The 72,089-nt window shown below is 35.1% G+C and overlaps 1 non-coding gene across 1 annotated transcript; it reads right to left on the reverse strand.

Moving 5' to 3' along the window:
• Window positions 1-14,873: 14,873 nt before the first annotated feature.
• LOC150007237 (small nucleolar RNA Z17) lies at window positions 14,874-14,943 on the reverse strand. The gene has a single exon (XR_016512125.1). It is a non-coding gene; the product is annotated as a small nucleolar RNA Z17 (small nucleolar RNA).
• Between the last annotated feature and the right edge of the window lie 57,146 nt (window positions 14,944-72,089).

The raw sequence follows: 72,089 nt of genomic DNA on the forward strand, positions 1-72,089 counted from the left end.
ACACCCCCACTCTTATTAGGGATTTCTTGACCCAAGGGTAGGTAGGACGACGACCATGTTCAGCTTGAAGCAGCTAAAGGAGCTCGAGACCTTCGTCCATTGTCCTTTATAAGATTGTAAAGGGTCTCAAGTCTGAGAGGGAGGGATTGTTTTTTTTATTGTTAAAATATTTAACTAATTAATTAATTTTTTTTTTAAAAAGAAGAAGAATATATGAAAGGGTGAGCCATGGGCATGGACTTGGGGAGGGGATTGTCGGGGAAGGGGGGTGCTGGGCGGAGGGGAGCAAAGGGGAAAAAATTGGAACTATTGTAACAATATAATCAATAAAATATACTTAAAAAAAATCAAGCGGATTCTGCTAAGAGACTGACAGTTTCTGCCTCCACTCCAACCCCAACTGGTCTGCACAGGCAGAAGCAATGAGGTTCTATTTTCCCCAGCGCTGGGACTATGGGCTGTGAAGTCTGGTGAGGAGCTGGGAGCGCTCCCCAGGTGTCCCTCCCAACTTTTTAAAATGTGTGACTGCACTTTCTGCTGGCCTGCTGCTGCCACTGCTGCTACTACAACCACACTGCATCCTCTGCCCAGGCTCTGCCCCTCCTACCTGTCTGGATGAGTATTTCTTCTTTATATCTTTGTTTGCTGGTCTTCCATGCAATTTGATTTTCTGGAACTTCTGGTTGTTTCTAGTTTTGAGGTAGTTGTATTCCATCTAAGTGGTGGAGGGAGACATAGCATGTCTGTCTACGCCTCCATCTTGGCCAGTAGTCTCCACACTGTGTCCAAAATCTTTTTTAATGCATATGAAATTTCTAAATGAAAAGAAAGCATGCTCTATAGTTCACCAATAGGGTGTTTCCTCTTTAAAAATTGTGCTTTTTACAATATACATTTCCTTAAATTTTAAAGTATATAGTATTCTATTTGTTCTCAATAGAAACAACATTTTATTATTTGTCTATTTATTAGTTTTAATTACTCCTCCTATCCCAGTACCTTGAATTATATAGTTTTAGCTACTTCTAAGTCAACTAAAGAACAAATTTATTAGAATATATTTTAGTTAACTATTTTTAGGTGAGTCTGTTGTCACTCTTCTAAAATATTTTAAAAATATAGTTCAAGAGCCTAATCCATTCTAATTATACTTACTTTTTACTCTTGTGGGCTTTTTGTTTTGTTTTGCCTTGTTTTTGCAAACAAACAGTATTTAATCAGCTCCTCATCACATTTTATCTCCATTTTTCTCTTCCCATCAATTGGTTTCCCATTTTAAATAATTATTCTCAGTGGAAGTAATTTAAGATTAATATACCCTGAAATGCAATTTGAAAACAGAGAAGTAACAAAGATAAAATATGCATATGTTAGAACTTCTTATGATGAAAAATTAAAATTCAGGAAGTATCACTATGGTTAGTGTAGTGTCTTAGTTGGCTCAGGCTGACATATAAAATTTCACAGACCAGGTGGCTAAAACAACAGAAATTTATTTTCTTACAGTTCTGGCAACTGGAAAGTCCAATATCAGAGTGCCAGACACTTTGGTTCCTGGTAACCATGCTCTTCTTAAGTTGCAAATGGTTAACTTCTTGCTGTGTCTTGCATGGTCTTTCCTCAGTTCCTGCCCTCAGAAAGATAGGGAGAAAAAGAGAGATCTCTATTCCTCTTGGTTTTTTATCTCAGAAAATTTTTTTAATAGTTATAAAACATCTTTCTTTTTTTACAAAATCAGTATAATATAGCAGTTGACTTTTCCATAATCATTAGAATTATTTATACTTGAGGTGTTGGCCAAGTGGGGCTGAAATCAATAAAAGCTCTTAGATCGCTGGCTCAGAAATCATTATAGAAGGCCCACATTGTTGATATCTGTCATGCTTAGCACTTATGAGATGATCCAGTCCTTTTTCGTTAAAGTACCTTTTTATTCACTCTTTGGAGGCTTAAAATAAACTTATCAGTGTTTATTAAACATTTTCCAGCTCCTGTCATTTATCACTTCTTCAACATTCAGTTCTGATTGCATCTGTTTCAACTTTGTTCTCTTCTTAGTTGCTTTAATAACGCTAATAAAGTCACTAATTGCATCATGGTTGGCCCACCCTTATGACTTAATCTAATCTTAATAACTTCCCCAAAGCACTATCTTTAAATACTATCACAATGGCTGAGACACAACATTCAGTTCATAACAGAAAGAATATTATATTTGTAGAAATAACTGAGAAAATCAAGAATCAAGGCTTTTAAGCTTTTTACAGAGCGGAGTAAAATAATAAAAGTAGTATTTTAGGAGGAACATTTTAAAACTATAGTACCTAATAAAATAGACAACAAATGAAATAAGAAATCCAATTAGAAAAATATTTTCATGAGAGGCATAAGGTAATAAAGAACCTCAACCACCACAAAAAAATCAGGTATAATTTTTTTGAAGATTCACTACATGCCAGCTGCTTTTAAAAGTGCTATGGACCATAAGACTTCCAGCCAAGATGGAGGCATAGACAGACATGCTGTGTCTCCCTCCACAACTAAGAAGGAATACATCTACCTCAAAACTAGAGACAACCAGAAGTTCTAGAAAATCGAGCTGCATGGAAGTCCAATAAACAAAGATATAAAGAAGAAATACTCATCCAGACAGGTAGGAGGGGCAGAGCGAGGTGGTAAGGACACATTATGGTGACAGCAGCAGTGGCAGGCTGGTAGAAGATGCAGTCACACTTTTTAAAAAGTAGAGAGTGACACCTGGGGAGTGCTCCCAGCACCAGACCAGACTGCACAGCTCATGGTTCCAGTGTCGGGGTAAATCAAGCCTCATTGCTTCTGCCTATACAAACCAGTGGGGATTGGAATGGAAGAAGAAACTGCTGGTCCCTCAGTAGAGTCTGTTTGTTTAAAGGGCCCCCATGGTCCTAGAACGTCTGCAGACCCACCCACTCTGGGAACAACAGCTAGGGCAACAGCTAGAGAGGTGCCAGTCAGTCCCATACAGGAAGCAGGAGAAGTGCCTGGAAATAGGGCAAGTGCTGAGCAAGCAGCATTGTTCCCCCTCAGATGCCCCACACACACACACACACACAGTGCCACAACGTGATGAAACAGGTCACCCTGTACTGACTAATCCCTAAGGCTCTGCCCCTTACAATGTAACAGGTGCAACAGCTCTCCCCAAGACACAGAGGTAAACAAACACAGAAGCCTTCCAAGATGAGGAGACAGAGAAGTATGGCCCAAAAGAAGGAACAGATCAAGGTTGCAGTGGGAGAATCAAGCGGTGAAGAGATAGCCAACCTAACAGATGTAGAGTTCAAAACACTGGTTATAAAAATGCTAACAGGCTTGACAGATATACTTAAGTATAGCAAATGCATAAGGAAAGAAGTGAAGGTTATACTAAATGAAATGAAGGAAAATCCACACAAAACCAATGGTGAAGGGAAGGAAACTGGGGTTCAAATCAATGATTTGGAACATAAGAAAAAAAAATAATCAACCAGTACAGAATAAGGAAACAAGAATTGAAAACAATGAGGAGAGGCTTAGGAACTTCTGGGACAACTTTAAACATGCCAACATCTGAATCATAGGGGTGCCAGAAAAAGAAGAGGAAGTACAAGAAATTGAAAGCTTATGTGAAAAAATAATAAAGGAAAACTTCCAAAATTTGGTAAAGGAAATAGACATACAAGTCCAGGGAGCACAGAGAGTCCCAAACAAGCTAGACACAAGGAGCACCACATCAAAACACATCATAATTAAAATGCCAAAGGTTCAAGATAAAGAGAGGATCTTAAAAGCAGCTAAAGAAAAGCAGAGAGTTGCCTACAAAGGGGTGCCTATAAGATTGTCAGCTGATTTCTCAAAAGAAACTTTGCAGGCAAGAAGGGACTGGCAAGAAGTACAGTAGTCCCACTCTCTATTGCGGTTCACTTATCGCAACCTCATTGTATCGTGGGATTTTTAAAAATATTATATTTAATTATTTATCATGGATTTTTCACTATATCATGGGATTTTGCACTACTGTATACATATGTTGTTAAAGTTACGTAGGTTTAAGAGTGTAGAATAAATGTAAGGTTCCACTTCGTGGGGGGGGGGGCTGTCTAGAACATAATACATGCAATAAGTGAGTGAATACTGTATTTAATGTGTTAAAAAGCAAGGACCTACAACCAAGATTACTCTATCCAGCAAAGCTATCATTTGGATTGGAAGGGCAGATAAAGTGCTTCCCAGACAAGGTAAAGCTAAAAGAGTTCATCATTACCAAGCCATGATTATAGGAAATGTCAAAGGGACTTACTTAAGAAAAAGAAGATCAAAACTATGACCATTAAATGGCAACAAACTCACAGATATCAACAACTGATTCTAAAAAAAAAAAAAAATCCAACTAAGCAAACCAGAATAGGAACAGAATCATAGATATGGGGATCATTTGGAGGCCTATCAGCTAGTAGGGGAAAAGGGGAGAAATTAGGAAATGGACAAGGGACTAAGAAGCAAAATTTATGGTACAAAATTGACGGGGGAAGTTTAGAATAGTGTAGGAAAGGGTGAAGCCAAAAAACTTATATGCACGACCCATGGACATGAACTAAGTGGATTGCTGTAGTGAATGGGGGGTACTGGGCATATGGGAGCAAAGGGAAGAAATTGGGGACTACTATAAGAATATAATCAATAAAATATACTAAAAAAAGTGCTATGAATGCATAATTTTATATGAATTTCAACAATCCTATGATATAAGTACTTTATTTTTTCCATTTTGCAAGTAAAGAAATGAGTTGAAAAACAATAACCTATAAGCCAAATCCAGTACACTGCCAGTTTTTATAAATAAAGTTTTACTGGAACCCACCCATTTTCCCAAAAATGAAAGGCAATCTGTAGTCATTAAAAATGCATGCTAGGAATTAACACAAATTATCAGGAGATTCCAACTTTTGAAATACTTGCTTAGAAATTAAAATTGAATTTTGGAGTTTATTTAAGATAATCAAAACAGAAAAAAAGAGTTTTGGGTTCAGAGAATAGAACAGAAGGAAAATATGGTAAAGAAGGTAAGAAGATAAAAATTAGATTGAGAAGTATTTTAAAGTAGGTGATAAATTGTTATATATTGAAAATTAAGAAATAGAGTTTTAAAACAGTACATATAATTATCTATATTATGAAAATATCAAGAAAGATAAAGACAATGAAAATAGTAACTTAGAAACGAGTTATTCATAACATAAATATTCTTTTAATCTTTTTAATATTGGGTATATATTAGTTCAATTAAAGTTGCCTTCAAAATAACTAGATTGTTTTTATAAAGTTGTTCTATGTCAAACCAAAAATATAAAAGAAGAAACAGTAGAAGCCAAAGGGGAAAAGGAGAACGAGTGAATAAGGCAAAATAACAGAGAGAATGAAAGTATATACAAAATCATGGGAGGAAGAAAAATAAAAGAAAGCAAGGAAAAAAGAAAGAAGGAAGTAGAGAAAGAGGAAGGAAGAAAGATCGTATAAGAAGCTAGAAGGGAGGAAGAAAGGGAGCAAAATAAATATTCATTTTTCTGGTTCATTTACATTTCTATTGATTAAAGTTCAACACATATTTTTTGGGTAGAAACAGTATCAAGAGATTAATATCAGCATGAGGTAATACTTTAACCAATTGATAGTGTAGCAAAATTGTGATTTTATTTAACATAGAATCTGGATTATAGCAACAATTTAGTATTTTTTATTAACCACATCCTTATCTAATAGAAAAGGAGAGCTTAAAAATGTAATAGGTTTGTCTTTCTTGCCCAAATGAGTGAAGAAGAATTTAATTTACATTTTCTTAAACTAAAGTAAAATAGATATGAAGATAAGAGTGCTAGTATATTTTACTCTGGATGAAGCATATATCTTGTTAATTCCTCTCAAATAAATGCAGTTTAATAACCATTTAACTACAAAAGCTAATTTTTGCAAATAAAATAACCCACAATATCCAATTAAAGGTAGACTAGTGAAAATAAGACCCTGGCTGGTTTGGCTCAGTGGATTGAGCGTTGGCCTGCGAGCTAAGTGTCGCTGGTTCGATCTTCCAGTCAGGGCACATCAGAGAAGGAAAACTCTGATTCCAAAAAACCTCCACTGCCTTGCGGCATACCTCTTCAGGGGAAAGGCTAAGGGAGTAAACCCCGACAGAAAATCCGGAGCCGGAGTCCCTAAGGCGGTTTGACGTTGTAGTCAACACCGGCAACTCCTGCGGCGCACCTGAAGCCAAGCTGTATTGACTCCGTCTTTCCCTTGGACCCTTCAGCTGCGAAGAGAAGGGGGGTATGCTGCATGGGCAACAGCAGACCCTCCATATCACCCTGCCCAGGCTCTGTAGCTTCAGCTTCACTGGAGAGGACACTCCAGCGTCATTGCAAGATGTCGATTCAACACGGGAGGAGACAGATACCGTGTCACTCCCGAGTCGGACTGCACAACCATTCTCGGCGGTTCAGATAGACTCTTAAGAAGCTACACCATCGTCTCTCGAGACGGACGGCTGCCGACGACGAGTGAAAATAAGTAAAAATCAGTCCAAAGGGTATTTGAGTACTCGGGCAAGTAAAATTTCTAAAGAAATTTTCAGCATGTCTATATAAATACAAATTCAGAAACAAATTATGGAAACTAAAAATTAGATGTTTTAAACTTTTTAGTTTATTATTACTTATTTAAATTGTGGTAACATAACATAAGATTTTCTACCTTACCTATCTTTAACCACACAGTGCAGTGCCATTAACTATATTCACATTGTTGCATCACCATCACCACAAGGCATCCACACAACTCTTTTCTTCCTGCAAATCTAATTCATTAATATAACTCCCCTTTTCCCCTACTCTCCATTCTTGCAGTCATCGTTCTTCATAATTTCTACTTTTCTATGACTCTTCTCATTACTTTTTTTTTACTCATAAATGTCATTTTATTTTTATTTTCTTAAAAAGATAAATAACCACAGCCCTGGCCAGTATGGCTCTGTTGGTTGGAATGTCATCCTGTATCTGAAAGATTGCAGGTCCTTTTTCAGGTAAGGGCACATATCTAGGTTGCAGGTTTGATCCCAGTCTGGGCACTCGGCATGTACAATCTCCAGTCTGGGTATATGCAGGAGGCAACTAGTTCATGCTTCCCTTTTGCATTGTTTTTTTCTCTCCTTCTCTCCCTCCTCTCTCTGTAAAAGCAACGAAAAAAATGTTCTCAGGTGGAGATTAAAAAAAATAAATTAAATAACCACGAAGTCCAGTAATCCCACTTCTGAGTACTTGTTCCAAAGAAATGAAATCAATTCCTCAAAGAGATATCTGCACACTGATGTTCATTGCAGCATTATGCACAATCACCAAGATATGCAAACAAGCTAACTACTTAACTGTCCACTGATGGATGAATGAATGAATATAGTAAGGTATATACAATGGAATATTATCCAGCCTTATAAAAAGAAGTAAATCTTGTCATTTAGAACAAAATAAATGAACCTAGGTCATTATGTTAAGTGAAATAAGCCAGACACAGAAAGATAAATACTGCATGATCTCACTTATGTGGAAAAGAATATGAGAGTAAAATAGTGGTTGCCAGAGTTGTGGGAAGGGGAAAGGGGAGAACGTTGGTCAAAGGAAACATACTTTCAGTGATAAGGTCTGGAGATCTATTGTACTGTGTGGTGACTACAGTGAGTAATCATTAATTGTATACTAAATATTTACTTTCTTAAGATGTCATTTTTGAAGTACTTCTCATATAATAAAGCATACTTAGTGACTGGTGAGTTACAATAAATAGAAAGATAAAATAATTTGTGCAACAAATACGTAAATAGCTCTTCCATTTGGGTAAAGCACTACTGAGAGTAATTAGGCTTTGAATAGCAGGTGTGACTAAAAAAATTATTTTGTAAAGAAAGAGCCCTTCTTACTATGTAAATTTATAAAAATTGTAGCAGCAGAAGAATCCTTATTATTGTCCCTTGAGTTTTTGTTTCAATACTTATGCCAATCCATACCTCCCTGCACAAACTGTCAGGGTTTCTCAATGTAGCTGGTTTTGTTTAATGTGTTGCAGATTATTTTAAAATTATTTTCCTTGTTGTTGTTATCTTGCTATAGATTGCCACAGAACAACAACAACAAAAAGCTATGTGGATACTTCTATAAACTGGGAGTCCAAGATAACTTCTGGGTTCTCAAAATTTTCTGTATATCATCCTCAGCGACGTTCAACTCCGTTGCTTTTATAGTTAAGGCATCTGGCAAGTCACCTCCCTAGAGCCCTTCTTCAAGCCAGTGATGAGTCTGATGAGATGCTTGTATATTGTGGAAATGGTTCTATCTTTACCTTAGAAAGAGAAAGCAGTTGGAACTAGATTTATCATGGCTAACATGGAGAGCATGATGTCGGTATTAAATTTCCCAGATAATGAATGCATTCAATGGGACATTTTAACTTTCTGTCACACTGCCATTAGGTGTAGCAAATATTTCTCAAGAAGATGATTGATTTAAACAAATTTTCAATATTGTATCAAAGAAAGAACTATGCTAAGAATCCTCCAAACTGGGATCAATAGCCCAGAGCACCAACCCCAAGAAAATTTTCCCACATGACATCTGGCTGTGAAAAACAGTAGGGTTTCTGTCCACTAGGGAGAAACAGGAGTTCACTAGAGACAGAGGCACCCTTGTAAACAGCCAACTCACAAAATATTGTTCACAGTCACTTACCCTGGGCTCTGGTGGTAGGAGAGAAAAGTGAACTAGAGTCACATGAGTGGAGTCTGGAGTTTGTGGCTTTGGGAGAGAGCTGAGGAGACAGCGCCAGAATCCCTGTGCTGAGTTACTCTCCCATACCGCAGAAACCAACTTTCTTGGGTGGATCACTGTCCTCCATGTGTAGTCAGCCCAGGGGAAAGCAATAACCCCACACTCTGGACTCCCTCTGACCCCATCCTGTGGAGCTTCCACTCTGCTGAGGAGTCAGCTGCCTTGGTCAGGGTGTAGAGGTCAGGGCACACTCAGGGAGTGTCACTGACTAAGTTGTGTGGATTTGGGGTGGCGGCCATTCTGACAACTTTTCTGTGAACCTGACTGGTGCTTTCCTCTCATGGAAAATATGCTAGAACTAACTTCTGGGCCTCTAACAGAGGATCAAATAAGCAACTTGAAAGACAAGGTAGAAAAAAAACACCTAATCAGAGAAGTAAAAAGAAAAATAATTAAGAATAAAGATAGCTTAAGGGACCTTTGTGACAACATGAAGCATAACAACTTTCACATCATAGGAATAGCAGAAGGAGAAGAGAGAGAGTAGGGACCAAGAACCTTTTTGAGGAAATAATGATTGAAAACTTCCCTAAACTGGTGAAGGAAAAAGTCATACAAGTCCAAGAAGTGCAGGGAGTCCCAAACAAGATGAACCAAAAGAGACCCACACAAAGACACATCATATTTGCTCCCCTATATTCATAGCAGCACTATTCACAATAGCTAAGTGCTGGAAATAGCCTAAGTGCCCATCTGTAGATGAGTGGATAAAAAAACTGTGGTACATTTACACAAGGGGGTATTATGTAGCAGAAAGAAAGAAGAAACTCCTGCCATTTGCAACAACATGGATGGAACTGGAGAGAATTATGCTTAGTGAAATAAGCCAGGCAATGAAAGACAAATGCCATATAATATCACCTAACATAGGAAACTAATGAACAACAAAAACAAATGAACAAAATAGAACCAGAGGCAAGTAAACAAGGAGCAGACTGAAAGTGTCCAGGGGGGAGGCAAGAGGGGGGAAGTGGGGAAAGAAGGGGAAGGGTTTAGTCAAGGAACATATATAAATGACCCATGGACATGGACTATGGGATTGACTGTGGGAGAAAGGTTGGGCAGGTTTGAGGGAGAGCAATGGGGGAAAATGTGGAACAACTGTAATAGAAAAACAAAACAATAAAAAAAAAAGACATATCATAATTAAATTGGTGAAGGATAAAGACAAAAAGAGAATCTTAAAAGAAGCAAAAGAAAAGCAGTTAATTATCTATAAAGGAGTTCCCGTAAGACTGTCAGCTCATTTCTTAACAGAAAATTTTCAGGCCAGAAGGGATTGGCATGAAATATTCAGGGTGATGAAAAGCAAGGACCTACAACTGAGACTACTTACGCAGCAAGGCTATCGTTTATAATTGAAAGAGAAATAAAGAAGCTTCCAAGACAAGAAAAAGCTAAAGAATTTGTTACCACCAAACCAGTATTAAAAGAAATGTTAAAGGGCCTGCTAGAACAAGAAGGAGAAGGATAAGAAAAAGAAAAAGAAGAAGGAGGAGAAAGAAAAGAAACAACAGAGAAATATAGTTAAAAAGAATAAAGTGGCCTATTAATAATCACTTTAAATGTAAATCCCTTAAATGCTCCAATAAAAGATATAGGATAGATGAATGGGTAAGAAAACAAGACCCATATATACACTGTCTACAAGAGATCCATCTCAGAACAAAAGATATACATAGACTAAAAGTAAAGGGATGGAAAATATTTCATGCAAATAGAAAGGGAAAAAAGCTGAGGTAACAATACTTCTATCTGACAAAATAGATTTAAAGCAAAGGCTATAGTGAGAGACAAATAAGGCCACTACATAATGATAAAGGGAACATTCCAACAAGAAGATATAACCCTTGTAAACATTTATGCACCCAACATAGGAGCACCAAAGTATGTAAAGTAAATCTTGATGAACATAAAGGGAGAGACTGAAAGTAATACAGTCATGTAAGGGTTTTTAACACCCAACTGATAACAATGGATAGATCTGCAAAGCAGAAAAAACAATAAGAAAATGATGGACTTAAATGACACACTAGAAGATGTATTTAATTGATATCTTCAGAGCGCTTCATGCCAAAGCAGCAGAATATACATTCTTTTCAAGTGCACATGAAACATTTTCTAGGATAGGCCGCATGTTATCATACAAAATAAGTCTCAATAAATTTAAGAAGACTGACATTGTATCAAGCATCTTCTCTGATCAAAATGGTATAAAAGTAGAAATAATCACAAGAAAAATACTAAAAAGCACACAAAGACATGGAGGCTAAATAACATGTTACTAAACAATGAATAGGTTAACAATGAGACCTAGAGAAAAGTGAAAAATACCTTGAAACAAATGAAAATGAGAACACAACAACCCAAAATCTATGGGACACAACAAAAGCAGTCCTAAGAGGGACAGTTACAGAATTATAGGCCTATCTCAAGAAAGAAGTAATATCTCAAATAATCAATCTAACTTTCCATTTAAAGGAACATGAAAGAGAACAACAAACAAAACCCAACATGAGTAGAAAGAATAAAATAATAAAGATCAAAGCAAAAATAAACAAAATAGAGTCTAAAAATCAGTACAAAAGATCATTGTAAACAAGAGCTGGCTCTTTGTAAAGATAAACAAGATTGACAAACTCTTAACCAGACTCATCAAGAAAAAGAGAGGACCCACATAAATAAAATCAGGAATGAAAGAAGAGGTAACAATTGACTCCACAGAAATACAAAGGATTGTAAGAAAATATTTTGAACAACTATATGCTAAGATATTGGACAATCTGGAAAAATGGGTAAATTGCTAGAAACATAATCATCCAAAACCAAATCAGGAAGAATCAGAGAATCTGAATAAACAGATTATAACTCATGAAATTGGAGTAGTAAAAAAAAAAAAAAAAAAAACTTCCAACAAACAAAAGTCACAGAACAGACGGCTTCACTGGTGAATTTGCCAAATATTCTGAGAAGAACTAACACCTCTCTTTTTCAAACTATTCCAAAATATTCAAAAGGAGGGAAAACTTCCAAGCTCATTTAATGAAGCCAGTATTATTCTAATTCCAAAACCAGATAAAGAAACTACAAAGAAATAAAATTATAAGTCAATATCCCTGATGAACATAGATGCTAAGATCCTCAACAAAATATTAGCAAACTAGATCCAGCAATACATTAAGAACATCATATACCATGATCAGGTGGGATTTGGAGGGTAAATGCAAAGTTGGTACAATATCTGCAAATCAATTAGTGTGATACATCACATAAACAAAATGAAGGATAAAAAACACATTATCATATTAATAGATCAGAAGAGGCATTTGATAACACACAGCACCTGCTAATGATAAAACCTGCCAGCAAAGTAGTAATAGAGGGAACATACCTTGATATGATAAAGGCCATATATGACAGACCCACAGTTAACATTATACTCAATGGGCAAAAACTACAAGCATTCCATTAGGATCAGTAACAAGACAGGGATGTCTGCTTTTACTACTGTTATTCAACATAGTACTGGGTGTCCTATCCACAATAGTCAGAAAATAAAAATAAAAGGTATCTAAAATTGAAAGGGGGCTGGGTAGGGGTGTGAAGGGATTTGGAATAAAAAGTAAAAAAAAGAGAAAAAATCATGGAAAATAGTGTGGTGATTGTAGGGCTGAGGGAGGTGTGGGAAGGTGAAAATGGGTATGGGGGGACAATCAGTAATGGAAGGAGACTTCACTTGGGGTGGTGAACACACAATACTGTGTATAGATGAGTGTTGTGGAATTGTGCACCTAAAACCTAAATAATGTTGTTAACCAATGTCACCCCAATAAATTCAATAAAAAGGAAATAATAAGTAAATAAATAAATAAATAAATAAATAATAACAATGTAATTCCATGTGTTTCTACTCCAGAAACCTTAAACTAAACTGAAAAGTGAAAATTATGTTTGTTTTAGTAGAATTCAAGTGGAAAAATGTTTGATATGCATAAGAGAATCTTTCCAAATTTTCACTTCTTAAATTTTAACCTTCCTTGAGATTCTTTATTCATCTTCTTTTCCCTCTATACCCTCTTTGCTTGGGGTAGATCATCTGCTCCTATAAATTCAGGTGCCTTCTACCAACAAACTTCTAAGATCTAAACTCTTATATCCATCCATCTATATATCCTATTCAAAGTAATTTTCAAAATAAAATAAAATTGTGACTTGTACAGCTATAAAAAGTAAATCTGTTTTAGAGATTTTATTTTTCTCATGAGAGAACCAGAACTGGCAGACTGCATGTGTGTGTACGTATCAGTTCACAAAAGGCAAAAATATAGGGCATAATGATATATTGAAATAAATATGAAAACAGAAGCAAAATGGTACAGATTGGAGGAAATACAGGGATGGCAATAAGAGGGCTGCTGGAATTGGAAGTCATTTGCACCTCTTCCAGGCAGGACAGAATCTACATGTCAGCTACCTACAATTCAGAGTCCCAAAATAGCTCAAGTACAGGGCAAAATCACATAACCTAAAAGTTATGCTGTATATAAACAATGAACAGCATTCCATAGATGTGCATATTTCTTTTTTAGAATACCCACTTTTTAGGAAGTGAACTCATTATTGACCCTCTCCCCCCATGAATCTTTTGCTACCACACCACTTAAAGACAGGTATTGTGTCTTATTTTCCATTCTATGTCCAGTGCATAGTATACAATTTGTTACACAGTGGACCTTCAAAAATATGGAACATTTAAATAAATAGAAAATACACTCTAAAATCACTAAACTACACTTACAGTAACTTATTGCCATATTCCATCTTTTTTCTCTTAGCTTCTTCTTGTTCATAAAATACATTTATTACACCCCCTCAAAATCAATTACAACTGCTTGTTTGAATTAACAAGTGGCTTTTTCTTACACCTATTAAAAGAAAAGCCAATAGTTTTATATGGAACAAGAACAGAAGAACAGGGTTTGACTGGCAGTTTAAGGTTCAAATTATATATAGTAGAATTTTGGGGGTATCAATAGGTCTTTGTTCCATTGATTAAATTTTAAAACTTACAAGGCCATGTTGATCCCATACCTACAATTACAGTCTCATTTCAAAGATTAAGAAAACAAAATGGTTATCAACCTGTTGGTTTACAGAGGACTCTATAACCCATTTGTCCTTTAAAAGAGATAGAAGCTTTTAAGTGTTTAAGAGATCAACACTGTGAGGGATAATTTCTCTTGATCTCTGCATTAGATTTCTGTTTTTCTGCTTATTATCTTAAGATAAATCTTTCAAGCAATGTAATTATTAGCACTTTGGACTCTGAATATTTGAGCTAGTTGTGTTACTTTTGTAGTAAACTGTAATAATCTTGTATTAAAATTACAGAAATAACAACCTCTATTAATACTAATAAATAAACTAATGTTCAGTTAGGTTGTTCCAAAAAGACATAATTGAACACTTTTTTTCTTACAGATATAAAAATAGAAAACCAAGTGCAAGCTGAAAACCAACTTTTAAACACAGGGAACATTTTTAATTCTAGCAGTTATAGACACTAACATTATATGTCTCTATGGTGAAAAAGTACTTAATTTTTGTAATTATACAAATGATTTGCCATAAAAAGTATCAGGATTTTAACATACTATTCAAGCTAGAGGAATCTAGGGCCTCATGAATAGACCAGGAAAAAAAAAAAAAAACATAGCTTATTTTTCTTATATAATCTACTTCAATACAACTCCTTAATTATTTTTGTCCATTTGAATTAGTACTTAAATTTTTCCTGTAACAATTACTTTAATTTTTTACATATAAATTTTTATATTTATAATTAGCCAGCTGGACTCATTTTAGATTATTTCAATCTGAAAAACAAAAAGAAGCTTTATCACTAGAAGTTGAAATGTAAAGATTAAGCTGCAATGTCATGGTTGAAAAGCAAAATGTGGGCACAGGATAGGGCCTATTAGGGAGAGGGGTGCAGTCAGTCAGTCAGGGGTGCAGAAAAACGCAGGCTTTGGTCTCTAATAGACACATCATTTGCATCCAGGGTGCAGGTGTTAAGGAGTTTCATGGCAAAGGAAGCTTATTTTGTCAGCAGCATCCAACATAGTCAGGAGCCAGTTGAACATATGCCCTCTTCTCTCCATCAGGCCTGATCAGTGTGTTGATCTTGGCCATGTCAATGTCATAGAGCTTCTTCACAGCCTGTTTAATCTGGTGCTTGTTGGCCTTGACATCCACAACGAACACAAGTGTTTGTTGTCTTCTGTCTTCTTTGTGACTGACTCAGTAGTCAGGGAGAACTGGATGATGGCCTAGTGGTCAAGCTTGTTTCTCCTGGGGGCGCTCTTCACAAAATATTTAGGCTACCTTGGAGCTGCAGTGTCTCTAGCCAAGGAAAGGAGGGTGACCTGTGCATCTTTTTTCTTCTTCCTTCCTTCTTCTTTCCTCCTTCCTTCTTCCTTCCTTCCTCCTCTTCTTCCTCTCCTTCTTTCTTCTTCTTCTTCCTTCCTTCCTTTGTATGTGTGTGTCTGTGTGTGTGTGTATGTGACTGTGGATGCCTTTCAGCACTGCCTTCTTTTCCTTCAAAGCATCGTTTGCTTTGGCTTGGGCTTTGGGAGGGACAAAAGCTTCTTTCTTTGCCCTGGGCGCCATCTTTGTGAAAAAGGCAATTACTTTAATAACTTCAATTAAGCAAACTTTTTTTTTTAATGTTTAGAGAATAATTAATTATTCTTGTTAGTATAATAGTATGGAATGTAGTTGTTGAATAAAAATTTCATTTTTACTCAAAAGTTTAACTTTTAGACTTGCGAATAAATTATAGGAGACAAATATTTGTCAGACACATCTACAACTTAGAAAAGGCTTTTTTACATTAAATGGGTGTAGCGCCCCCTTGTGGAAACAGGCCAAAATAAAAACTTTACTAATTAATGTCATATCTTTTTTTCTTTTTTAGTCTAACATCACAGACTCAAAAGTTTGAATTAGTATTTTCAGAAAAATAGAATCTATTTCAATTATTAAAATTAATAAATCAGTAATTTTATGGACTTTAAAAAGTAATGTCTTATAATGTTTGGGCAAAAGCAACCAGGTCTCAATAATCCATCAATGTAAATTCATTTACATTGTTTTATACACTTTAAGTGTGTAAAGTAACCATCCAGTTGTATAACTACCACCTATCTATCATATTTCAATTCTTTTAACATTCTGTATATTTCAGCATTATGAAGGCAGAGATTTCCAATGCTAAGCCCACTGTTTTACACTCACTGTCCAGGATTTAGTTTGGCATAAGGCAACAGGTCAGTAAAAATTTATTATGCTTCCCCTCACACTTTATCCAAGATACTTGAAAATAGGACAACTAACTCAAAACTGGAAACAACCAGAAGTTCCAGAAAATCAAACTACATGGAAGTCCAGCAAACAAAGATATAAAGAAGAAATACTCATCCAGACAGGTAGGAGAGGCAGAGCTGGGCAGAGAGAATGTGGTGTGGTGGCGGCAGCAGCAGCAGCAGCAGCAGTGGCAGGCCAGCAGAAAGTGCAGTCACATATTTTTAAAAGTCAGGAGGGACACCTGGGGAGCATTCTGAGCTCCTCACTCAACCTCGCAGCTCATGATCGCAGCACCGGGGAAAATCAAGCCTCATTGCTTCTGACTGTACAGAACAGTGGGGGTGGGGTAGGGGAAGAAACTGCCAGTCTCAGCAGAGTCTGCTTGTTTGAAGGGCCCCCACAGCCCTAGAAAGTCTGCAGACCCAACCACCACTCTGGGAACGACAGCCAGGGCAGCAGCTAGAGGGGCATCAGTCCAGTGCAGAAGTGGGAGGTGACTGGAAAAGGGGTGAGTGTTGGGCAGGTGGCATTGTTCCCTCTCGGACCCCTGCCCCACATACAGCACCACAACGTGGTGAAACAGGTCACCCTGTATTGACTAATCCCTAAGGCTCTTCCCTTTACAACATAACAGGAGCGGCAGCTCTATCTGGGATGTGGAGGCAAACAAACACAGGAGTCTGTCAGAATGAGGAGACAGAGAAGTATGGCCCAAAAGGGGGAACGGATCAAGGTTCCAGTGGGAGAACTAAGTGACCAGGAGACAGCCAACCTAACAGATGAGGAGATAGACAACCTAACAGATGCAGAATTCAAAACAATGGTGATAAAGATGCTCACAGGATTGACAGATATGCTTGAGTTCGGCAAATGCATAAGAGAAGTAAGGCTATGCTAAGTGAAATGAAGGAAAGTCCACACAAAACCAATGGTAAAGGAAAGGAAACCGGGGTTCAAATCAATGATTTGGAACATAAGGAAGAAAAAAACAGTCAACCAGTGCAGAATGAGGAAGCAAGAATTGAAAACAATGAGGAAAACTTCCCAAATTTTGCGAAGGAGATGGAAGGTCCCAAGTGAGCTGACCCAGAGGGGACCGCAGCAGGATGCATCATGATTGAGATGCAAAAGATGAAAGATAAAGAGAGAGTCCTGGGGGCAGTAAGAGAGAGGTGGAGAGTTGCCTCCAAGGGGGTGTCTATAGGACTATCATCTGATTTCTCAAAGGACACTTTGCAGGCAGGAAGGGACTGGAAAGCAGTATTCAATGTGATGAAAAGCAACCTACAACCAAGATTACTCTATCCAGCAAAGCTATCATTTGGGATGGAAGGGCAGATAAAGTGCTTTCCAGACAAGGTGAAACTAAAGGAATTCATCATCATCAAGCCTTTATTATATGAAATGTCAAAGGGACTTACTTAAGAAAAAGAAAATCAAAACTATGAACACTAAAATGACAACAAAATCACGACTATCAACAACTGAATCTAAAAAATAAAAACAAAATCCAACTAAGCAAACCAGAATAGCAACAGAATCAGGTATGGGGATCATTTGGAGGGTTATCACCTGGGAGGGGGGTGGTGGAGAAATGGGGAAAAGGTGCAGGAACTAAAAAGCATAATTGGTTAGTACAAAACAGACAGGGGTATGTTAAGAATAATATAGGAATGGGTGAAGCCAAAGAACTTATATGCATGACCCATGGACATGAACTAAGGAGGGTAGGATTGCTGGAGCGAAGGAAGGTATTGGGCAGAGGGCAGGAAAGGGGAAAAAATTGGAACCACTGTAACAACATAATCAATAAAATATACTTAAAAAAAGATACTTGAAAGTAGTACTTATGGTACTTTGTGTGCAAAATCTGCCTTGCAAACTAAAATCTGTATATTAAATATGGCATAAATATTTCTGCAGATTAACTAATTTACTAATATTGCGATATTTTCTATTATGTCTTGTTGGACATAAACCAATACTCGTGAATATTCTGTGGTCTTCAGAGACATCCAAAAATATTCAATATTCACATTAAGTATATAGAATCCTGCACTATAAGACCTTGTCAAAATCTGAATAAATGGCATGAAACTCAATTTAAAGGATTAAAGGTAAAGTATTTGACCTTCTGGTTCAAGGGAGTTCAGTTATTCTGAAGCTATATCACTAAGTTATCCCTATAGCAAAATACCACCTTACTTCAAAGGATTATTTATACTTGTCAATGACTATGGAAGGCATGCATGACCAGACGCCAGAAATTAAAAATATGTACTAAAAATTTGAAGTGTGACCACACTGAATGAATAATTTGTGATTTCTCATGTTAAACTGTAATTACTTTTTTTACTTTTAAATCGTGGAATAACTGAAAACCTTCAGAAGTTAAGTTTTTTACTTATCAACCATCATTCCCTGTACAGAGGACTTGATGAAAACTTGCTGTTATGGCATATTAGAAGTTTTCATTGTTTTGCATTTTCTCACCTGCTATTTCCCATGGTATATTTGAAATAAAATTTAAAAACTTTATTGGAACAGTTAGAACCTTAAATTTTTTTCACATATAACAAAAAGGAATGTTCTAAGTTCTTGAAATTTTACTATAAAATATTTAAGATAGAAACAAATTTTCTATCTTAAAGAAGACATGAAGTATCTATTGCGAGAATTTATTATGTGAGAGTATCAACCACAGATTTTATTCAAGAAGGAACTACTTCATACATATATATTTGCTTCTTCATTAGCAAAGTTTTAAATATGTATATGAGGAAATACTTATACAGTGTGACTTTAACACCTTTATTTTAGTCTTCTATTCTGATTAAACTTATAAACATTTGAAAGTCAATGATAAATTCAACTGCTATATTTTCAAGTGTTTATTTCATATTCTATTTAAACAACCATAAAAATAATACAGTGATGTGAGGCCTAAATTCCTTGGAGTGAATCAAGAAGCAGGGAAATATGAATATCATTATATCAAAGTGAATATTTTAAAGCAAAGTAAAAATTTGCTCCCAGACCTTCAAATGCTTAAGGCATATTTTAGAATGCACCACTTTTCACACTTAGAAATAACATTTTGTAATATTATAAAATAAGTATTTATATGATGATAAAAATAATAGTAAAGAATGATGTGATATACATGAGGAAAATATCCATATCTCCTTTCCTCTCTCTCTCTCACACTCACATACATACACACACACTTTCATTGAATTCTTTCCAATAAGGGCAAAATAATTCAATGAAAGATTCTGCTAATGTAAAAAGAAATTTGTATAACCAAACTTCACTCCTAAAATAGTTCCCTTTGAAAGGAATTAAATCTATTGTAATATCATGATCATAACGTATATTTGTTTCCATGAAGTCAAATAAATTTAGAATATATTAAAGATTGTTAAAGAAAATGAAGATCATGAGTACTTTTACTTTTAAAATGATCTAGAAAGTGTTTTGACTGTGTGGATATTTTTTATAAAAATGACCCATTTTTAATGTATAGGACTTTAGCAAACTCAATTTGCTGTTACAAAAGAGCCAAATCTTGAAGTATTCTAAATGTTTACATTTCTGCACAGTCAAGCAAAGAAAAGTCATGCACAATTGGAGTTCTTGGTAAAACCATGTTTCCTAAATATATTGTTGTTAGTTGTGGCTTAAAGCAAACAAATTCAATTGTAACAATGTCTTTTTAAAATAGCATTTACTCCGGGCTCAATGATAATATTTTCTCATTTTGAAACAGGTCATTTGACAGCTATAACATTTTTATTCAGCATGTAAGTCAATCAAAATATTAACTTTGCCAATGTTGGAAACTCCTGATTTTCATCTATTCTGATAATTTTTAGTTCATTAAGGAATAATTCTATTTGACAGTATCCTTTTATCATCTGCAATGTTGATTAAAAAGTTGAAATTTGACAAGCAAATTTAGGTCAGAAAGAACATATCACAGGTAGTGGGGCAATGCTTGAAAACATATCTACATATCTGATTTTGTTGGCCTGGTTTAGTAAAAAGTGCTACCTAATATTTTGCCTCCCTGTGCTGGTATCAGAAGTTCTTCTAAAAACCTCCATGTAGCCTTGTTCATCACCCCAAAAGTCTTTAATAATGTCAGATCCAGCAATTAGGCATACTGTCTTTTACATGGTTTTTAATAAGTGGCATATAAAATATGTTTTCAATGGCAAATTCTTGTTTTCATTCCAGAAAATAAAACTGGAAGCCTTTAATGCTGCTTTGGAAAGTAAAGCAAATTGAGCTCCAAAAATGGTATGATAAAAAGAAGTTACCTGTAACATGCACAAATTTGTGAGGTTTTTTTTTTTTCCCATAAACTGAGGGCTATTTTTTCATTTAAGTTTAAGAAGTCATTATTATAGTTGATGCTAAAATATTTAGTCAAGCTGCTACTGAAACAAAATTGAAGATTATCAACTATGAAGTCGTTCTAAATATAAAGATTGTGCATCTGCAGAATGAACAGGAAAATGAAAAAGTAAATAAGGAAAACTTATTTTATTTCCAAACACATCTTCAGAGGTATCTAGAAATCTTGAAGTCTTCTTTTTTAAAAAATTGGCTTAAGTAATTCAAGCAACTATGAAGGTAGAGAAAAATATGTAAAAACACCACAAATTTACCACCAAGCATAAGAAATAAGTCATTACAAGGACAGGCAAAAGCCTCTGGGTATTTCAACATGATCATTTCTGGTTGCTTTGGGAGATCAACCACCTTAAAGCTGAGTTTTTTGAATTACCATATATCTTTATAGTTTATTAATAGATGTACAGCATTACTAAACAATATAAAATATCATCTTTCAAGTTATTAATCTTTATGTGTGATGTCTTCTATGTATTCTATTGTAATTACTTACAATTATTTTGGAGAGATTTGTTCATGTTTGGATGTATGATTCTAGTTCATTAAGTTTTCATAGCTTTGTAGTATTTCATTGTATTAGTGTTCTGCAATTTGTTTATCAATTCTCCCATTGATGACATTTAAACTGTATATCAGTTAAGAGAGGCAAAGTTTATGTTGCTATAGGAAAGAGTCCCAAAATATTAGAAAAATCTTTATTTCTTGCTCAGGCAGTTGCTGTAGTTTAACAAGATGTTAGGCTGCACAGAGTATTAAGGGATCTAGGTGATAAAGGCTTCCCACCTATAAAAGGATGGGCATCATGGGGTGGGGAAAGAAATAGAATCATTCACCAAAAGCTCATTTCTATTCCAAGTTTGTGGCCAGAACAAGTCATGTGGTTCATCTCAGAAGAGCAGTTTCCATAAACCCCCAAAGGAAAAGAGAACCATATTTGGTGAGCAGTAGTAATGTTGACCACCATTTTACTATTGCAAACCCTACTAATGTCTTCTTGCATTCATGTGAGAGACAAGTTGGGAGTGATATGGCTGGGCCTGAGGAATACCATCAGCTTTCTTAAGTAATAGTTAATTTACATTTCAAAGAGCTCTACTGCACTCTGACCACAAGGGAACAAGAAGAGTTCCTATTTCTCACGGTGCTTGCCAAAGCTAGATACTCTTGTCTTTTTTTTTCCCCCTCGTATCTGATTGGTAAGCATTATTTTATTGTGATCTTAATTCACATCTGCTTGACTGCTGGTAAAGCTGAATATCTTTTGAGGTGCTTTTTGGCCACTCAGTTATCTTCTATGAATTACCTATTCATATCCTTTGCCCGCTTTTCTATTGAGTTATCTTTTCTTATTAATTTGTAGAAGCTGTTTATATATAATAATTTTATGCATGATAAATACAGTCTCTAAATCTGTGGATTATTTTTTAAATTTTTGTCATGACTTTAGCTGCAAAACAATTTTCTTTAATTCTGATGCAATCAAATTATCAATCTTCTCCTTTATAATGAGTACTTTTTAAAAACAATCTTTATCTCAGCATCATGAAGACAGTTCCTAAAACTTGTAACATTTTGCTTTGTATATTTAGTTTTTCTCATGTAATTCTTAGGTTATTCCTGAATGAATAAATCCATTTTTAAAATATAATCAATCATTCCATGATCAGATACTGAATAATATATTCTTTTCTTCTGATCTAAATATCACTTTTGCCATATATAAGATTCAGCACATATGAAGGTAGTTTTCTTGATTCTATGTTTAATTAACTGATTAATATGTCTATCCATGTGGTTAATATAAAAATGTCTATAGTTTTATAGTAAATCTTGATATCTAGAAGGACAGGTATCCTCACTTTGTTCTTTTAATTTTAAAGATTTTGGTCCTTTACTCTTCTATATAAATGTCAAAATCAACCTTACCAGTGTCTATGAAAACTCTGTTAGCATTTTCATTAAAGTTGCATTAAATATTTTATGTTATTTTTGGGAAAACTGATTATTTTATGATACTGAGTCAAAATGGGCATAGTCCATATCTTCATTTATTTACAATTTTGTAAATATCTAGTAACTCATAATTACCTCCATTACAGTAATACACATATATTGTTAAGTTCATTCATAGCTTTTATTTCTTTGTTTTTGTTGTTATAATAATAATATATTTTGATTACATTTTAATAATTTTTGTATAAGAATGCAATTAATTATTATATATTGATATAAAATAAATTCCAAAGGCTTTCTTGAATTTTCTTTTATGATTCCTATACAATTATATCACCTTTGCATAATAATAGTTTTACTTCATTTTTCTTGGGTTATTATACTCACTAGGGCATTTTGGAATAATATTAAATGTAATAAAAAATAACAAACATTAATATTTCTTTTCATGTTTTAAACAGAATGTTTCTAATATTTTATCATTAATTATAACATTTCATAAATGCTTAGTGGCTGGTCCTCAACTGAATTAATACCTTTCAATATGTTGAGAGTATATTCTTTGTTTTTTTTAACTAGCAAGTTTTTATAATAAATAATTACTGGCTATCAAATGCTATTTTTCTTATCTATTTATGTCACTAGATAGCTTTTCTTCTTACTCTTCTTTTGTCTCATTTAATCCTTTTATTTCTGGAATTATGCCTACTTTATTTAGACTACAAGTTATTCTGGGTCAAAACTTTTGCATCTCTATAAGTGAAATTAGTCTACAGCTTTTTATTTTGATTCTGTTCTTGTCTGATTTAGGTTCAATCATTATTCCAGCTCGTAGAAGTACTTGGAGAATTTTATCCCATTTTCTATTCTCTGAGTTTCCGTGAGATTGGAATTATAAGTATGTTAAATATTTAGAAAACATGCCTCTAAAATTTGGCCCAGTATTATCTATTAACTTATGTAACCTTTACTATTTTGTCTACAAAAGTAGGTATTATTATTACAGATTACACCAATATAGCCCATTCAAACCTAATACAGCTCTAAAAACAGTCTTACTGGCTAATTTTTGAATCCTAATATATCCTGACATTATAATAACATTTTGTAAATAAGGTGAAATGTTAGATTCTTAATACTGAAACTTTTTCTAAATAAATAAGAAAAAGATGAAGACATTAAAATGAACAAGCAATTCCAAAATAAATACACATTTTCTAAAAACCTGACACAAACCTTTCTGCGTTGAGATTTTCTTCTTAGAAAAGGTTAAATAATGATAATAGTGCTCATCAACATACAGTTAAATGGCCATTTTTATATACAACTGGTAGCAATATAAATTGATACCATCCTATTTATTATAGTTATTGATAACTTTTTAAATATATAAAGGAACTCAGGGGAAAGATGATTATTACTATCATGAATGCATAATATTATTATCAATATATTATCTATGTTATTTCCATAATACCTATTCTAGTTTTTCAGAATGAATTAGGATGTCAGATTTGTAAATCCCTAATAACTGAATAATTGTATCTGAACTCTAATATATACTAGCATTTCACATAATGAAAAATTATATTTGTATATTTATGCTTTTAATTAAGTCATAAATGTTCCACATCTTAAGTAATTTTATTTAGAATAGAATATAAATCAAAAAGTGACTTATGATATTCACCATGAGTGCTGTTATAACTGAATTTGTGTAGATTTTATAGACAATTAGTCATTTGTCCAAAGGTCTATGATAACTTTTACCTTCTTTCTTTTATCTATATAGTTAATGTCTGAATGACCTGCAGTCCATCAGAAACTTTTTTAGAGGATTAACATCATCAATGTTTCCCCAGCTTGCTTAAAAATAATAATTTGACCATGCTTAAGGAAACATGGTGACTACTCTAAGTATCTTGTTATTGAGGATAGAACTTTATAGTAGATTAGTTTAACTCAATGCAAAATATAGATTTATTTGGAGAAGCTTATATAAGAAAATTTGAAAAAGAGCTTACTATCAAAAATTTTTGTTGCTTGATTTGATGAAACAAATGAAGCCTGTGATGGTGATTTAATGGTGCAATCAAGCAGTGTGTCAACCTGAATAATGTGTCCCTTCAGAGTCTGGCAGGCAACTTGATCACCAAAGTTTCAGACAGATTTTTCCCAAAGACCCTCTGACTAAGAAGACCAACAGATATGCTTTCAGTCAATTGTCTTTTGTTTTGTCCTTGAAGCTAAATGATTTTTTTTTTTGTTCCACCCCTCTGCTTTAAATTGAATAGCACACAATGACCTCAAGATGTTATTTATGATAGAAAGCTACACTTACCTTTCAAAATGTCAAATGTGTAGTCAGGTGGCAAAAAGTGATTTCTCTGTGGAAACTGAAGTAAGAAAGTAAATATAATTTTTCCAAAATACCAATTTTAATAGCTATCAATGTGTAGTGAACACAACAAAATTTACAATTAGTACTTAGCACTCCATTACCTTCTCTCCTTAACTCTCACCTCCACAGGTGTAGACTTGCTGCTGAGAAGGCAGCCTGAACATCAGCTGACTCGACATTGTAATTCAGAGGTGAATCAAATGCACAGTCTCAAAAATAATGTTGTTTTTGCTTATTGTCTGTACAGTTTGAAAAGTTTTACTAAAAGTTTTATAAAGTTCAAGGATATTTGTACAATTTAACATGCACTTCTGTCTCTGCCTCAAAAAGACTCTCTGCTGCATAGTACTGGGTTGCATAGAAGAATCACAGGTTTTTAATCCGTTCATCTACTGATGGACACTTAGGCTATTTCCAACATTTGGCTACTGTAAATAGCTCTGCTAAGTGAAATAAGCCAATCAATGAAAAATAAATGCCATACAGTAACAATTATAAGATGAATCTAGTGAATGAGATAAACTAATGAACAAAACAGAACCAGTGGAAAAAGGTATGGGGAGAAGGGTGGAAAGAAGGGGAAGGGAGTAGTCAAAGAACATGTATGAATGACCCAAGGAAATGAACAACGGGGTGGGAATAGATTGTGGGGGTGGAGGATTGGGTGGGAAAGAGGATGGCAAAGGGGAAAAATTGGGACAACTGTAATAGAATAAACAAGAATAAAATAAAATTTAAAAAAATTTGGTCAGAGATAAAAAAGGGACTTTCAAACATGGAAGACTGGCAGAGAGGAAATGTAGAATGTGGTGTCTGAAAAGTTACAGAAAATGATGTGCATTTATCTACTGATTCAGAATCTTCTTAAATAAGATTCCTTAGTGAATTAGAGAAACAATAACATAAAATATTACTTTACTGTATTTGAATACAGGAGTTTGGTTTCTGCTAAACTAGCCACTTGACTAATATCAACCCCTTAACTTTTCTGAATCTCGCATTCCATATCACTTCAATAATTAGTACATCATCTGTGCTGATACCTGACTGGAGTCCTATAAAGATCAAATTATGACACATAGCAAGGCATTTGACAACTTTTGATAAAGTTATTAATCATTGTTATCATTACTGATTTTTCTAACAAGTGATCTCTCTTTTCATCAGAAATATCAGCATTATATGTTAGATATATTGTTTTCTGTAATAATAAAGATCTTTTTTCTATTTCTCACCCATATCTCCTTCATATTTGTTCCTAACTCCTTGTGTTTGGTAGAGTCCTGTGACCAGCCTGGCCAATGGTCCTGAGCTCTATTGTCACTTTTAGGTAAGAATATTTATTTTCTAGCATAAGACTTTGCAGCTTTCTCTTCTCTATTCAGCCTGGGCCTTCTGCATGGTGCAGCTTCCATCAATCTGAGTCCCTGAGTGTGGAAGATGTAGGTGGGATCCCCTTTTAGCATGTGGTAAATATATATCATGAATGAGAGATAAACATTTCTTGCTTTAAAGCCCTAGACTTTAGAGTGTGTGGTTAATGCACCAAAGCCAAGCCCATATTGAATGATAGACACATCTACTTTGCAGTGTTAACCTTTAGAACTACAGGTTGCTTTTAGATACTTCAAGGGAACTATAAGCCCTCTAGGTAGACCCTCACAAAATACACACCCTAAAGAAACAAATAGAGAAAAGATATTGGGAAGACTCTGCCTGATTTATTGTAATAGCCACTTAGTCTCTCTGATTTAGCCTTGCCTTTTCAGTCTTCCCAAACTAATCTCCCTTAAAGACTGCCATTTCTCTGACTACATAGTTTAACTCAGTATTGCAAACACATCTCATGTGTTCTTTCATGCTTCAAGAAAGACATAGATAATTGATAACAGCAAGCTTTTCTGAAGAGGAAAGACATGCCCTCACAATCATTTGTAACTCAAAAATCTTGAAAGCCTCTAATAATCCATAAGAGTAGACTAGAAAGATGAAATAAATTTGCTCTCATTGATTTCATTTTTTCCACTTAATGTCCTAAATAAACACTCCCCAAGATCTGGTCTCACTCTTTTAATTCTAGTTTGCATTTCCAGCAACTTCTCAAAAATAACCTTCAAACCAGAACATTTTTCTCACTCTTTCCAACTAGTAAAATAAAATAATGTGAGATATGATTGATAACTTTCTTTTCCCTAGAGTTTACTCAGTTGATTACAATGGAGATAGCAATCTATTGAAAACTAATTTGCAAAACTACTCCGTTCTTATCATGAGACACTTATATTCCAAGGTATGAAACACCTAGCTGATTGATCCATCCTTACCAATGAGAAATATAAGAAAAGGTAGAAACAGACAAACCAGCTAAATTTCTCATAGGTCACTGAACTCATCAGAGAATCTAAAATACAAACTCAGCATGACTCTGAGGATGTGCACTTATGATTCTGCCCTTGCAACATTAAAAGACTGAAGAAAACAGAAATAATATTAACAATAATGATAATAATAACAACTATTATATACTGAGTACTTGCTATGTGACAAATACTGTAAGAAAAGCTTTTCTTGAATTTAATTTTCTCATATCCTTTTAAGACAGGTTTTATTATTATTGCTTTTTCATAGCTGGAGAAACTGAAGCTCAAACAGTTTAATAAACTTGCACAAGATCACATAGCTAATAAACTTTGAAAATTGGACTTTCTAGCTTCAGAGCTTACACACCTGAACCCTTTCTCTAGACTTCCCTGAGGCAGTGAGACAGTAGTGGTCATCCTCTTTGGAGTAAACGGGTAAAAATCAATTAACTGAGGAGGAGCGGTACCTCAGCTTCAGTTCAAACTCCAGTTTCAAATATCCATTTGACTTTGAATAGGACCATTAATTTGCTTTTACAGCCAAGGCTCAGTGACTGTTGCTAAATAGCAACTTATGAACTAAATTTATGTACCTGCGATCACGTTATATGTTTAAAAATGTGTCATTGACTGAATTTCTGCATACATATATTTTCTAAATTTTTTTTTTGTGGAACCAATAACTTGCTATTCATCTGGTTTGTTATTTGAGATTTTTGTATATTGATGTTTCTCAATAGCCAAACTTGAAAAGAACTGAATTTCTCATTGTTCTCAACTAGTTATATATTTTCAAATCTTGTAAAAAAAAAAAAAAAAAAAAAAAACTATTTCCAAGTAATTTAATCAATTTTTCAATGTTAAGTTCCAATTAATTAAGTTTTCCAAGATTCAATTTTCAAAAGGTAGATAAGACATTGAGAACCCTGAAGATGCTGAAGAAGTTTTGAAAGTGAAACAAAAATTAGAACCAATGATTCTGGGCAGTAGTTCACTGAAGACATTTACTGAAGACATTATATTTTATGCTCGTGAGGAGAAGCAATCTGTTTATTATTATATTTGTTCCTGATATGCTTGTGTGTGTATACAGTATGACAGGATAAATGCAGAAAGTGGCTTATTTATTGGAGAAAGCATTTATTTGGTTATCAAGAGAGTCTACCTACAGTTTACATTTGCCAGTTATACAATTAAGTTGTTCTTTTCATTTCTCTAAAGTATCATTTACTCATCAACAAAACTGCCCTGCCAACTGCAGGAGACTGTTGCAAGGATACAATGAGATCTGGCAAATAAAAAATACTTTACACACTGTAAAAATGTTTAAGTCTTTGTTATTATTGTGAATGCTTGTTTTCCTTTGGAATATCTGTTGTATTGTGTATTGACCAGAAGAGTTGTGTAATAAATAAAAATAACTGGACTAAGGCCTGTTCATTAATTGCCTATTTTACCTTTATGAAAAGAATACTTATTGTACATTTTTTTGCATGTCTCTGTATTTTATTTCGGTTATAAGATCTGCTAAGACCCAAAAAAGAAACAAAGAAACCAGAAATGTGTGTGTGCACGTGTGTGTATAAAGTGATTAGGATACAAAGAGGAAGTAATATTGCTAAATTTTAAAATCTTTGATATAAGTATTTTTAATATTATTTAGTATTTATCCAAATGAAGCTCATCATTATAATAAAATATATTAAAGCATAAGTATTAATTACATTGTTCTACGACAAATGGTTGGTAAACTAACTGTTGTGAAGTAATTCAATACAGCGAACATTATAAACTGCTGAGTATTTATTTGATCCCTTCTTTTTTAGTATGTGACAATTTTAAAGACTATAGTATTTTGATAAGAAATGACTACATGCCTTATAGATAAAAAGAGCTATCAAGAAAGGTATCAAATAACAGGATATTAACCCCTTATCAGATGTATCAATGAATATGTTCTCCCATTCTGTGGGTTGTCTTTTTGTTTTATTGATGTTTTCCTTTTCTGTGCAAAACCTTTTTAGTTTGATATAGTCTCATTTGTTTATTTTTTTCTTTTGTTTCCCTTGCATGGGGAGATATATCCAATAAAAATATTGCCATGAGCATGTCCGAGATTTTGCTGCCTGTTTTCTTCTAGGATTTTTATGATTTTAGGTCTAAATATTTAATCCATTTTGAATTCAGTCTTGTGTGTGGTGTAAGAAGATGGTCTAGTTTCATATTTCTGCATGTGTCTGTCCAATATTCCTAGCACCATTTATTGAATAAATTATCTTTAGCTCATTGTATGTACTTGCTTCCTCTGTTGAATATTTACTGTAAAGGCGTGGATTTATTTCTGGGCTCTCTATTCTGTTTCATTGATCTATGTGTCTGTTTTTATGCCATTACTATGCTGTTTTGATTCCTATGGCCTTGTAGTACAGTTTGATATTAGGTAGCCTGATTCTTCCAACTTTGTTCTTTTTTCTCAGGATCACTGTTGCTTTGTGGGGCCTTTTGTGGTTCCATATAAATTTTAGAAATATTTGTTCTAGTTCTGTAAAATATATCATTGTAATATTGCTCAGAATTGCATTGAATCTATAGATTGCTTTGGGTAGTATGGACATTTTAATTATGTTAATTCTTACTATTTATAAACACAGTATGTGCTCCCACTTATGTGTATCTTCTTCAATTTCTTTCTTCAGTGTTTTATAATTTTTCAAGTACAGGTCTTTTATATCTTTGGGTTGCTTTATCCCTAGTTAATTATTCTTTTTGAAGCAATTGTGAGTGGTATTGTTGTCCTAATTTCCCTTTCTGTTAGTTTGTTATTGGCAGATAAAAATGCAACTGATTTCTGAATATTAATTTTGTATCCTGCTATTTTGCTGAATTTATTTATCAGTTCTAGTAGTTTCTTGGTGGAATCATTGGGGTTCTCTATGTACAGTATCATCCAGAACTCAACAACAACAACAACAACAAATTATTTAATGGGCAAAAGCTCTGAATAGACACTTCTCCGAAGAGGACACACAGATGGTCAATAGACATATGAAAAGATGCTCAAGATCACTAATCATCAGAGAAAAGCAAATTAAAACCACAATGAGATACCATCTCACACCTGTCAGAATGGCTATCATCAATAAATCAATAAACAATAAGTGCTGGTGAGGATGTGGAGAAAGGGGAACCTTAATGCACTGTTGGTGGGAATGCAGACTGGTGCAGTCACTTATGAAAAGCAGTATGGAGATACCTCAAAAAATTGAAACTGGATATGCCTTTTGATCCCGGGATTCCACTTCTGGGAATCTACCCAAAGGAACCCCAAACACTAATTTGAAAGAATATAAGCACCCCTATGTTCATTGCAGCGTTATTTACAATAGCAAATATTTGGAAGCAGCCCAACTGTCCATCAACAGACAAGTGGATAAAACAACCATGGGACATTTACACAATGGACTATTACTAGGCTGTAAAAAAGAATAAGATTTTACCCTTTGTGACAGTATGGATGGACCTGGAGAACATTATGCTAAGTGAAATAAGCCAGTCAGAGAAAGACAAATACCATGATTTCACTATATGTTGAAGCTAATTAACAAACTGAACTAACAAGAAAAATAGAGACATGTAGGTAGAGAGCAGGATGGCAGCAAAGGGTGGGGGTAGGTTAGGGGTGGAAGGATTGAGCAAAAAGGAAAAAGGACTCCTGGACATGGACAATAGTGGGGTGTTTGTTGGGAAGAGGGGTATATGGGGACTAAATGGTAATGAAAAAATGCAATTTTATATATATATCAGGGCCTACAGCAGGAAATAAATTTCAGTCAGGACTCACCTAGCACAGACTCATGAGGGAGAGTAGGGAAAAGGATGAGAATTGTGAAAGCTCTTATAAAGGCAGAAGGATGTTGAGCACATTGATAACTGTCCACTGAGTTTTCAGAAAAGAATGTTCCCTTATCACAGTTATCAAGCTAGAACAGACTTAATATAATACCTGTTATTTAAAAACAAAGTAACAAATTCAGACAATAAAAAATAAGAAAAAGGGATGTCTGTTGCCCACACTAACTCAATGACAAAAAAATAAATTTATGTAATTAACCAGGGTATTTTGACAAGACTATGCCAAAATATCACTAAAATGATACAGAATGTCTTGTGTTTGTAATTTACAAAGTATCTTGTTGCAGTAGAACAAGTTATATTACTCTCCTCTTCACTTACAGGTGGGGAACATGAGTTTAATAGTACACTTTTGTGAATTGATAATAATGCTTAACTTTTTAAACAGTTACTTGTCCATTTAACCTCTTGCCTATTTTAAGGAACAAATAGTTTTATCACTGATCTAAAGGATAAAATTCTTACTGTTGTATATTATATGTAGCTTGTAAAAACTGAAGACAGAAAAAATACTCTTCGGCTACAGCTAGTAAGCAAGGCAATTTCAGACTGCTAAAGAATTGGTTTTCCTGAAAGTATCAATGAACCTTCCTAAACTACCATATGGCAATCTTAATCCACTGTCTTGGGAAAACAAGATCCCCATAATATGGAGAGTTTTAAAGGGCTTCTTAATCCCCATTATCATTATAAACCTTAAGAAATAGCCATTAAAATTCATTCATTCATTAAAATGTATTGAGTTGCCACTGTGAACAAACAGTTCTAGGCTCAGAGAATATGTTTTTTTGAAAGAGAAATAAGCAGATTTTGAACACATGAATAAACATATGTGATTGTGTTGGGCAGAGTTATGAGATGATTGGTAAAAAAGTAAGAGAAAATTTAGGCAGGAGAAGAGGTGAGTGGGTTCTTAGTTATTCACTAGTGAGGAAAGTGAACAGAGACATGGGATAATCACACACAAATCCTGTGGATACCTGGAGAAACACTGTCTCAACCAGAAGAAACAGACTGGGCAGCATCGAGGCTTCAAGTTTCATGGAATCATCAGGAGGATAATGTGACTGGAATGAGACTACTGCTATGAGACAAAGTATCAATTTAAGGTATTAAATCATAATAAACGGAAATGTTTAAAAGTCTTAAACTATGTGTAGACTACTTAAACTATTTATTAATAAATGAGTCATCTGTAAATAGCCATTCTCTTTTTTGAATGTTTGTTACTAGCCTAAACCTGATGTGTTTTCCTACCATTCTGTGTATTTTGTATTCTCTTGCTGATTCTATAAGATTCTGCAGGTTTTGAGAAACTTATAAACTATAATCTGTTAAACATAAATTCTAATCTATATTTCAAAGGATTTTTGCAAGAAACAAATTTAGGTTACTACACCAAATATGTAAATGTAGGGTACATACTAATTCATTCTTTAGCGAACAATTTATAGTTTTCCATCTAAGGTTATGCCACAGAAGATTATTTTATTATAAATAATATTTGTCTGAGTATCCTTTATATCAATCATTATTGGATACGATATTCACATTTAAATTAATTTCATTTGATTATCACCCATAATTTTATAATAACAATGCCCCTTACAGAATGACTTAATATTAAAGGGGCTCTCCTGTACACTATTTGAATGAGTTTATTTAATAATATATTAAAACATTTTTATATGTACTGAACAATTAATTCATCATCAATAAACCACACCTTCAAAACCCCAGCTCTTTGATTGTCCTGGACTCTACCTCAAAACATAAAGATTTGGCATTCTTCTGTGCCTATATTGTTGGAACATTCATCAAAATACACTGTCTACTGTTTTTGTAAAATATATAAATAAAAAAAGATAAATATAAAAACAAGAGAAAAGTCACCTTTGCTCTCTTTTCTTCAATTTAGTTAATAAAACCATTAACATTTACACATCTGGCCTTTAGATATACATGGTACATTTATTTAAAATCTAAAGAAACATTTTAGTCCTACTGATGTTTAAAACCATGTGTTATATTTTTCCATCTGGAGAAATTTTCCAAGTTAGCTTTATGCAACCAACCCAAAGGTAGCACAATGTGCTAAGCAACTAAGAGTTTCAGCGTTTTAATGATTCTGGCTCTGAGAAAGGATTGTGAATATGTATTATTTCAGGGCATTTTCTCTAATAATAAGTTTATTTTCATTAATCTATGCAGCCAACTCACCACTGGAGCTTAGCTAGGGAATAAAGGACACTATGTGTTTAAAACTTTATTTTTACCATCTCCATTTTCTAGAACATTTTTGGTTGGTAGCATTTCACACGTATGCACTAAGCAGATTTTTTTTTCTTTTTCTTACATGGAGTGCTTAAATAAAGATGATTCTAACTACTTTTTTAGGTCTTGTAGATGCCTTAATAACATGGCTTTGCATTTTAGAGAGATGAGTTAAAAACAAAGCACTGTAATTATTAAAGATCTACTGACGATTATCTACTTTCTGTGGATGTGCTATAATACTTCACAAAAACTGAAAATTTTCTCAATGACTAGGAGAATTTCTTATAAGAATTGAGAGTACCTTTTGTGTTTGAATGGAATTTATTTTTTAAGATTTGTTCTGTAGATTTTGGGTATAATTTTCCAAGGTAGAATATTATGTCCCATTTGTTTATCTCTCCTCTTCCACCAATAATTTACTCTGTGATGTATGATACTTGTCTCAGACACACACACAATAGCATATAATGATAATTAAAGGCACTTTTCTTTCAGCTCTTTATAATTTTCACATATTTTCTTCTTCACTAAATGCTTCATTCACTTTATTTTAAGCGTGCTTTGTTTACCTAGAAATTTGTATTCATTGTTAAATAAGACTATTTTTCAAAGTGACAAAAACTGTTTTGCCACTGCTTGCCATTGTGCTACTTTGAAAACTATAGTTAAAAGTGTTTTGTGTAAAAATCAAAAAACAAATTGTATGTTTACTTATAAATGTTCTTAGATTAAAATCTTCTTAAAACGTCTCTCCTCTCCATGTGACATCCTATTCATGTACCCTCATTTGGATTAGATCCAAATTCATGTCTGCAACACAATGATTAATTCTCTGCTTTTTGGTGCACAGTGTGTGCTTGTGACCCAGGCATCAAATGTTTATTCAACCTTACATGTCTATTCTGTGACAGTCCTCACTCTGGGGATGTCTGTCTAATTTGTATGCTAGGTGTTAACCAGATGTGCAATAATCAGAGAGAAGGTGGCTCAAATTTCACCTAGAGGTTTGAATGCCTGTGGTGACCATTTTTCTAAATCAAAAATTGAGACAAAGGAGTTGACAAATATGAATAAAATGTGGGCACAGAAAGGGATAATAATTTAAAATAGAACAATCTTGGGAAAATCCATGATCTTAAATCTAGACAGCAACAAACCCTGTACACACACCCACACACTCTTGGTTAAAAGCATAGAGAGCCCATTTCCTTCAATGGAAATTACCACTGACTAATGGTAATCTTCCAAGTTTATTCTGTATAGCAATATCTACACATTGTGTGCATCTTCCATTTCAACCAGTTTAACTTACACAGGTTTTGGGATTCATCTGAAGGATGCAGTTACATATTAGTTAGATGTTTTTCTAATGACCAAATGAGCCAAAATATTTTAATTTTATGTTTAGATATAGTAGGTTAATAATTTTACAGTAAATAAGATTTAGAAGCCCTTCACCATTGGATTTTGCTTTTATTTTTTTAATTTCCAAACACTCAAACTAGGTGTATAGTCCATAGTATTGTATTTTGTTCAACAATAGAATAAATAAAATAAGGCTTTAAACATGTGAGTAAAAAAATAATCTCACAACATAGTAAATATTGAAGTAAAAAATCAATTCCTAACATTACTTTGGCATTATATTTCCTGTAAATACTTTACATACACATACACACATGCACAACAGCTCACACCTATGCATATATATGTATTCGTTTATCTTTTAAACTGTAGATATTGTTAAAGATTTTAATACTATTTTTAAGAAATAAATATTTCCACTTCCAGCCAAGATGGAGGCCTAGACAGACAGGTTGCATCTCCCTCCACAACTAAGAAGGAATACAACGACATCAAAACTAGAAACAACCAAAAGTTCCAGAAAATAAAACTGCATGAAAGTCCAGCAAACAAAGATATAAAGAAGAAATACTCATCCAAACAGGTAGGAAGGTCAGAGCTGGGGTGGAGAGGACGAGTTGTGGTAGCAGCAGCAGTGGTGGCAGGAAGGCAGAAAGAGCAGTCACACATCTTAAAAAGTCAGGAGGGACACCTGGGGAGTGTTCCCAGTTCCTCATCAGACCTCAAAGCCCATGATCCCAGCACCAGGGAAAATCAAGCCTCATTGTTTCTGACTGTGCAGACCAGTGAGGGTGAAGGTTGAGGCAGAAACTGCTGCTCTCAGCAGAGTCCACTTGTTTAAAGGGCCCCATGGTCTTAGAATGTCTGCAGACCCACCCACTCTGGGAATGATGGCCAGGGAAGCAGCTAGAGGAGCATCATCTGGTGCAGAAGTGAGAGAGGTGCCTGGAAAAGGGGCGAGTGCTGGGCAGGTGGCATTGTTCCCTCTCAGACCCCTCCCCCACATACAGTGCCACAACGTGGTAAAACAGGTCACCCTCTACTGATGAATCCCTAAGGCTCCACCCCTTACAACATAACAGGTGTTACAGTTTTACCTAAGACACAGAGGCAAACAAACACAGGAGCCTGACAGAATGAGGAGACAAAGAAGTATGGCCCAAAAGGGGAAATGGATCAAGGTTCCAGTGGGAGAACTAAGTGTTGAGGAAATAGCCAACCTAACAGATGATGAGATAGACAACCTAACAGATGCAGAATTCAAAACAATGGTGATAAAGATGCTCACAGGCTAGACAGATATGCTTGAGTATGGCAAATGTATAAGAGAAGAAGTGAAGCTCATGCTAAGTGAAACTAAGGAAAATCCACACAAAACCAATGGTGAAGGGAAGGAAATTGGGGTTCAAATCAATGATTTGGAACATAAGGGAGAAACAGTCAACCAGTGCAGAATGAGGAAGCAAGAATTGAAAAAAATGAGAAAAACTTCCCACATTTTGTGAAGGAGATGGACATACAGGTCCAGGAAGCACGGAGGGTCCCAGGCAAGCTGGACCCAGAGGGGACCGCAGCAGGACACATCATGATTGAGATGCGAAAGGTGAAAGATAAAGAGAGAGTCCTGGGGGAAGCAAGAGAGAGGCAGATAGTTGCCACAGGGGTGCCTATAGGACTATCAGCTGATTTCTCAGATGACACTTTGCAGGCAGGAAGGGACTGGAAAGCAGTATTCAATGTGATGAAAAGCAACCTACAACCAAGATTACTCTATCCAGCAAAGCTATCACTTGGAATGGAAGGGCAGATGAAGTGCTTCCCAGACAAGGTAAAGCTAAAGGAGTTCATCATCACCAAGCCATTATTATATGAAATGTCAAAGGGACTTACTTAAGAAAAAGAAGGTCAAAGCTATGAACATTAAAATGACAACAAACTCACAACTGTCAACAACTGAATCTAAAAAAGAAAAACAACCCAACTAAGCAAACCAAAATAGAAACAGAATTATAGATATGGGGATAATTTGGAGGGTTATCAGCTGGGAGGGGGGTGGGGGAGAAATGGGAAAATGGTGCAGGGACTAAGAAGCGTAATCGGTTGGTACAAAATAGACAGGGGGATGTTAAAAATTATATAGGAAAGGGTGAAGCCAAAGAACTTATATGCACGATCCATGGACATGAACTAACGGGAATGGGGTTGCTGGTGGGAAGTGGGGTACTGGGCAGAGGAGAGCAAAGGGGAAAAAAATTGGAACTACTGTAACATCATAATCAATAAAATATACAAAAAAAAAATGGATATTCCCAGTGGCTTAAGAAGCAATTTTTGCATTCTAAGCCAGAATTTCACAGTATAATTGCTAATAAAAGTATTTTAAATAATTCATATTCACTTCTACATAGGTTTGAAGAGTCCAGGCAGACATCTGCAAGTCATCTTGGAGAATCTGTAATGAAGGTAATTCCTAAGAGATATTTGCTCTTCCATATGGAAAACAATAATATAGCCTTGACATTGATGCATGCAATGTATTTTAAGATGACATTTACACAATACTGTTTTGCCTGTAAAAAGTAACAATCCAAAATGTAAGTGCTGTATTTTTATTGTATGGTACTATATGACTGAAAAGGCCTAATGTTTCAATTTCTACACTTTTTCTGCTCATTCTCTGAACAAGTCAGTGCCATCTTAATGGAAATATTTTTAAATGATCCAGTATGTATAACACTGAAATATTTATTTACCTAAGGAAATTTAGGTAATCAAATTTGATTTTACAAAAGAATAAATATCACATAATGCTTTCATTTTTATTTACTGTAAGAAATGAGCGCATCATGTGCATGTTTGTATAATGTGTCCAAATTAGCCTCATTCACACAAATAAATCAAGCATGGTAGCATGTACTTTGGGTAATAACATCATATAAAAACTACCTTGAAAAGTCTTTGGGGATAAGAGAAAGAAGATTAAGTTCAAGCACAGGCTGGTTCTCAAGGTTGAAAACTATTAACTCCATGAATATGATATATAAAATGATTAATGGACATATTAGTGGACAGAAGACGTGAAACTCAGTTTGCAAATTCAGGTGTTAAAGTCAAATAATTTTATTTTCTTTAATTTGATTTTTGGGTTCTAAGCTTTTATTTTGTTAGGCAGGTAAAAAAATAAAGTAACATTTACCATTAATGGTTATATCTTCTTCCCTGTCATTGACTTCTGTGACATGATTCTGAGACAGCCCCATGCCATGCTGAGGCTGTTTCCCTGTGTACCTCCACACCACCCAGCACTGTAGCACTGAGACTTCAATAACCAACTTGGCCCCTCCAGATGTAGGCAATACCTGCTGCATTTGAAACACAGGGCTTTATTTACATCATCTTAGAATCTTGACAGGCATTTTTCCTTTGGTAATATTACATTCTTGATGAGCTACCATACTATACTAGAACACCCAGATCTCTCTCTCTCTCTCTCTCTCTCTCTCACACACACACACACACACACACACACACATATTCCCCTCCCTGCAAAAATATATTTTTTAGTATTGTATGGCTTGGACTACTGAATTAAAATTTCAAGTAGGCCTGATGATATAGTAAGAAAAAGAACTCAGAAGTATGTAAGTGTGGGCAAGTTAGAAACCACTTATATGACAACTTTGTGTGAAGACTGGAGTGCCATCAGGGCCCCCTACCATCCTACAGCTTGCCATAAAACTGAAGGGTGAGTTCACAACTCTGGGTTCATTTGGGAGATTCCTCATTTTATTAGGCTACTAAGATCGCTGAATTCAGAAACACCTTTGTGTAGAAGTAGGCATTGTCAGACAATGGCATCCACTCACTTGTGTTTGCCCCTTGTACCAAATTTTGGTAGTACACCAAACAAAAAACAAAAAAAACTCTAGACAAGTTTAAATCATCATTCTCCCCAGACTTGGGAAAAAAACCCAGGCTTTATTATCTAAACTAGTTCACTTTACTGTTTTTATCATCTCCCCACTCAGAGGCTAGGGGTTTTAGATACATAGGATAAAAAACATGCTGTCTTGAGCAGAAAAGGAAACACAATGAGTGTAAAAAAAAAAGCAATAAGTGTAAGAGAAAAGTATGTCTATGTCACAGAATATTATGATAAATAACAGCTTTTATACTTTAAATTTGATATTGTCAAGAAATAGAAAAATAATAAAATTATCAAATAATTCTCATTATATTTAGCAAGAAAAAAGAATTAATTTAAAAATAAAAATACAGCGTAGAGCAATCTTGGCTGTAGGTCTCTGCTTTTCATGACTTTGAATATTTCTTACCAGTCCCTTCTAGCCTGCAAAGTTTATTTTGAGAAATCAGCTGACAATCTTATGGGGACTCCCCTGTAGGTAACAAACTGCTTTTCTCTTGCTGAATTTAAGATTCTCTCTTTATCTTTAACCTTTGACATTTTAATTATGATGTGACTTGGAGTGGGGCTCTTTGTACCCATCTTGTTTGGGACTTTCTGTGCTTCCTGAACTTGCATGTCTATTTCCTTCACCAAATTAGAGAAGTTTTCTTTTATTATTTTTTTTTTCCAAATAGATTTTCAATTTCTTGCTCTTTCTCTTCTCCTTCTGGCACCTTGTGATGTGAATGTTGGAGTGCTTAAAGTTGTCCCACAGGTTGCTTACAGTATCCTCATTTTGGGGAGAATTCTTTTTTCCAATTGTTCTTTTGATTAGGTTTTTTTTTTTTTTCTTTTTTTTGCTTCCTTATGTTCTACACCATTGATTTGAGTCTCAGCGTCATGTACTCTATTGTTATTTCCCTGAAAATTGTTCTTTATTTCAATTAATGTACCCTTCATTTCTGACTGGATCTTTTTTATGCTGTTGAGGTCCTCACTAAGTTCCTTGGGCATCCTTATAATCAGTGCTTTGAACTCTGCATCTGATAGATTGCTTATCTCCATTTTGTTTAGTTTTAGTTTTGTTTTTTTTTTTCTGGAGTTTTGATCTGTTCTTTCATTTGGGCCATGTTTCTTTGTCTCCTCATTTTGGCAGGATATGCCTGTTTCTATGTATTATGTAGAGCTATTATGACTCCCTGTCCTGGTAGTATGGTTTAATGTAGCAAGTGTCCTGTGAGTCCAGTGGCACAGCCTCCCCTATCACTTAAACTGGGTGCTCAAGGTGTGCCTTCCATGTGGGCTTGGTACACCCTCCTCTTGTAGTTGAGTCTTGATTGCTGTTGGCAGGTCAATGAGAGGGATATACCCAGGCCAGTCAGCTGCAAAAACTGGCTGTGACCACTGACCACCAACCTCTGCCCTCCATGGAGGATCAGCTATGCAAGGGAAAGATTGTGGTGCTCTGATGTGGTCTGTTGCTGTCCACTGGGTGTGCAGGCTCTGGGGTTTTCCAGGTAGTGCAGGCCAAGGTCAGTCCCAACCTGTGTTCTGCCCAGGGCCACTCTGCATGAGCTATAAAGCAGTTTTAGATGTCTGCAACTTGTGCTGGGCTTGGAGATTCCCCGGCAAAGCCAAGCTGTGAATCTAGGCTAGTGCCATATGTGAGGTCACTTAGCAGGAGGTATGGGGTCTGGGGGCTCACTGAGGTCAGCTGTTGATTATTTGTGAAGATTTAGAAGTTACGAAGCATGAGCCAAGACCAGCTATTCAAAGATATCATTTAGAAACAAAGGGCAGATAAAGTGTTTCCCAGACATGAAAAAACTAAAGGAGTTCATCATCACCAAACAATTATTATATGAAATGTTAAAGGGATTTATTTAAGAAGAAGAAGAAGATCAAAACTATGAACAATATAATGGCAATAAATACATATCTATCAACAATTGAATCTAAAAAAACAAACTAAGCAAACAAGAAGTACGGAGACAGAATCGTGGATACAGAGAGTTTTGATGGTTGCCAGATGGGAGGAGGGATGGAGAATGGGTGATCAGGGGAGAGGATTAAAGAAGTACAAATAAGTAATTACAGAATAGCCATGGGAATGTAAGATACAGTATAGGAAATGGAGTAGCCAAGGAACATATACACATGACCCATGGACATGAACAATGATGTGGGGATAGCCTGAGGGAGTGGGATCAAGGTGCTGGGTGGAAGGCAGCCAAGGGGGAAAATTGGGACCACTGTAATAGCAAAATCAATAGAAATAATTTCAAAAAAATAATAATACAATTCACCAGAGAATGTGTCTTATCTTTGAATGATCTTTTTTGGGAACTCATTGCTATCAAAGATTTGGAACATCTGTACTGCACCAGTTAAAACTGTACAATAAATGTGCTTCCTTTATAAATCTGTGACATTCCTCTTCTTTTACAAGTGATATGCCTAATTTCTTGGTGTTTTCATCTTTCTTCCTAAAAGCTACTCTATAAAGAATGCAATACATTTCCAGCATACTAACAAAACACCTCAGTAAGTAGGGAAGTTATATTTGGAGGTGAACAAATATTTATGGAGTCTCAAGACTTTGATCAATGTCCCTCTTCTAAGTAACATGAGCATATTTCTAATTTCAGACCAACAACTTTTTAAGTAAAAAATTCTCTGATAGATCTTTCTCCCTCCACAAATTAAATATTTACAAGTCCCAATTCAGTCCCTCATCTATATATTTTACTTGACATTAAACAGAGAATTCTACAAGATTAATTTAGTGCTTTGCTTTGAGGAAAAATTCTGAGTAGAAGGGACAGGCACCTACTGAGTCAGCAACACATACTACAAATACTGGGGCCTCTGGAAATCAGTGCACAATTAGATTCTCTACTCTCTTCCACTCTCCACTATTCCTCCCCATAAAGAGAATTTGACTGTAAGTTCATTTTCATGCCAAGTCAACAAAGATACAGAAATATATATTTATGTTAAATTCTCAGTAAATTTTGAAAAACAGCACAAATCCATAAAATTCAGGGATTGGAGGGAGGGGAAGCCTTCTTTTCCTAAAATATAAGATTGATAGTGAAGGTAATTTATAATTTAAAGATTATTTTCAAAGTATTACTTAATTAAACAATAATAACCTCATATCTGGTAAGAAATATACCATTGTGAAAATATAGTAAATTCTTAATGATCCTCTCAATGTTCTATGGTGGTATGCTCATATTTGTCCATAAGGCTTAGAGAGATCATATGAAATCACATACAAAGTAAATCAGATATGTTAGTCATAAATATTTAGATATAAAAATAAGGTTTAACAATTGAGTTATATGACCCAATGGAGCCATCATTGCTTTAATAATATATCTTCCCATTAAGCACTATCATTGTTTTAAAACTGAATCTTCTCATTAAGCTTTCATAAAATTTGTATACCAAATGTGCATTTGGAAAGCATCTAACATTTAGAAACAATAGAATCCTATAGAGTTTGATTTGAGGTGATGATCATGGTTTGAATTCACTTTAATTGGGTCGGGAATTTTATTATGGTTATAGTCATTAGCATACTTTTATAGATTCGTTTTCCAATTTGGCACCCATTCAACTTCACTGCTCATGCTACAGTAGTGGCATGATGGATCATTATAGGTTCTTTTCATTACTATTTAATTTAATTATTTTTAACTCATGTACTCAGATATGAACAGTGTCAAGTTTCTTATCTAATAATACAGACAGTTTGGAAAATATGTGCTGTCAATAGGAGACTTTTTTATAATAGAAACAATAAAAAGAAGCATTAATGAAAATTAGTTTGCCTCTCAATGTACTTCTCGCTAGTTAATTAGAGATAATTTGAAATTGGAGTCATTAATAAACTTTTCTTGCTTTATAACTAATGAAGTGCTCTGAGATTTTTTTAATTAGAAATACATTTCAAAAAGAATGAATTAATGTATTTTGCTTTTTCAAATTTTTTTTCACCACTAATATATGGCAAAATCTGTAAGAAAAACAACAAAGAAGGTAATGTTTTTGAGTTTTCAGCCACAAAAGGGAAAAAGAAATCATATAAATTTAACTAGGAGTTTTGTAAAAATGGATGTGATGAATCTTTCACTCACACTATTCTACTGCTTATTCTCCATTTACTCCATCAACTGTCTTTAAATTGTAGGCTATATTAGCTGGAGTTCCTTGTCCTCTGGCTTACAGTGATTTTGGCCAACAAGTTGAAACAGCAGAAGACTGAAGACAGGGAGGGGCTTAGATATTTTGTTCTGCTTTTCTCCCTTCATCAACACTCCTCCTCTGGCAGCAACTGCAACTCTCTCTTTGTAGCTCTTTCACTGACTCCAGTAAAATATTCACCTCTTTCTATGGGTGATGTTTTCCTAGTGTTGCTAGTCTCTGAATGCTGCAACATCCCTTATTCTTTCCTGTTTTTATATTGTACGTACACTGCAATTAAAGCCTCTTCATTTAAGCCTCCTCAATAGGTTCTATTTTCTGCTGAGAGATTGACTCATATATAGACATTACACACAATTAGTCTTCTTTTGAAATCATGAACTAAGAGATTTTTTTTATACTATTTTCTTACATCACTCTATTAGGATAAGTGCAACTAAAAGGATAAATTCAGCATTTTAAAAATTTTGCATGCTATAAAGTTTTTCTTGAGGTAAAATATTCTATTCTATGTACCTTTAAGAACATCCTTTCTTCACTAGGTGTGCCACATGACCTGTGGGTAATATTGCATAAGACTTTAAAAGAATGTCAGTCTTTATTTCATCTGAGACAATATGACATTTAAAAAATGATGCCCTCCCTGAATTTTTCAGTAAGTGAGGTCAGTCTTATTACTTATGTACATTATAATCATAAAACCTTTAGTAATTTACATCAATGTTTTAGAATGACTGTAATTTCAGAAATAATTATTTGCTACCTACAATTTTGCAAGAGTTCATTGAACTTATCTTGGTGTTTCTACTTTAATATAATCTCAAAACTGCATTACTTATAGAATCTTAATGTTAACACAATATTCCATGTTCATTCTGAATTTGATTGAAAATCTATTAAATTAAAGAAAAATATATTTTTTAGTGTACTATTGTCATTTAAAAATATCTCTGCCTTCACCAGTGTGTCTCAGTTGGTTGAGTATCATCCTGCAAGGCAAAGGATCACCAGTTCAATTCCCAGTCAGGACACATGCTTTGGTTGCAGGCTGGTCCCCAGTCAGAACATGCAAGAGGCAACCTATCGATGTTTCTCTCACGTATCAATGCTTCTCTTTCTCCCTTTCTTACCCTCTTTCTAGAAATAAGAAAATCTTTTTAAAAAAGAAATATCTCTTAGTAGCATTTATTGTGAAAGAAACAAGTCAGTTAATATACCATATAGTACAGTAATATAACCCTGGCTGGTTTGGCTCAGTGGATTGAGCGTCGGCCTGCGAGCTAAGTGTCGCTGGTTCGATCTTCCAGTCAGGGCACATCAGAGAAGGAAAACTCTGACTCCAAAAAACCTCCGCTGCCTTGCGGCATACCTCTTCAGGGGAAAGGCTAAGGGAGTAAACCCCGACAGAAAATCCGGGGCCGGAGTCCCTAAGGCGGTTTGACGTTGTAGTCAACACCGGCAACTCCTGCGGCGCACCTGAAGCCAAGCTGTATTGACTCCGTCTTTCCCTTGGACCCTTCAGCTGTGAAGAGAGGGGGGTCTGCTGCATGGGCAACAGCAGACCCTCCATATCACCCTGCCCAGGCTCTGTAGCTTCAGCTTCACTGGAGAGGACACTCCAGTGTCATCGTAAGATGTCGATTCAACACGGGAGGAGACAGATACCGTGTCACTCCCGAGTCGGACTGCACAGCCATTCTCGGCGGTGCAGATAGAGTCTTAAGAAGCTACACCATCGTCTCTCCTCTCGAGACGGATGGCTGCCGACGACTGCAACATAAGAAAAATCTTTTCATTTGATTTTCTACATGTTCTCCACACCAACTATATATAATGTTCAAATTTGATCTTTCAAACATTATAGCAATAATAGAATGTCCCATAAAGATCACTAAATAGCTCTTTGATCTCGGTGATTTCAAAGATATTTTAATCTTTGGATAAGAGGAGGGGATATTTTTCTTGCAATTAATAAGATTTAAAAAATAAATAAATAAATAAAAAATTATGGCATTACATTATAAAATGCTACCTTTCAGAAAATTGTGTTTTTTTCCCCTAGGTTCATCTTAATCATAATCTAAGGACTGTTAGTTCTGAAGGATAAAAGGAAACATTTATTATATGGTGAAGAAAACATATTAGTTCTTATTTTTTGTCTTATGCTTTATCACGTAAAAAGATGGAGCTTATTGTCACAGAATTTTAATCTAAGTCTCCTTATTTATAAGTAGGAAATATTCCTTAGCATCTCCATCTTCCTTATGTTACTTTTTAACCACACTAGTGAATGGTTTGGAGCTCAGGTGTTTGAAAATGCAAGATTCAAAAGTGGGTGGAGGCAGTGAGAGGCATAGATAAATGGAATGGAAAAAGGGTAGGAAAAATAAGGAAAGGCACAACTGGAAGAATTTTCCCAAGAAGACAGGTTTCTATGAATGCCTTTGTCTGTTCAGGTTGCTATAACAAAACACCATAGAATAAATGACTTGTAAAAAGCAGGAACGAATTGCTTACAGTTCTGGAGGCTGGCAGTACAAGATTAGGGTCAGTTTTGTCAGGCTCTGGGCTGCAGACTGTCAACTTATCCCTGAATACTCACATAGTGGAAGGGGCAAAGCCTCTCTTTGGCGTCTCTTTAATAAGGGAACTAATCTCATTCATGAGGTCTCCATCTTTATGACATAATCACCTCCCAAAGGCCTCACCACTAAACACCATCACCTTGGGGGTTAGGATCAACATATGAATTTGAGGGGACACAGTCAGACCATAGCAAGGAAGAAAAACAAAATATATGTGAATATATGCACATAGAGTTAAAATAAACATATCTAACTCTTACAACAATGTATTTATTTCTATTTATTTAATTCACTTATTTAATTCAGTCTCTTAAAAAAAACTTGCATTCAGGAAAATCTCATTAGATTAGAACAATAGTCAAAAATGACCAAAATAAAATGTAATAGAAATTGATAAAATATGTTATAATTAGATTCAGAATAGCATCTGAAATTATTAATAATGAACGATGTTTTTAACAGGGTGGGGATTGACTGTGGGGGCTTGCTTGGGCAGGGCCAGGAGAGCAATGGGGGGAAATGGGACAACTGTAATAGAACAACAATTTTAAAATAAATAAAATAAAAATAATAAAAAATTTTAAGTTTTTTGTATTTCAGGATTAATGCAAATGCCATAAACATATACATCAAAACATTATGTTAAATTAGTATGAAAATTATGATTTTCTCTCTATAAACTACATAGACCAAACCACATCAACACATTGATATCAACATCAAAATACTGAGGTACATTCTGTAATGGACATTCAAAATATTGAAATACATTGCAGTTTAAATCCAATTTATGTGAGAAAATTGTAAAGGAACTCAGCTATTTAGCCTCCTTATGTGAACATGAGATATTCCATGCTCATGTCAGGCCAAGAGAAATAATGCAAATTAAAGGAATGTGTGTTTTGTTCAAACTAAGGTAAATACTCTAGTAATTGGAGTTTTAAAATTGTTTTGAGAGTATGTGACTTCATCATTACCAAACATTTTCACAAAAAGAAACATGCGAATGACTGACTACCTGTCCTTGTTTTATTGTTTCAGGTGCAGTTTGTTTATACAGTATAATCCCCATCCTTCAAAGATCTTCTTTCCAGCCAATTTCTGATTAGATGTTGACACTGCGACTTGTTCATGCTAGATGTAGAGAGCAGAAGAGAATTGGTTAGCCTCTGACAACATATGTGAATAAACATGGAATTTTGCCTGTGCTTTCATTGCAGGTAGCTGAGATCATTGGCAGCCCCTTCCTGCTTCTACCAAATGAGCTAGAAATCCTCTGAAGAATCCCCACTTCCAGGCTACAAATAGCTTCCAATTGTATTCCTTGTATTATACATTTAATTTTCTGTAGTAAAGCCTCTTCCTACTTAGATAGCCACCAGTGGCCACCATCTTCCCGATTGAACAGGTACTGGATCACTAGAGTTCTACAAAACACACTGTGATGTTGATAGATACATGATAGATAGATAATAGATGATAGATAGATAGACAGATAGATAGATGACAGATGGTAGATGATAGGTGTGTGTATATATGTTTAAATAATATGCATGTTTATTGAAATAATTTGTTGAATAAAAATTAGTTTCTCTCTATATTTAAGAATGAATATGCATGCTATCATATACTGTTTACAAAAATTTTATACTTTTAAACGTAATAATCTCATGATTAATACACTGTTCAGAGAGGCAAATTTATATGTAATTGCTGATTATCCTTTTTTTATCTATTTATTTTGGTGGGGACCCCCGCTCTGTAACAATTCCCTCCTCTCAGACTTAAGACCCTTTATAATCTTGTAAAGGACAATGGGCCAAGGTCTCATGCTCCTCTAGCTGCTTCAAGCTGGACATGGTCATCGTTCTACCTGACCTTAGGTCCAGAAATCCCTAATAAGTGTTGGGGTGTGGAGGGGAGGGTGGCCTTTCTACATGGGGAAGGATCTTGCAGACTCCAGGTTAGTTGGCTGTCCCCAGACAATGGCATGCTAGGTTTAACAATTGTATGTAATTGCTGATTATTCTTAAAAAGTAAAGCACTGACTTCTTCTGAACTCTTAGTAACAATAATAAATGATTTGTCACTAGTTTCTACTCATGTCCCTAATTGTCTGAAAAATTAAACCTGTCATATTGTATTCAGTGTAGTGTTTTCCCTTTGAAGCCTTATTTTATTTATGAGTTTTGCTTTCAATCTGAATTAAGGAAGGAAAGTAAAGCCAAGTGTATAATTGAGAAGGTCCTCAAGTTGAATAATCATGAGAGTGGAATATCCAAATGTGCAACTTATGGGAGGAAGACACTTCTGGTTTAATTCTGGAAGGTGACTTGCAGAAGGTTGAACTTCAGAATTATGCCTACCCTTAAAGGAAAACTTGTAAATAACAGATAAGAACTCTAGAAAAGTCTCAAGGTGGGGAAGTGAGTGCCTAGAATTTGTGGGTATTAGACCTTAGACCTACATAGACATTGGGCTGGAATACATAGACAAGCAAGAGAAATGGTCCAGAGACTCAGGGAGATGGCAAGAGTGACAAGCTAAAAAGTGACTCACTGAGAAAGAAAAAAAAATGAAAATAATTGAAGATATTTTTTAAAACATGGAAAAACCAGGATCAAAGTAAAAGGTGAAAAAGACAATATTGGGCAAAGAAGTTAAGATCCATAAGAGAAGTAGAGTTGCAGCTCAAGGGTGGATATAAACATGAAAATTTTTCCCACAACCTCTTTACCCTGCCTCCCCATCACAAACACACAAATACACAATATACAATAATGTGTTATTGTGTCAAATAGTGTAATATCAAATACAATGTTAATTTATAGTAATGTCAAATGTACAAGCTTTTTTTTTTTTTTTTTGGCACACAGTTTCTGAATTTCATTATGATTTAACTGTTTCCCTTTCATAACCTTAATCATCTTTATCTTTTTGTACATGTCTTACGCCCTTTATTTTTGGAGGGTGGGACACACTTTTGTATAAATTATTGAGAGAGAGCCCTGGCTTCTGTGGCTCAGTGGATTGAGCATCAGCCTGCGAACCAAGTGTCACTGGTTCGATTCCCAGTCAGGGCACATGACTAGGTTACATGCCAGATCCCCACTTGGGGGTGCGTGAGAGGCAACTGCACATTGATGTTTCTCTCCCTCTCTTTCTCTTTTCCCCTCTCTCTAAAAACAGATAAATAAAATAAAATAAAGTAACCTTGTTAAATAATTAATTAATTAATTTTTTAAAAGAATCATCATTAAAAAAAATTATTGAAAGAACCCATTATTTGTTTCCATTTCCCTCTATAATGACTAAAGCATTTTGCCCTTCACTAATTCATCTTACTAATTCTTTGGATTTAATTTATAATATGTCTCAGAAGCATTTCCTATAAAAATCTTTTTTGCACTCATCGCATGAAACATCCACAGATTTAAAAGCATTTATGAGTTTTTTAAGGTATGAAGATTTTTAATAGATTAGATATTGATGCTGAAAAAATACATTTAATTCCCAGCTCTGCTACTTAACAATTTATGACACCAAACCTGTTACGATTATGTCAGTTGCTCAGAAGGTGTTAGTAACATTAATTGAGACATCATGTATAAAGCTCTTAGCACAATGACTGCCCTGCCCAATTAATACTAATTATTTTCTCTTTCTCTTGAGACAAGTTTTAAATTTTTCAGAAATTCCAAATCCCAAATTCCTCTCACCTGTGTTCACATATATCAAGTTCATAGTTTTTCAACATATTGAGAGATCACCTGCTTCAAAATGACTGTGCTGGGAAAAAAATTAATGCACTCCAATTATGGAATGTATCTTTGGGAATAGCAGACAGAAATCTGCATTTCAACAAGCTCCCATGTGCTACTTATGCACCTGATGTTTGAGAGCAATTAAACTAGACTTTCCATAACAGTTGACTACTGAAATAGTTCACTTCAAATTCCATGTATAAGAAAAGCATGAAAAAAAATTTTTTTCAAGTTTTAAAAATGAATGTGAGAATTGATTGTAGAAAATGCCACTGGTGGACAAATAGCACATGCTGAGTAATGAGGAGGTGAAAACCTGGCAAATATTAGATTTTGAGGAAGGGACTAAAACATGTTCTTAAAATTGCATATTTAATAAGAGATTTAATGGTTTCTGCACAGCTTAAGTAATGTGATAACTGCATTGTATGCAGTGAGGTGTCAGTTTTCTTTTTCATCATTTTAACAGCATAAGATTACAGCTATCAGACTGTATTCAGTTTCTAACTGTAATGTCTTTAGTGTCTTTTGTCCCCAAGTGTCTCCCTTTAAATGCAGCAAACTGCAGAGGTACAGAAAAAGAGAATTGCTATTCTCTTTATCCAAACTTTCCAATTTATATCCTCTCTCCAGTAAGATTCAGATTTTTCATAAATAATTCTAAGACCAGCAAACTGATATATGCTAAATCCTTTGGGGCACAAACAGAAAGAAATTATAGTCTTGGTGCAAGTTAATAGGCATATTTTAGATTTTTTTTAAATGGGATAAAATGCATCAGTGAAAATACTCTAAATTTATTTTTCTTAATCCCCTTATAATGCAATTGCCTTTTTTATAAGTTTGAGAACTAGTTTCCCTACTTTCTCTTCTCTAAATTAATTATTTACTGTTCCATTATACAATTTATCAAGAACCAGTTGTATCACAGAAAACTGGCACTTAGTTTTCTCTTCTAAAATCATCCAAAAAACAGATGATCATTCTCTTTATTCCTCTGGGACACATTAAAGTGTCATGTTTTCTTAATAGCAAATTATAGTCTTGTTCTCTGAAAGCTATGCATACTATATTCAGTAGGTTTCTTTTTTAAATGCCTAAATTAATTCATTACAAATTGTAGGGCCTTCAGTAAAATCTACTGATCAATAATAATTCCTTCCACTTAAAAGCATGTTATAAATCATTAAAAAATAATAAATATTATGAAATAGCAAAAATAAATAAATAGAAGCATGTTATAAAATACATATTCCATTTATTTTTGCAGTGGTGTGAAGCAGACAAAACTATTGTCCCTATTTTACACACATATAACAATTAAATTGTTAGGAAAGCATTAACCCCAGGTCATATGACTACTGAGTGGTGGATGCAGGAACTAAGGTTCAGGTCTACTCTCCTAGAGGTCTTCTACTCGTCTCATTTCTATTAGTCTCTTGCTTTATACCAGCCTCTGGTTGGTATCTGTATCACCTCTTGGTGATTACTGAGAACAAGATGGTCTAATCTTTTTAACTCCTGTATGGAATTCTAGTGAACATACAAAGAAATGAGGCAAGTATTACATGGTAGACATAGTTGAACTATATCTTGTGAGGGCAATCAGATATTTGACTCAAAAAGAACAGTGAATTTGAACTGTTTGCAGCTTTTAGTAGAGACCACATAGTAGAACTAGACAGCCACTGAATTTGGACTCAATCTTTCCCCTAAACCAATCGTGCACTCAGTCCTGTAATCTGACACAGGTCCCTAGGATCCTGGCCACAGGGCCTTTGCACTATGGTCCACAGCTAAGGGTTGAATTCCCTAAAGAAATTGTAACAGCGGACCCTGAATTAATTCATCTTATCGCCATTGTCCAACCATTTGTTTAGAATGTAAACTCAGTAGTCAGCATTTCTTTTATACTAAAGATTAAAAACAGTATTACCTTGTAAAGAGCTTATAATGTCTGGATGAGCACAAGCATGATCTAAAACCCTGCTCAGTCACTTTCCATCTGGGTGACCTTGAGCAACTTGTCACCAAGACTCAGATTCCTCAACATTAAAACAGAGGTAACAGTAACAATTTTGTAAGCAGGGCAGATATCTGTCACATATAAAATTTGTCATATTTACCACTGTGAGGATTTTAAGTTAATTAAATCTTTAATTCTTTATCTATGGAAAGAGCACTGTTATAGTACAGAGGAAGATAAAATTTCCACCCTGCTTTTTCTATGAACTGGCCATTTACCCTTAAGTGAATCACTTTCTATGTTTGGGTCTCATTATTAAACTGAAGCAGTTTCTTTTTCTCACTATGCAACTATTATTATGATTAAATGATTTACTTCTAAATTGCTAGAATTTTGTTCCATAATCTTTTATTCCCATCACATAGATTTTCAAACACTGGATTTCAGCATATTCATAAATAAATGCTCTATAAGATTAACTATATTCCTAGCTACTAGCTCTATATAGATTTTCACATTTGAATACCATAATAGCTTATATCCACTCAGCTGGCAACTGAATGATTTATAGCCTAAACTACATGAAAAAAATCATTTAATCTGAGAATTATTGAGTAGAAGAGTAAGATATCCTCTATGTTCACCAGAGTAGTGCTGCCTGTGTTTTCCTAAAAGAGTCTGTCACAACTGTTGTTATGAATAAGGCTTAAAGAGATGGATCATTATTTAGTTGCCTATAGCTTAAAACATCCAAATGAGGAGATTTAAACAAAATATGAAGCTGCTGTATTATCAGGTAATTTTAAAGTCAATAATGTTTAAAGGGACATATCTGTTGATCAGGATAAATTATAACTTGGCTTATTTTCTCCTTACATTTTTGCCAAGTATAAGATCTGTGTGAGCTACCACAAAATAACAAGTAGGCAAGGTCAACACCAGTCGCTGTTCAAGAAATTACCTAGGGTGGGGTAGAGGTGGGAGGAGAAGTGGCCACCAATGATCTGTCTGTAGATGACAACACAAATGGGGGAATTTAGAAAGAAAATAGGGCCCTAATATTGCTGAAAGAACTACTACAGTAAGATACAAAGCAGCAACAGCTGAAGGATAAACAGCAATGGCACCCACTAGACTTGAATTCAGCCCAGGGAGGAGGTTAGATAGGAAACAGGCAGGTGGGGATGAAGGCTTCGGTCTCAGGATGGCCCAACCAATTCACCCACACTGTGTTTTGTTTTTGCTTTTTTTTTCTGCACCTGTAAATTTTCATCCAGTAACACCTTGATGATATTTTTAGGTATGATATGTAATGGTATGGTATGTAGAAAAGCAAATGCCTTTTATTATTTTACTTGTTGGAGTTCCATGTAAGAGTTCTGCTATTATACTTAAAACATTCAAAAACCACTGACTCCTGGAACCACAGAGTACTGAATAAACTATATTACTTCACAAAAATGTTACAGACTATTTTGAAATATTACATTTTCAAATTTACTCTTTGTTTTTATTAAAGTCTTAATATCAGTGAAGATAAAGAACAAAATATTTTTATTATTGCAAGAATCAATTAGTGAAAAGAAATACAAAATTTTTGTTATAAAAAAGAAGAAAATGCATAGTAATAAATAGATTAAAAAACAAATTAGGAACCCCCTTTATAGGTAAATGTTTAAACGTGTGACATATTTGTTAAAAAGAAAAACATGTAAATCAAATGTTTCCCACTACTTTTTTAACAATAGGTGTACAATGTCTTGCTATTGTCTTAATTATAATTTTTCATAATGGGAGAATAACTGTCAGGGGCATTGATGTAATGGATTTCAATATATATGAACAATACATTAATCTAATATGCATTACTTTGCAGATCAATCACATAGACTTAACTGACTTTAAGCTTTTAATAGTGTCATCTGGCAAACTTGGTCCAAGTTATCATTTAGTGGTATAATATAGCTATGTTTTTAAGAACTTCAAAAGTAGGGTAAAGCACCAAGCACAGAAAGTGCTTGTTTGTCAAGAACAGAAATAAGTCATTTTATGTCCACCACAGGCACACTTTGCTATATTACAAGTTCCACATTCCGCCAAGGTCAAAGCATATATTCCCATATCACCTTTGGAAACTTTGTAGCAAGGCTTGGTACAAATTTACCATTATTTTATGGCCAGGTAGTTTGGCATACCTCTTGGAAAAAAGAAAATAGTTTTTGGAGATTGATTCTATACTATAATGCAATTTTAACCTTTACCAGGACCGCGTCAAGGACAGTGGACAAGAACAGTTCTACTTGTGAAGAAGTAAACATTCCTGTGTTTGCACAGCACAACCATCATCATTGGGCATTAAATGATCATACCCAACATCTATTTCCTCTTATTAAGAAGAAATCGTAAAAACTGAAGACAAATTATAGCACAATGAAAGGAAGAAAAGAAGTAAAAAAAGGAGGAAAGGAGTTATAAAATAGAACCTAAAGTGATAAATTCGAAAATGAAAGTTGCATAAGTGTTACGAGATGATTGTGTGCCGCTGCCCCCCAAATTCAGGCATTGATGTTCTAACCGCTAGTACCTTAGAATGTAACTTTATTTGGAGATAGAGTCTTTAAGAAGACAATGAAGTTAAAATGAGGTCTGGAGGGTGGGCCCTAATCCAATATAATGTGCTTTTTATAAAAGGAGATTAGGACACAGACACACAGGGAGGAAGACCACATGGCAACAAATGGATAATAGGCCAAGAGAGAGACCTCTAAAAATTAAATCTGCCAATACTTTGATCTCAGACTCCTACCCTCAAGAATTGTTAGAAAATAAATTTCTGTTGTTTAAGTCACACCCACTCTGTGATACATTGTTATCACAGTTCTATCAAACTAATACACTGGGCAATGGAAAGAATACTGAGTACCAATTTAATAGATGCGTTTAATTATAAGAAGACTCATTAAATGGATAACTTTCATTAAATTTATTGGGTGTACATAATTAGATGAAATGGGAAGAGAAAATAATTGAACTTTCTGGTCATTTTATTAACTTGACTGCTAATTGTGATTAATTAGACTAAAATATTCATTGTAATTTTTCATTAATAAAAGTGTTGCTATCAACTCAGAAAAAAAAAACTACTACCATTCAAAATCAATCAAGTAGTATCGCTGAGCAAATTTATCAACAATGTTTTCACTCTTGATACTGCAAATCACCCTGAAAGATATAAAAGCCTGACTTGAGACAGAGCTTTACCCTTCTGAAAACTTAATGGGCTCTTCCCAGTTCCTGTTTGCATCTAACTTGAAAAAACCTAAAGCCCTTTTACACTTTGAACAGTTTTTTTTAATTTTTGATTTATTTATTGTTTTTCTATTACAGTTGTCCCACTTTTCCCCCATTGCTTCCCCCCGCCCTGCCCACCCCTCCTCCCACAGTCAATCCCCACCCCGTTGTCCATGTCCGTGGGTCATTTATACTAGTTCCTTAACTAGACCCTTCCCCTACTTATCCTCCTTCTCTTCCTACCAACCCCTCCCCTGGTAATTGTTAGTCTGCTTCTTGTTTACCTGCCTCTGGTTAAATTTTGCTCATTTGTTTGTGTTGTTCATTAGTTTCTTGTATTAGGTGATATCATATGGTATTTGTCTTTCATTGCCTGGCTTATTTCACTAAGCATAATTCTCTCTAGTTCCATCCATGTTTTCACAAATGGTGGGAGTTACTTCTTTCTTTCTGCTGCATAGTATTCCACATTTTTTTTATCCACTCATCTCCAGATGGGCACTTAGGCTGTTTTCAGCACTTGGCTGTTATAAATAACACTGCTATGAACATAGGGGTGCATGGATTCTTTTGAATTGGTTGGTGTTTCAGCACTTTGCACATTTCTAAATATGTAGTGAAAAATAGCATAGAACAAGTAAAAGGAAGGGGAATTTTATACAACCGTGAACCAAAACTTTTATGAGATTGAATTTTTGATGTTGACAAATATCAAGAACTAATAAATTGCTTTAAATTCACTATTATTGAAATTGCTTTAAATTCACTATTACATTATTGAAAAGTCTAAGGAAGGAACTAATGTGTGACTTTTTCCCTGAGATTCACTAAGTCACAAGATCTCCATCTTGAGTTCACTGTGATTCTCTCAGCCTCATTTTCCTTCATGTGTCAAAATGTCCTCTTGTGATTTTTCCGCATTATAACAAAATCAGGTACCACTTCTATTGGCTTTCAACTCAGGTGATACATTGTCTTTACATTCAGCTGATAAACTATTTCAGTGTGATGAATGACCAGCATCATCAGCACCACCTAGGAGCTTGTGAAAAATTCAAATTCTAGGTAATTTCCCAGTTAATTAGAACAGGAAACTTTTCAGACCTCTAAATAAGAATTTCTGGGGTGGGGCTCAAAAATCTCCGTTTTAACAAGCCCTCCAAATGATTTTTTTTTTTTAATATATTTTATTGATTATGCTGTTACGGTAGTTCCAATTTTTTCCCCTTTACTCCCCTCCACCCAGTATCTCCCTCCCCCAGCATCCCCCCCCAAGTCCATACCCATGGTTCGTAAAAAATAACTATCCCTCCCTCTCAGATATTAAGACCCTTTGTAATCTTGTAAAGGACAATGGGCGAAGGTCTCAAGCTCCTCTAGCTGCTTCAAGCTGGACATGGTCGTCGTCCTACCTACCCTTGGGTCCAGGAATCCCTAATAAGAGCAGGGGTGTGGAGGGGAGGGTGGCCTTCCCACATGGGGAAGGATCATGCAGACTCCAGGTCAGTTGGCTGTCTCCGGACAACGGCGTGCTTGGTTTAGCAGGCTGGCATCCTTGTTGTGTTCTGGGGGCAACAGATTTGGCAAAAAGGGTTAAAAAGCATCATTCAATCCATAACTACTAGGTGGCAAAAGGCAGGGATTAATTTTTCAATGTTCCACATTAGGAGAAAAAAAAAAAAAAAAAAAGGGCTTCTTTGGAGGAAGGTGTGCTAGGCACATCTCTCCTGTCCAAAACCCTTTTGCCCATTTTATTTAGTTTGGGCTGAGGGAAATAGTTTATGTTTCCCCCCTCTCAGACCTCTGGGCCCTTTCTGTCCAAGCCATTAGGATAGAAAAGAGAATTCAGTTTTAAAGTGAAGCCCACAGACCACCCCATTCTTCACCAACTCAGCCATTTAGTTCAGCCAAACTGTTGAGTCTCCGGAGGCAGCGCTGCAGAGAGGATTAAGTGAGGCTTATGCGTACAGACAATCACTCAGGTAATGCGGTCATAGGCTTATGCCCTTTGAAAACAGAAAACACATGTTAATTTATGTAACATAACCAACAAAAAAGTCTCTAAATCTGTAAGACTGTCTTATTGGGAAGACATACAGTTGCAAGGCACTTGACATTCTACTTGCCTGCAACTTGAATCTCTTTGGTGATATCACAGATATGGTTTAATTTTCAAGTGAAACCATTTTTTAAATGAGAAGAAACTTTTAAGACGGTTAGCTGCCCTACTTTACAGTCCGCCACTGATCATTGTGATTTTCCTTGAATACTGATTTTTCTCCCTAAGATTACTCTCCTTGTCTTTAAAGGGACTACATTAAGTCCATTTTTAATTTATCCTGTTCATTTGCATAAGCATAACAAGAGCAGCAAATGATCACTTATGATCTTTAGTTCTGTTTTGCTGGAACTTACCCAAGGAACATTTAGGGTGGCCCTCAGTCTGCTCTTCAGTGCACAGAAGCTGGGCCACATACCTGGCATTCATCCTTGTCTGTACACACCTGTCCTTTCCAAGTCTTTCTGGTTTTCCATTGTGCCTTAAGGTCCCTTCTAGCCATCTTTCAGGAAAACAACCTTCGTTCCTTCCCTGGAGAGATTGCTGTGGACCGCACAACAAACCATGGCAGCAGGCCTTTTATTTCGCGGGCTTTTATTACCTTTGAAAGTCATTCCCAGTTCCTTAGGGCTTTTTGGTAACAACATGAGCCCAAGCATGTCTCCTTTAGGCTTGACATTCCAGTCAAAGGCTTGTTCAGAAAAAGGAACCTCTATTAACAACTGGTCTTATTAGGTCTATGCAAAGAAACTTAAGTCATTACTTACTTGTTTAGAATGCCAAACTCTGGAGAGATCAAATAGGGAGAAAAATATACAACGTGAAGGAAAATCTTTGTCCTAATATTCACTGAACTGGCATTTCCATTCTTCATATTTTCATTTTCCCCCACTAAAAAAAATTTTTTTGTTTGTTTTTCCATTACAGTTGTCTCTCTTTTTTTTTTTTTTCCCCTCTTGCTTCCCTGTATCCTGCCCCTCCCTTCCCCCACATTCAGTCCCCACTCAGTTGCCCATGTCTGTGGGTCATTTATACATGTTCTTTGATTTTACACTTCCCCTTCTTACCCCCTTTTCTCCCTCCCCCCTCCCCCCTTGTTACTGTTAGTCTACTCCTTGTTTACATACCTCTGGTTCAATTTTGCTCATTTGTTTGTGTTGTTCATTAGTTTCCTGTAATAGGTGACAGCATAACGTATTTTTCTTTCGTTGCCTGGCTTATTTCGCTAAGCATAATTCTCTCTAGTTCCATCCATGTTGTTGCAAATGGTAGAAGTTCCTTCTTTCTTTCTGCTACATAGAACTCCATTGTGTAAATGTACCACAGTTTTTTGATCCACTCATCTACAGATGGGCATTTAGGTTGTTTCCAGCACTTGGCTATTGTAAATAGTGCTGCTATGAACATTGGAGTGCATAGGTTCTTTTGAATTGGTGTTTCAGGATTTTTCGGATATAATCCCAGTAATGGAATTGCTGGTTCAAAAGGCAGTTCCATTTTTAGTTTTTTGAGGAAATTCCAAACTGTTTTCCATAGTGGCTGCACCAGTCTGCATTCCCACCAGCAATGCACCAGGGTTCCCGTTTCTCCGCATCCTCTCCAGCACAAGTTGTTTGTTGATTTGTTGATTATGGCCATTCTGACTGGTGTGAGGTGGTATCTCATTGTGGTTTTTATTTGCATCTCTCTGATGGCTAGTGATGTTGAGCATATTTTCATATGTCTATGGGCCCTCTGTATGTCTTCTTTGGAGAAGTGTTTGTTCAGGTCCTTTGCCCATTTTTTAATTGGGTTGTCTGTCTTCTTGGTGTTGAGTCGTATGAGTTCTTTATATATTTTGGAGATCAATCCCTTGTCTGAGATGTCATTGGCGAATATATTTTCCCATATGGTTGGTTTCCTTTTCATCTTGCTGATGTTTTCTTTAGCTGAGCAGAAACTTTTTAGTTTGATGTAGTCCCATTTGTTTATTCTTTCCTTTATTTCCCTTGCCTTAGGAGATATATCAGTGAAAATGTTGCTATGTGGGATATCTGAAATTTTCCTGCCTATTTTTTCCTCTAGGACTTTTATGGTATCACGGCTTACATTTAAGTCTTTGATCCATTTTGAGTTTATTCTGGTGTATGGTGTAAGTTGGTGGTCTAGTTTCATTTTTTTGCATGTCCCTGTCCAGTTCTCCCAACACCATTTGTTGAAGAGGCTCTTTTCACTCCATTTGATGTTCTTTCCCCCTTTGTCAAATATTAGTTGACCATATGAACCTGGGTTTATTTCTGGGCTCTCTATTCTGTTCCATTGATCTATATGTCTGTTTTTATGCCAGTACCAGACTGTTTTGATTACCGTGGCCTTGTAGTATAGTTTGATATCAGGTATTGTGATTCCTCCTACTGTGTTCTTCTTCCTCAAAATTGCTGTGGCTATTCGGGCTCTTTTTTGGTTCCATATAAATTTTTGAAGTATTTGTTCTAGGTCTGTGAAATATGTTGCTGGTATTTTAATAGGGATTGCTTTGAATCTATAAATTGCTTTGGGTAGTATGGACATTTTAATGATGTTGATTCTTCCCATCCATGAGCATGGTATATGCTTCCATTTATTTGTATCTTCTTTAATTTCTTTCTTCAATGTTATGTAGTTTTCTGAGTACAGGTCTTTTACCTCCTTGGTTAAGTTTATTCCTAGGTATTTTATTTTTCTTGTTGCTATGGTAAATTGAATTTTTCTTTCAGTTTCTATCTCTGAGTTTTTATTGTTGGTGTATAAAAATGCCTTTGATTTCTTAATATTGACTTTGTATCCTGCTATTTTGCCGAATTCACTTATTAGGTCGAGTAGTTTTTTTGTGGAGTCTATAGGGTTTTCTATGTACACTATCATGTCATCTGCAAATAATGACAGTTTTACTTCCTCTTTTCCAATTTGGATGCCTTTTATTTCTCTTTCTTGTCTGATTGCGGTGGCTAGAACTTCCAAGACTATGTTGAATAGGAGTGGGGAGAGCGGACATCCTTGTCTTGTTCCTGATCTCAGGGGGAATGCTCTCAGTTTTTGCCCATTGAGTATGATGTTGGCTTCAGGTTTCTCATATATGGCCTTTATTATGTTGAGGTATGCTCCCTCTATTCCCATTTTGCTGAGAGTTTTTATCATAAATGGGTGTTGTACTTTATCAAATGCTTTTTCTGCATCTATTGATATTATCATGTGGTTTTTGTCTTTCATTTTGTTTATGTGGTTTATTACGTTTATTGATTTACGAATGTTAAACCATCCTTGCATCCCTGGGATGAATCCTACTTGATCGTGGTGTATGATCTTTCTAATGTGTTGCTGGATCCGGTTTGCCAATATTTTGTTGAGGATTTTAGCATCTATGTTCATCAGCGATATTGGCCTGTAGTTTTCTTTCTTTGTTGTGTCTTGACCTGGTTTTGGAATTAGGGTTATACTGGCTTCATAGAATGAGTTTGGCAGTCTTCCCTCTTCTTGTATCTTTTGGAATAGTCTGAGAAGGATAGGAGTTAGTTCTTTCCTAAATGTTTTGTAGAATTCACTTGTGAAGCCATCCGGTCCAGGGCTTTTGTGTGCTGGGAGTTTTTTGATTACTGCTTCAATTTCACTAGCTGTTATTGGTCTATTCAGACTTTCTGCTTCTTCTTGATTCAGTTTGGGAAGACTATAGGTTTCCAGGAATCTGTCCATTTCCTCTAGGTTGTCAAATTTCTTGCCATACAGTTGTTCATAATAATTTCTTATAATCCTTTGTATTTCTGTGGTATCAGTTGTGATTTCTCCTCTTTCATTTCTGATTTTATTTATTTGGGTCCTCTCTCTTTTTTTCTTGATGAGCCTGCTTAAAGGCTTGTCAATTTTGTTTATTTTTTCAAAGAACCAGCTCCTACTTTTGTTGATCTTTTGAATTGTTAGTTTAGACTCTATGTCATTTAATTCTGCTCTGATCTTGATGATTTCCTTCCTTCTACTTGATCTGGGCTTTGCTTGTTGTTCTTCCTCTAGATCTTGTAGCTGTAGGGTTAAATTTTTTATTAGATATTCCTCTAGCTTTTTTAGGTAGGCCTGTATTGCTATGAACTTTCCTCTTAGGACTGCTTTCGCTGTATCCCATAGGTTTTGGGTTGTTGTGTGTTCATTATCATTAGTTTCCAGAAACTTTTTGATTTCTTCCTTGATGTCATTGTTAACCCATTCATTATTTAATAGCATGTTATTCATTCTCCATGAGTTTGAATGTTTTTGAGTTTTTTCCTTGAGGTTGATTTCCAATTTTAAGCCATTGTGATCTGAGAAGATGCTTGATATAATTTCAATTTTCTTGAATTTGTTAAGGCTTGTTTTGTGTCCTACCATGTGGTCTATCTTTGAAAATGTTCCATGTGCACTTGAGAAGTATGTATATTTTGCTTCTTTGGGGTGAAAACTTCTATATATATCGACTAAGTCCATTTGATCTAGAGTGTTGTTCAGTGCCTCCATATCTTTGGTGTTTCTTTGCTTCGAAGATCTGTCCATTGTTGACAATGGGGTGTTAAAGTCCCCTACTATGAGTGTGTTGTTGTCTATATCTTTCTTGGAGTCTTTCAAAAGTTTCCTTACATATTTGGGTGCTCCTAAGTTTGGTGCATATATATTTATAAGGGTTATATCTTCTTGATGGATTTTTCCCTTAAGTATTATGAAATGCCCTTCTTTGTCTCTTTTTATGGACTTTGCTGTGAAATCTGTTTTGTCTGATATAAGTATTGCTACCCCGGCTTTTTTTTCATGTCCATTTGCTTGGAATACATTTTTCCATCCCTTTACTTTCAGTCTGTGTAGATCTTTTGTTCTAAGGTGGGTCTCTTGTAGACAGCATATATGTGGGTCATTCTTTCTAATCCATTCAGCTACCCTATGTCTTTTAATTGGAGCGTTTAATCCATTTACATTTAAGGTTATTACCGATAAGTACTTATTCATTGTCATTTTTCCCCTTTGTACTCGTGTTCTTCTCTGTCTCTCTCTGTTTCTTTATCTTCTTAGAGCAGACCTTTTAGCATCTCTTGCATTGCTGGTTTGGTGGAGATGTATTCTTTTAGCCTTCTTTTGTCTTGGAAGCTCCTTATTTCACCCTCCATTTTGAATGAGAGCTTTGCTGGGTATAGTATTCTAGGTTGTAGGCCTTTGTTTTTCATTGCTTGGAATACTTTTTGCCATTCCCTTCTGGCTTGTAGTGTTTCTGCTGAGAAATCTGATGATAGCCTTATTGGAGTACCCTTGTATGTTATTAGTTGTTTTTCTCTTGCTGCTTTTAGGATCCTCTCTTTGTCTTTGAATGTTGCCATTTTAATTATGATGTGTCTTGAGGTGGGCCTGTTGGGGTTCATCTTCATTGGGACCCTCTGTGCTTCCTGGACTTGCGTGACTCTTTCTCTCGTCATGTTAGGAAAGTTTTCTGTCATTAGTTTTTCAAAGAGGTTTTCTATCCCTTGCTCTTCTTCTTCTCCTTCTGGAATTCCTATGATACGGATATTATTACGTTTCATGTTGTCCTGCAGCTGTCTTAGAACCTCTTCAGTCTTGTTCAGTCTTTTTTCATTTTGTTGCATTGTCTGGGAGTTTTTGTGTAGGTTGTCCTCCAGCTCGCTGATCCGATCTTCTGCTTCCTCAAGCCTGCTTTTAATTCCTTCTACTGTGTTCTTCAATTCAGAGATCGTATTTTTCATTTCCTCCTGGCTCTTATTGATAGCTTCTATGTCCTTTTTCATGCTCACGTAATTTTCTGTGAGTTCCTTGTAGTTTTTCTGGAGTTCTTTGAAGTTTCCGCTGAGCTCATTCAGCTTCTCCATAATCCATGTTTTGAATTCCATATCTGATAGTTCGCTCCCCTCTATTTCATTTAGCACTCTTTCTGGGGATTCTACCTTTCCTTTTGATGGGAGGTTGTTTCTCTGTCTCCCCATTTTTTTGACTCCTATTGTTTGTTGGTGCTTCTTGGAATGATCTGTACTTCCTGGATCTGTCTCTGGTGGCGTCAGATCATGTACCAGTCTGGCCCTAGGCAGCCTGTTGGAGACTTCCAGGGATCTACTGCTGTTGTCTGTCTTCTTTGATTGTTAATCTATTCAATCTGTGATTAGCTGTCAGGCTTAAGGACTGTGGGTGTGGCAGCTTAATTCCTGTAGGCAGGGCTTTTGCTTCCCCTCAGGCTGACGCCACTTGGAGGGGAATGGTCTACCCGCAGTACTGGGGATGAGTCAGCACTGGGACCCAGTCAGCTGCTCCTCCAGTTCTCCCCTCAAAGCCACCGTGCCAAATTCTCCCCAAGTGTTTCCAGTCCTCTCTGCCTTCCCTCTGCTTGAGCCCAGGGTAAGTGGTGGCCAAAATATTTTCGTATGTGATCCACTTAAGAGCTCTTTTTCTCCTGCTGTTTCTCTCCGGCTAGCAAGAAAGCCTGTGGCTTTTCGCTTTTCACAGCTGATACTATTTTACTTTCTACTCTGTCGCTGTAGGCTGGGAAGCCCAGCTGGGGGTTTAGACCCTGCCCTTCTCAGGGGGAATCCCCGGCTGCTGAGCTGTTTCTCAGTCCCTTCAGCAGCCACCCGTGTGAGCCCAGCCAGCCCTTCCGCGTCTCCGCACTCCCTACCGGTCACGTTGTGATGTAGCGGCCTTTTCTGTCTCTCCGTGGTTATAAGACTTCTTTCCAGCTAGTGTTCCGTTGGTTATTCCAGATGATTTCTCCAAAATTAAGTTGTAAATCCAGACTGGTCCTGGGAGGAGGTTAGTGTAGCTTCCACTTACTCCTCCGCCATCTTGGATCTCCCTCTCCAAATGATTTTATAAACACAAAATCTTGAGAAGCACTGTTCTAGAGCAATGGTTTCAAACTTGGTTGCATATAAATATCACCTGGAAGAGATGTCAAAACAATACCTGGGCCTGAGTCCCATCTCAAAGATTCTAATTTTGTTGTTTGAGGTAGAGACCATGCAGTGTTATTACAGGCCGTCCTTGCTTTATATGCAGATTTCAGTTATCACAGTTTAGTTAAGTAACACAAGTCCCCAACCACACTGTTGAAATTTCCATTATGATGACATATTAACTGCCAGTAATTGCATAAAGTGTTATATTTACTAGTTCAGTGCACAAATTCTTATGTAAATAACCAATGTATTGAGATCAGTGACCAATCACATCCCTTTTCTTAAAGCATGTCTGCAGTTGGTCAGTGCACATCTGTTATTTAGTTTATACACAGACAGCAAAGTGTGTCTCAGTGATAAGCCCATGTGATATATTATAAAAATAGATAATCAGAAAAGGAAGTTGTCCAACAAAGGTAAAAAAGTAACACACACACACACACAAAAAAGTTCTAATGCTGGAAGTGATATGTAAATAAAATGTAATTGGAGTTACAGAGAAATAGCTGACCTTGGGAATTTTGACATTGCTGCTGTTTGATAGACTCTAGATATGAAGCCAGAGGACTTTAGTGAAGGCAAATTTACCAGCATAAATGAGAAAAGTACTTGTAAAAAAGAAAAAAGAATGAAGATGTCCTAAGGAAGTGACATTGGCAAAAAATTCCCATTAATGAAACTCTCGAAGATATTTCACAACAGTGAAAATCCAAAGGATAAAATGTTGGAAGCTGACCTAAACTCAGGAGGGAGAATGAAAATTTGCCAAAGGAGAGATAAAATGCATGCTCCATATAATGTTACACAACAAGAAGGCAAACACTGTCAAATTATCTTCAATAACTTTTCTGTAAAGAAATCTTTACTGGCAATCTTTTAAACATTGTAAATTAGTATCATAAACAAATATTAGCTTTACTTTAAAATTTTTTACCTGCCATTAAAAAGAAAATAGGAGGTTTTTTTAGTATTTTGACAAAACTATTGAAAGATCATGGAACACTTGTAAATTTTCTCATGATTGCTGAGATATCTTTGCATAATGTCAGATAGTGTGGTGATTTCTTCAGTCTTGCATTATGTGCCAAGTGGGACCTGCCTGTATTCATAAATTCCTCATGTGTCTCCAAAGTGCTGATGGAGTTGAGAGCCACTGATCAGAGCAGCCACCCTCAAAACATGTTTTTTGGACATTAATATCAGTATCAATAACTTATAATTTATAAGAAATGTGGTACCTTATCCAGCTGGAGGTGGGGCCTAATAATTTGTGTTTTATTTAACAAGCTCTTCAGGTGATTGTGAATCTACTGCATGCTAAAGATTAAGAACCACTGACCTACAGAATAGAGAAATTTTCTTACTAAGATTTCAACAGGTGGATGCTAGTCCTTCTCAGGCCTCAGGCAATCATCTTTTCTGGTCTAAGCCTCCACCGAGTCCCTCATCAGCCACTGTTTCCATTGCCCTGCCGTTATTGAGAAAGTGAAGAGGAAAGTGGCTGCTAGAAGTGCAAACTTTCTGCTACACCTCTTTTTAAAAAGCTTCACAAACATTAAAAAGAGAAGTTTGGATGCAAGTTTTAGAATTAAAAGAGAAGAAAAATCTAGGAAAGGTATGGCTTCTAAGTATTCCTACATGTTGTTGAAATTCAGTAATTATGTTTTATAAAAAAATGTTTCCTGATTTTAATGAACTGAAAAGTTTAATGTAGATACTGTTAAAAGAGAATTTTCTACAGACGATTTACTAATCTAGCAGGCTTTTATTCAACAATTTATGAATCAGGCAGCATCCAATCCAGCAGATAGAAAAAAATCTCTGAAGAACTATATAAGGCAAGAGATTTTTACATACTAAATTAGTCAGGAACAGAGAAGTTATACTGAACATTTGCTGATTGGTTAAAACAGGGCTATTTCCCTTATGTAGAGTAAGGGAGGTCTTGGAGCTGGGTTAGGTAACTGGTACTGAGCAGGCAAGTGCTGACTGGTTGATCTGAGCCTTCTTTTTCTGCAAGAGCAGAACAAAGCAAGTTACCTAAGTCTTGGTTTGCTGACATGAGGCTTAGCATGAGTGATGCCATCTTGGCCCTAATCTGTTTACTTTAACAATACACACAAAAATAACAATTTTAGACTATTGAAATTTTGGTTTTTTTGTTTGTTTATTTGGTTGGTTGGGGTTTTTTATTTTTGTTTGTTTGTTTTAGTTTGTTTGTTTTGGATGAAGGCTCAAATCTGGCTTTGCAGTTACCAGCTGGGTGACCTTGGGCAGCTTTTTTTTCACCTCCCACCACCCCTCTTTCTCCTTGGCAATCAACACACTGTTGTCCACTTCCCTAAACACAAATAAAAGAAAGATGCTTCACTGACATTAAGAAACATATATATTGAAAAAGGAAAGTTTGATAGGTTTTGTGTATCATAGCCACTTAAAACTATAATTATTACTACAGCTTTGACCAGAATTTAAAAGGAGAATTTCTTCTAAGAACATCAGCCCATGCTTTTCAAGGTTGTTACTTCAGCCATGATCATAGAACTTGTATTAGCTGAAGGACTGTATTTGAATATTCAAGTAGTCAATTGCTTATGCAAAATGGGAAATTTTTCTCTCACATCCCTTGACCCTTCAGTTTTTATCATCCCTTATTCCTTCTGGCTTGCTTAGAAAAAGCATAGCACTTTTGAAGTATCTATTGTTCCTCTATATTAAGTTGTTCATGTCAGGGCCAAGAAGTAAAAAATGAGTAATTGGCAAACTAATAACCACATTTTTTACTGGGAAAAATGCTTAAAATTGTATTTAAGCTACTCAAAACTTCATAATAGTTCCATCAAATTATACCTGTTGAGCATATCTTTCTGCTTTAAAATGAAAGATTTATGAAGTCTAAATAGTTTTGTTTCCTAATGGTTATGATGCAGGTATAAAATTTGCTTTAAAATAATTAGCACAGAATACTGCTCACTAGCTTCAGTTTTTTTTAAACTAGTATTAAAATAGAGGCATATATTCGGCTTTAAGACGCAATGCAGTTATTTTCTTATTCATTATAAGCATAATATAAACATTATATAGACGTGATATGTCTATATCATGATATGATTGTACAAAAAACTGTTTTCTGTATTGAACACCTGGCAGCACAACAATGTTTCTGATCCTCCACTCACTGCTCAGATAGTTTTCAGGCTAGAGTAAAGGTATGAAAACTCAGGGGGAGCCAAGCAGTCTCAGTAATTTGAGAAGATAAAGCTGAGAGTCCAGGTTAGCATTCACAGAACACAATTCAGAGAACACAGAGCTGTATATAGAGAGAGTGGTTGCTAGAGACCTGCAGGGGACCCATCCTTGAGTCATCAGCTTCATCCTGATTAACCAGCACAGGCATGAAAGGAAAATACCTACATGGGAAAAGAGTCACCTGAAAACTATCCTTAAACCTTACACAGGGAAGGGAATAGTTCGTGTTCCTACAAGCAGGAATAGAAAACCTCATAAATCTAGAGGCATCAGTTAGAGTACTCAGAAAAATATCGTCTCTACTGGAAGAAAATAAGCTCTAAATTCTGTTTTGGTCCCTTCTGAGAAAGCTTTAGGAACTAAATTTTATCTAACTATTTCTGAGAAATTTAACTGCCTCTCAGAACAGAGCTCAGAAATATTTACAGGAATTTAAATGTACCTAGCAAAATATAGTATGAAATTCACAAAATCTGGCATCCAATTAAAAGGTCCCAGCTACCAGAGAAGCAGGGAAAATTCTTTCCATAATAATAAGAAAACGTCAACCAATAGACACAATTACTGAAATGACATACATAATAGAATTACAAGTTAAGGGCATTAAAAGTTATAATTATATTGTGTATGTTTTAAAAGGTAATAAAAGACTGAGAATTTTAAGGAGACATATTGAAGCTAGAAAAAATCCCCAAATTGAATTTTTAAGATAAAACTATAATTCTCTTAAAACTATGCAGGATGCTATTAACAGCATATTAGACACAGCATAAAAATATTAATTTACCTGAAGACATAGCAAAAGAAACTATTTAGAGAAACAGAGACAAAAAGCTGACTAAATAATGAAAAGAACATCAGTGAAATATGAAGTAATTTCAAGAAGCCAAAAATATATATCAGGAAAGGAGAAAGCACAAAAACATTTGAAGAAAGAGCAGCTTTTTTTTTCAAATATGATAAAAATCATAAATCCTTGAAACCAAGAAACTCAACAAACTCTAAGCATAAGAAACAAAAAGAAAAATCCACCAAGATATATCGAAAATAAAATTGCTTAAAATCAATGATAAAGAGAAAATCTTAAAAGCATTCAGAGAAAAGGAAATGTTACATATAAAGGAACATATGATTCTGAAGTAAAGGATTAACATTTTAATAAGCATTAACAGCCTTTATTCAGTTTCACAAAAATATATAAATACATATAATTATGTATTTCGGTGAAGATAAACAAGATGCTACTGAACACCCAAATGATCTATAAATAGTTAAAATATTAACAAAGATACACTAGTATATTCAATATTTTTCCTAAAACATCATATAATAGATATACAAAATATTATTTCATTGTCTTTCAGATAAAAAAATAAATCTAAATATTTCAATATTCAATAATTTGCCCAATGAGGAGGAGAGTTACAAAGAAGAAAATGAAGAAACTTAACCAATACTGAGCACTCAATATCTGCCAGAGACCATGCTACATAAGATGCTTCATTTAATGAGTAAAATCAACCCAGAGCTTAATCAACAGTTTCAAACCTAGTAACAAAGCTTCAGTCTGGAACACTGGTCATGTTCCAAGACCTAAAGACAAAAGTGTAACTGTTGTTTCTTTTTCCTACTGTACTTCAGTGGCTAGCATAGATTGGTACTCAGTAATTTATTTTCATGATGAATGCATGCATCATCCCTTTATCCTGACATTTTTATTGCCCACTAAGATCGTAAGAGTGAGAGACAGATAGTTTGTGTCTACAGAATATTACATTTAAGAGAAAAGGGAAATCTAAGTAGGTAGCTGTCTGGCTACAAAAGCAAAGACTCCTCAAGTCAGAAGTATTGTGGAGAGAGTCCATGTTTCAGGTCCAAATAAAAAGAAATTTGATTTTTTTAACACACCCACAATGCATCAGGCTTGGTGGCAAACTCACATTAATCAGACTCATGAAAGACTAACCTATAAAGCAGGTTGCTTATGCATTAATTCAAGTGAAATAGAACTTTCAAAGGTCGAGAGTATTCTTGTCAGCTGGTCAGTGCCTCACGACCACAGTAATAAATTCTTCATGGAAAGCAGAACATTGCTTGGTGAGCAAAGGCAATTAGGAAGATGACTGAAACATTGTGATCATCTGAGGCAGCCATCAGAAACATATGTCCCTCTCTCTGGACATGCATTTGAAATTATTCTGATGTATCCTTCCTCTTTTAGTATTCTCTTTGTGGACTCCATACAGAACTTCTACCATTACTTAACATATTCTACTTCTCTTTTAAAATATTAAAATAACACAGATTAGATTATCTTCTTTGTACATCAATTTTATGTCAGTAATGCTTTCTGAAGTTTATACCTACATACCTTGACTAAATTTTGCAACGCCTTTCTCATTTTAATTTTATTTAGGGAAATAGTTTTTCATGGCTATGAACTGTGTCTTAGTGTGGCAGTGTTAGTGCTTTTTGTTTTTGCAGATACGTAGCTGATTTCATATATTATACATTTAACTTTCATTATCTTAAATTTTCATGAAATTATGAGATACAATTTACCATAACCAAGTGTGTAAAGTACTTTTTTTAATAAAGCAAAATGGCTTGAAATGTCCAATAATGTAAAAGTGGAAAATTGAGAATAGTTCATGTGTTGAGTCATATTTTTCAAATAAACATAATCTATATATCTATACTTGGTACACACAGTTTAGGTATAAGCTATATATCACAATTTTGAATTCTTCTACTAAATACTCTGAAAGGACACAGATCCAGTATTTTTATGAAAAGAATAACCAATAAAATACAATACCTATTTATTCTAGTTTTTAAAATTTTTAATTACTAACATTAGCCCATAACAATGGCAGTCTCTCATGAGTAATTGCTGTTTTTTTATCTTTCAAAATTATCCTTATGTAGAAATATCTGGTCTGGTAACAATATACACTGCTTTTCATTAACTCTGAAACCAAACCATTAACAAATTTTGAAGTTGATTGAAAAATATTTGCATTATTAATAATTTCTTAAATATCAGTTCCTAATTGGCAATAATTTTTTTTCTGAAAAAAGAAATGCATAGACAGTATCAATAGAATCTAAGAATCTCTTGGTTCTAACATTTACAAAATTATATTACTAACATTTAGAATCAATTAAAAGTCAAAAAATTCTATGTAATACACATATCTTATATATATAATGTATATACCTTTATGTCAATAGAACATAATTTTTTGGTCTATTGTAACAAGAAGTTTGGGAAATTAGCACTCATATTTGATCTCTAAGCTTTCTTGATAGTTTCAATTTAAATCAGCATTCAATCAATTTTCTACTGTCTTTGCCAAGTTCCTTAGAGTTTTGTAGAAACTTAACTTGAAAAATATAATGATATATTAAACTTAATATGGCACTTAATATGCCAGAACAGTTTAAAACAGTTTATTTTTTATATATAAATTTTTATTGTATTTTTTATTGCCATTTAGTTCCCTTTAACACCCCCACCATGAAGTCATCACACTGTTGTCCGTGTTAATGAGTCCTTTTTCCTTCTTGCTCAATCCCTCCAGGCCCTAACCTTCTCCCCCATGCCCCAACCCCGGAGCTATCATCCTGCTCTATATCTATAGGTTTGTCTCTATTTTGCTTGTTCAGTTTGCTCATTAGATTCAACATATGAGTGAAATCATATGGTATTTGTCTCTTTCTGACTGGCTTATTTCACTTAATCTAATGCTCTCCAGGTTTATCCATACTCTTGCAAAGGGTAAGATTTTCTTCTTTTTTAGAGCTGCGTAGCATTCCATTGTGTAAATGTCCCATAGTTGTTTTATTCAGTCATCTACTGATCAACACTTGGGCTGCTCCCATATATTGGTGATTGTAAATAATGCTGCAATGAACATAGAGGTACTTATGTTCTTTCAAATTAGTGCTTTGGGTTCCTTTGGACAGACTCCCAGAAGTGGGCTTGCTGGGTCAAAGGCAGATCATAGTTAATTTGAAGTATCTCCATACTGCTTTCCACAGTGACTGCACCAGTCTGCATTACCACCAACAGTGCAAAAGGATTCATCTTTCTCTGCATCTTCACCAGCATTTGTTGTTTGTTGATGTATTGATGATAGCCACTCTGACAGGTGTGAGATGATATCTCATCATGGTTTTAATTTGCATCTATGTGATAACTGGTAATGTTGAGCATTTTATCACATATCTATGGGTCATCTGTACATCCTCTTTGGAGAAGTGTCTATCAAGTCCTTTGCCCATTTTTTAAATGGATTGTTTATATTTTTGTTGTTGAGTTTTGAGAGTTCTTTATAAATTTTGGATATTAACCCCTTATCAGATGTATCTGCAAATATGTTCTCCCATGTTGTGGGTTATCTTTTTAGTTTGTTGATGTTTTCCTTTGCTGTGCAAAAACTTTTTAGTTTGATGTAGTCCCATTTGTTTATTTTTTCTTTTGCTTCCCTTGACTGGGGAGATATACTTAACAAAATATTGCTATGAGTAATGTCCGAGATTTTGCTGCATATGTTTTCTTCTATGATTTTTATAGTTTCAGGTCTAACACTTAAGTCTTTAATCCATTCTGAGTTTATTCTTGTGTGTGGTGTAAGAAGGTGGTCTAGTTTCATTTTTATATACATATCTGTCCAATATTCCCAATGCCATTTATTGAATAAATTATCTTTAGCACATTGCATTTCCTTAGTTCCTGTCAAATATTAATTGATTATAAAGGTATGGGTTTACTTCTGGCCTCTCTATTCTGTTCTATTCATCTACGCATCTGCTTTCATGGCAGTACCATGCTCTTTTGATTACTATGGCCTTATAGTATAGTTTGATATTAGGTAGCATGAGTCCTCCAACTTTGTTTTTTCTCAGGATCATTGATGCTACATGGGGCCTTTTGTGGTTCCAAGTAAGTTTTTGAAATATTTGTTCTAGTTCTGTGAAATATGTCATTGGAATCTTGATAGAAATGCATCGGATCTATAGATTGCTTTGTGTGGTGTGGACATCTTTATGATGTTAATGCTTCCTATACATGAACACAGCATGTGCTTCCACTTATTTGTATCACCTTCAATTCCTTCTTCAGTGTCATAATTTTCCAAGTACTGATCTTTTACATCCTTGGTTAGGTTTATCCTTAGAGATTTT

The sequence above is a fragment of the Furipterus horrens genome, unplaced genomic scaffold (genome assembly GCF_987537825.1).
Source record: "Furipterus horrens unplaced genomic scaffold, mFurHor1.1.pri manual_scaffold_6, whole genome shotgun sequence".
In the NCBI taxonomy this organism is placed as follows: Eukaryota; Metazoa; Chordata; class Mammalia; order Chiroptera; family Furipteridae; genus Furipterus; species Furipterus horrens.